Raw genomic sequence first — 72,089 nt, 5'->3', positions numbered from 1 at the left:
TCTAGACCACATGAGTGAAAAAGGGCTTCAGCTACTAGCGAAGAAGCGGCTCCTTCTAGACGTGACAGGCATGCCTCTCAAAACCTATCTTAATTGTTTATCAAGAAAACAGCATAGAGTTTCATTTATTAAATCTGATTCTCATGTTAATAAAGTACATGCATTAGATTTGGTTTATTCTGATGTTTGTGGTCCTATGAAGACAAAACCTTGGGTGGGACATTGTATTTTGTTACTTTTATAGATGATGCATCTAAGAGGGTTTGGGTTTATACTTTGAAATCTAAGGACGAGGTCTTTGGTGTGTTTAAATTGTTTCATGCTATGGTCGAGAGAGAGACAGGTAGATCATTGGAGTGCATCCGCACTGACAATGGTGGTGAATACATTGGTGACTTTCATGAGTATTGTAAGTTTCTGGGTATACAGCATGAACAAACGGTTCCCAAGACCCCCCAGCATAATGGTGTAGCTGAGCGAATGAATTGCACTATTGTTGAGAGAATCAGATGTATATTATTCCATGCAAAGTTGCCCAAGACATTCTGGGGAGAAGCAATGCACATGGCGGTGTATCTGATAAATAGGTCTCCATCAGCCCCGTTGAATGGAGAAGTAGCCGAGAAGGTGTGGACTGGATGGGATCCATAGTACAGTCATCTCAGGGTGTTTGGATGCATGGCATCCGTTCACGTACCAAAGGATGAGAGGTCCAAGCTCGATATGAAAATCAGGCAGTGTGTGTTATTGGGGTACGGTGATGAAAAGTTTGGTTACAAGTTATGGGATCCGACCGAGAAGAAGCTCGTCAGGAGCAAAGATGTGGTATTCTTTGAAGATCAGTGTATAGAAGACATTGGTAAGCCAGAGAAGAACCAGCTTAGTTCAGGTAAGCTAGAGGACATGGATCCGGTTATTCCTCCCGTGGTGCCTGATGACGGGGGAGTACAACAAGGTGCAGAGGACGAGGGAGTTCCTTCAAAAGATGGACCAGGGAAGCAACCCCCACTTGATTCACCTATTGAGCCACAGGTGGGGAGGTCATCTAGGGACAGACAATCCTCCAAGAGGTACCCATCGCATGAGTACATTATGCTGACTAATAGGGGAGAGCTAGAAGATTATTCTGACGCCTTAACCGACAAGCGTAAGGGGGAGTGGTTAAAAGCTATGCAAGAGGAGATGGAATCCTTACATAAGAACGACACCTATGATATGGTGAAATTGCCCAAGGGCAAGAAAGCTTTGAGCAACAAGTGAGTGTTCAGAAAGAAGGTTGAGCAGAAGAATTCACAGACGAGGTTCAAGGCTAGACTTGTGGTGAAAAGGTTTAGTCAAAGGAAAGGCATAGACTTCGAGGAGATATTCTCACCAATGGTGAAGATGACATCCATACGAGTGTTGCTTGGGTTGGCGGCTAGCATGGATCTGGAGATAGAGCAGTTAGATGTTAAAACTGCCTTCCTCTATGGTGACCTGGAAGAAGAGATCTACATACACCAACCAGAGGGGTTCAAAGTCAAGGGCAAAGAGCATATGGTGTGTAAGCTAAGGAAGAGCTTGTATGGGCTGAAACAAGCTCCATGGCAATGGTACAATAAGTTCGACTCGTTCATGTTACAGCATGGGTATGACAGAATGGAGTTGGACCACTGTGTGTTCATGCGCAAGTTCTCATATGGTGATTTCTTAGTTCTGCTGTTATACATTGATGACATGCTCATCATAGGAAAAGACACCAAGAAGATCGACAAGCTGAAATAGGAGTTGGGCAAGTCTTTTGCGATGAAAGATTTCGGCCCGGCTAGACAAATCCTAGGAATGGAGATAACCTGTGACAGAAGCAGCAGGAAGCTTTGGCTATCAGAAGAGCGGTATATTGAGAAAGTCCTAGAGCGGTTCAATATGAATGCAGCAAATCCAGTCAGTACTCCACTAAATGGTCACTTTAGATTGAGCAACAGGCAGCGTCCCAAGACGAAGGCAGTGGTGGAAGAGATGTAGAAGATATCCTACGCGTCAGCAGTAGGAATTTTGATGCATGCTATGGTGTGTACACGCCCAGACATAGCATATGCGGTTGGTGTTGTCAGCCGGTATCTTGTCAATCCTGGCAAAGAACATTGGGCAGCGGTGAAGTGGATACTGCGGTATCTAAGAGGCTCATCTAGGTTGAGCCTATGCTATGGTGACAGAAACCTGTGTTAGAGGGCTACACAGATGCAGATATGGCAGGCGACATAGACTCCAAGAAGTCTACCTCGGTGTTCATGTTCACGTTTGCAGGGGGAGCAGTTTCTTGACAGAGCAAGCTACAGAAGCTCGTAACATTGTCGATGACAAAGGCCGAGTACATTGCAGTCACAGAGGCTTGTAAAGAGATACTTTGGATGAAGAGGTTCTTACAGGAAGTTACCCTGAAGCAGGAGGAGCATGTGGTCTATTGCAATAGTTAGAGTGTTATACACTTGAGCAAGAATCCAAGTCAGCATTCCAAGTCAAAGCACGTAGAGATTCGGTATCACTGGATTAGGGATACTTTGGAACAGAAGGTGTTACAGCTTGAGAAAGTCCACACGGACGATAATGGGTCAGACATGATGACCAAGGCTTTGCTCAAGGACAAGTTTGAGATTTCTAGAAACCTAACTGGCTTAAAGAAAGTGAATCCCTCCTGGGTCAAAAAGGGAGAGATTTGATGGGTTTTTTTTACCCGTGCTTGACCATTCGTGAGCCTCACACGACCGGTCGAGGGCTGGTGCACGACTAGTTGTAGGGTCGAGCCCTGACTCGACTAAAAGTCCAATGACTTTGGGTAATTTTTCTCCGGGGTGCTCGACTGGTCGAAGGTGGTGCTCGACCGGTTGTGGTCTCGTCTCGATCGGTCGTGGTTACGCAAATTCATTCCGTGATTTTGCAGATTGCAGAAATCTGAGTCCTTTCACAACTGGGATGTGGAAAGGAATTTCCTAAAACTATAAATAGGGGTTCTTAGGGTTTTTCTATTGATGAAAAATACAAGAGGGCTATCAAGGGTGTAAGAGAAAGAGAGAAAGAGAGAGAGGAAGCTTGTAGAAGGGAGGTTATGCTCGTGGAGGTTATCTACTGTGTAACTTATATCTCAGCACTTCTACATCCTCGTAATCGATGAGATATCTCCATTTTTCTTTTATTCTCTCATTGTTTATCCACTCCTTCGTGAGTGAAGACAGTTGTAACATTCTACTTCATAGTGGATTGTTGATCTGGAAGAGGTCCCATTGTTTTTACCTCTTTGAGGGTTTTTCACATAAAAATCTCTTGTGTGGTGTGTGATTTATGCTTTGATTTATTTCATTGCTTTATTATCCATAATTCTGGTTTGTTCTAGGAGGCTAGATCCTAAGGTTTTGTGCAAGGCCCCCAAGCAAGCTTCGTTCAGGTCTCTGAAATCAACGCACACTCTAATTTGTCTATTTTTCTTTTTTACTAGGACAATGTTCGATATCCACTTAGGATATTTGACTTCTCTGATGAATCCGATTTTTCTCAGCTTGTTCACTTCTTCTTCTATTAAAGGAACTAGGTCTGGGTGAAATCGCCTTTGCGCTTGCTTAATCGACCTTCTGTCCTTAAATATTTAATCGATGCATTCCCACTAAGGGTTCCAAACCCGGCATTTTTGCATATGTCCAGGCAAAGGCATCTTTATTTTCTTTCAGCAGTTAGACATATTCTTCGGCTTCTTGCTCAAGAAGACTAGTGCTTATGAACGTATTTCTCAGATCTTCTTCTGTGCTCAGATTGACTTCTCGCAAACTATCAATTGTCAATTGCCCCCCGTCTTCCATCTATTTTGGAGATGTCTCAGGATGCTTGACTATTTCAAGATTTGTTTCTGGTAGCTACTCGATTGTGACCATATTTACCGAAGATTCTTCCCCCAATCCTCGTCTCGTATGACTAACTCCGATAGGGACCTGAATTGGTTTTCCATGATTTAAACCAGTCGGTTCTTCATCATCAAAACTCATCCTTTTCATCATTCTTCTGCTTACTTAACTGTATTTCTTGAGATCGTGAGATGTTAGCTTTTCATGATATACATTATTCTCAACTTTTTCTTATATCTTTACTTCCAAAGAGGCGTAAAATTCAATTAGATCCGGATATTTCACACTGGCTTCAACACGAAACTTTTCCGGAACAGCCGGGAATGGCTTGTTTCTTTCAGTATATGGAAATGGTACTGTATAATTTGACTGCAGGATTTTTAACTGTTCAGGCGATAGTAACGTTAATGGCAGCTGTCCTGGTTGTCTCAAATCTTTCGACATAAAATAGAATTTCTTCTTTTCTTCTGAAATTCCAAACGACCCTGCCTTTTCAAATTCCTCTTTTATCACTTTCGCATGAGCATTTTTCAGGGCTTTGTTTCCATCATTCTTTTTCTCTTCTTCTTTGGCAAATCCGTCGTAATAACTGGCATCTGCAAAGAAGGCTTCGGCTTCTGTGTATGGCTTCGCATCAGCCATTACTTTATAGTATATTTCATTCTTACAGGACTTGAAACATTAATGAAGGGTAGAAGGTATAATACTGTACTGATGTATCCATAGTCTTCCCAAGAGAAGATTATATGTCATGATTGCATTAATTACATGACAGACAACATCAGTAGTTAACTCTCTTATTTCCAATGTCATCATAATTTTACCGAGCGTGCGCTGCCCATCTTGATTAAAGCCCTATATCATCATTCCACTAGGGCGCAGATCGGAATGATGGTAGCCTAATTTATTCAACATCATTAGTGGTAATAGGTTCACTGCAGACCCGTTGTCGAGCATAATCCTTTTTACTTCCTTGCCGCGAATGTGGTCTGCTATCATTAGTGGCTTATTCTGCCCCGTATCACAAGATAGATCATCATCAGAGAAGGAAACTACTGGCATGCAGTCCTCTCATTCTTTGCATTCTTCATTTTCCATTTCCACAAGTAACATTTCTCTGACATTGTTGTTGGACAACGCTTGAACTAGACTTTGTCAAAAGTCTTCTGATAACTTTAGTGCGTCATAAACGCTTAACCGAACCGGTATACCTTTCAAGTGACTTACCACATCATAAGTCACCTCTGCCGCCTCATTCTTTTCTTCCTTTTCACCACTATTTTTTTGATCATCGACGATCTCTTTTCTGGTGATTCCAGTTTTCTGCCTTGGGGGACTTGCTATTCTTTTTCCTGATCGTAGTGTAATTATTGCGGCCTTTCCTGTCATCTTATAATTTTCTTTCCCTGTTCTTTCATGAATGCCTTCCCGAACTGTTAGTACATTCACCATCGCCTTTGCGTCTCTTTCTTTCTCTTTTCCAATCACTATTTCATCCCTGTTTATCATTCTTTATATTATACATTTTAATGTATAATAATTTTCTGTCGGGTGCCCCATTAGACAATGATAGCGGCAGAAATCTCTTTCTCTTGTTCTTGCTGCATCTTCAGGGTGTTTGGATGCCAGTAATTCTATCATACCAGCTTTCAACAGTTGGTTCATCATGGGAACAACATCTTCTCTGTCGAACGCAAACTGTTCATGAGAATTAAATGATCTGGGCCTTTTTCCACTGAACCTGTTTCTAGGACGGCTTGATTCTTCCTTCCATTGTCCTTTTTTCTCCTGAATCTCTCGTTTCCTGACTTCTTTTATCATGGTCCACAGTATTTACGATCAACCTACTGGATCCTCTTCTGGTCGTTTCATAGTGAAATGCTGACATTTTTTAGGTTATCAGCTCTAAGGCATAGCCTTTAGTGGCCAGATCACGGAAAGTCTTGATATCGATGCTAGTAAGCCCGAACGCGATTCCTGTTTCCATAGATTTCAAGCACATCTTGACCTACTCTCTCTCTCTACTGGCAATTGCCTGCAAGAAGCTCCCAATGTCTTCCATCTATCTATGAATTTATCCACATGTTCCCCTTCTCTCTGTCATACCAAAGCTAACTCCATAATGCTAACGTCGCGTTCTGACGAGAAGAAATTTGACATGAAAGTGTCCTGCATTTGTTCTCAAGTGCGTATCGATCCTGGAGTCAAACTAGAATACCATCGAAATGCCTTACTTATCAGAGAATACCCGAACAATCGTAGGCAATATTGTGGTATTGTGGAGAAATTTCCCATGCTAGTGATGAAATACATCAAATGTTCCTCTGGCGATCCGTCCCCGTTAAACTTCTAAAAGTTTGGATGCTTGAAGTTAACTGGAAAAGGGATGTCTTCCACTTCCCTTGGATACAGCGATCTATATCTGAAGCGGTCGACATTTTCACACTCCCTTTCTATTTTGACAGCTTCCTCAACAACTTGTTGTACTTCCTCTTGAGTTATGGTTCTCACTGTCGGAGCAGATCCGAGTGATCCTGCCCCAGGTGGCTAAAAGCTTTCAGGTTGATGTTCCTGTCCGTTCATCATGCCCATCATTGGAGGAGCTGCTATCTGGGACACATTGTGTGCGAGAGTTACCAAAGCCTCTCTGAGATTTCTACACTCTTCCATCAGTGTTCTCTGTGCTTGCGCCATTTCATTCGTACGGTCTTCCGTGGTTGGCATAGTTTCCTGATTCGTTTCGGCCATATGTACTATAACTTCCCCACTTCCTGATGAAGTTGTATTCGGAGTAGGATGCGAATATATTGATGTGATGGGACTTACAAAGAGGGGAATCTCGTTCGATTTTTTGTACTTCCGTTGCAACCGATTGATCGAGGTGATACAGAAGTAGGTGATCCTATGAGTAGTGCCTTTCCTTTTTGTTCTTTTGTCCATCGGACTCTTAGAGCAATCAAAGTCGGAAAATCACGACGTGACATTAACTGCGGAGCTGTCTGCCCGGGATATATCACAGGAGGGGCAAGTTCGGGATTCTTTTTAGCAGCGTTCCGTGTTATTGGTCCCCTGACTCTTGGTGAAGGTAGACTTGTTCTAGGGTTTCTTGCATTTCGGGCTCTCATCCTTTGAGATTTCACAATAATCCAATCTTCATCAGCTTCCAGTGCTTGAGGTGAGGCAGATACGACTCTAACCGTTGTTCGAGTTAAGTCATTTTTACTTAAAGGAGACTGAGTTTTGCACCTTGGAAGCTAATCCAGTGTATATTCCACTATGAATCTAGTTGCAGTGAAATAAAAGTTCACCTTTCGGATTGAGTTTGCCATTGATCGCAGTTCACAATTTTATCTTTTTACCTTCAAAATAAAACACGAAATTATAATTATTATTTGAATAGTAATGTAATCTATCTGAGAGATAAAGGGGAGGATGTTCCCACTAAGAGTTGCCATTTTGGCGTCAGAAAGACGCCAAACTACAACGGAAGTCTTGTAACCTTCTCAATGTTAACATTAAATAAGATAGTCCCCAGCAGAGTCACCATTTTGTTTCGAACAAGAAACAAATATATTTGATTTTGGAGATTATCTTATTCAAATATAATATAGAGAATATATTATGAACAATCATTGTATTATTAATATTGAGTTCATTTACATCGTCGGGTATCCCTTGATTCTGAGATAGATTATTTAGAATATAAAAATTGACAAAGTTCAAATGTCGAATCTGAATGTCAAATTCGGCAGCGCTTCGACTCATGATTTGATCATCTCTTTGAGAGGAATATTGTGCAGATTCGATCAACTAATTTCTCTTTCTAAAGCTTGGACAAAAGGAGAATTGGAGCCTGATCATTTCGGCAGCATTTCAGCCCTTATCATTATTGACTGTATAATAGTCTGGTTGCACGGATATTGGTTGCGCGGGTCTGCGCAAACCCTGGGCTTCTCTTCAGTCCTACCTTTAGTCTTCTCTACAGCTCTGCACTTCTTTCAAAATCTCTAATTACCACAAATAAGAGGGGGAGGGGGTATTTATAGACCTTCACACGTGCGAACCCTTGATCTTTGTGCCATGGGACCCACCTGTCATCAATTCTGACTGTTCATGGACAACACATCCTGAAATCAGTTACGCGGACCCGCGTAACTGGTACCACTGTTTGCGCGGACTCAAGCAACCAATATGGTTTTCACGGATCCGCGCAAACCCTTAAAGATACTCTTTTTTTCATCTTTTGTTTTCTTCTCTTCTTTTTTAACATTTATTTTTCCAATCTTCAATCCTTTCTTCTTTTTTTATGCCTCAACAGTGGTGACCCATGTGATTTGGGGCCCACGGGGGAGGTCTCGTGTTCGAGACCCCTTACCAGGGGTGATTAATGCGCATTTCACATGGGGCTCAAGTGGGGTAGCCCGTGGGATGCAGGGACACACTCGCGGTGGGCAGCCCATGTGATTTGGGGCCCACGAGGGGAGTTCGGCAGAGGTCCTAACCTGTGAGATGTGGGGTTTGGGCTATGAGATAAAGGGATTAATTCGCCATACTCTAACAGTTCAAGCTTTTTTTAGTTCGAGCTTTTAGAGCAAGTGGTTAATTATCCTCCATCAAATTGGTATTAGAGCAGAAGGTCTCGTGTTTGAGACTCCTCACTGGGGGTGATTAATGCAGGGGCATTTTCACACCGAGCTCAAGTGGGGTAGCCCATGGGATGCTAGGACACACTCGAGGTGGGTGACCAATGTGATTTGGGGCACACGGGGGAGGTCTCGTGTTCTAGACTCCTCACTGGGGGTGATTAATGCGCGTTTCACACCGGACTCGAGTGAGGTCTCCCGTGGGATGCGGGGACACACTCAGGATGGGCGGTCCATGTGATTTGGGGCCCAAGAGGGGGGTTTGGCCGAGGTCTTAACCCATGAGATATAGGGGCTGGGTTATGAGATAAAGGGATTAATTCGCCATGCTCTAACAGTTCGAGCTTTTTTTAGTTCGAGCTTTTAGAGCAAGTGGTTAATTATTCTGCATCAAATTGGTATCAAAGTGGGAGGTCTCGTGTTCGAGACTCCTCACTGGGGGTAATTAATGCAAGGGCATTTTCACACCGAGCTCGAGTGGGATAGCCCGTGGGATGCGGGGACACACTCGGGGTGGGTGACCCATGTGATTTGGGGCCCATAGGGGAGGTCTCGTGTTCCGAGGGTGATTAATGTGCATTTCACACCGAGCTCGAGTGGGGTAGCCCGTGGGATGAGGGGACACACTCGGAGTGAGCGGCCCATGTGATTTGGGGCCCACAAGCCCACGAGGGGGGTTCGGCCGAAGTCCTAACCCATGAGATGTGGGGCCTAGGCTATGAGATAAAGGGATTAATTCGTCATACTCTAATAGTTCGAGCTTTTTTTAGTTCGAGCTTTTAGAGCAAGTGGTTAATTGTCTGCATCAATGATTCCCTTTGACGAAGGCTCGAAGATGACTTGAAAAAACCTTTTGGTGAGTCGTTCACTAACACAAAAAAAAAGGACGGCGAGCAAATGCAAACTCAAATCCACATCCTCCATTTTTCTCCACATCCAAGCCTTCCCAAAATATAATCTAGGAAATCCTAATCCACATTGTCGTAAGCCTTCTCCACATCCAGTTTACAAATAACTCCCAGATTCTTCTCCATGAACCTAGCATCTATGCATTCGTGGGCTACAAGCACACTGTTGAGGATTTGTCTTCCCTCCACAAATGCTCCTTGGCTTTCCAATACGACTGAACCCAAAACTTCACAAAGCCTCAGAGCGACAATCTTAGCTAGAATCTTGTCCGGGCTTCCAATAAGACTCACCATCTTAAATTGACTTCAAGATTTTGTTAAAACTTCTAAAGATACTATGATTGATCATAGAAATGGGATATTTTTGCAAAATAATCACTAATTGTGAGCTCTCTTGCGACTAATCTCTTAATTAAATTTATAGCTTGAACGAACCACACCCCCATCTTCGGCTCTTGTAACAAAAGGTAGAGTACCCCGACTTTTCTCCCTGAAAAAGTTTAGAAGTGTTCTTATGTGTCTTTTCATATGGCTAGTTCCACACAAACTTATACACTAGAACAATGACATATAGTTTATAACAAGCTTTTTGCGAAGTTAAATCTTGTAAAAAAAAATGTCCATACCAAAGATGTTAACTTTCTTCACTTAGCTCTCAAAGAAGATGAATCGTTATCAACATCCATGGGAATGTCATCGTTCTCATTCTCATTACGATCATTTTCACTCATTTCTAACATGTCTAATTAACCGATTCATGTAATAGATAAGTTTTAGAATAGAATTAAATTAACACTAGGAAAATACATGAAATGTTATTGAAATAAAGAATACAGGCAATGAATCGTATCTACTAATTCTAAAAAGTAAAGTGCACCCAACATGGTTATGAATTGAGATATGATTATGACTTTCACCATGTCTAAGAGTGCATTAGCAATAGGAAATAGGCCAAAGATCTCATCACTAGGATTTTATAGTTTGGAAATTTTTGGATCATGCCCATCCACAAAAGGTTCATCCAATCAATTATACGGATCATACCTAGAATTTGGGCCCCACTCTAATGAATTTCAATAAACTATCAATTTTCTGAAGATCAAGATCACGTTTCATTAATCTAATGGTTCTGATTGTGGGCAATCGTAATCACGATCATAAAAATGGTTATGATTGCGGGCAAGCTTGGTGTATTCTCCATGCAAGAAATTTATGATTCTTTCTTAATGTGAGAGAGGCCCTTGTTCTGTTAATACCATTTTAGTTGGCAAGCATTAAATATACATATACAGGGTTTGTATGTACAAGATTGGGACCTTTCATTATCTAGGCCCTATCGTGGATGGTGTACACCAAAAGTCACATCCAATCAGGTGATCCTAGCCAACCAATTACAGGACCAAAGGGATTTTTGGCACAAGGCCTATCCACGGTAGACTATTATAGATGAACAATGAAGATCGAGTACATGTTTGCAATGTGTGTGGAGATGGAGTCTTAATTTATTTAGATATTATCATTTAAGATCTAATCCTCTTAAATCTTAATATAACATTGCAAGTCTATAAGTTTCTTTTTCTATTTTAGGCCTTGAGTCTCTAAAGCCACCAACCGATATTGACAATGGTGTACTTAAAAAGTTCAAAAAGTGCTCTGAATCAAATCTACGTCAGGAATATAATAAAAACAAAGAGCTCAGCCCATTTTTTATATTTATAGGTATTATTCAATTCTTAATAGGTAAGATGGGTTATATCAAAATGTCGATCTAAAAGTCAAAAAAAATTATGATAATTGAAAGTAAATTATCCATCAATGGTGATGCCTATGGTTTTTTAAGGAGACGGCATACTCGTCTTTCTAACACCTTTTCAATGTAGCCTTATCCTCGAATTACCATTAAGCCACATAGTAGCATGACTGAATTTTATTTTGGGAATGATAATACTAGACTACTCTCACATCAAGATAGATTGAGTTGAACTAATAATGTGAGAATTTTAGTGGCCAAGTGCACCATCTTGATGATCATAGCCGCAACCAAAACTCATAACAATTATCCCAATTACCCTATTGATGACGAGTAAATGGATAAAGGTGAATGCACAATCATTCACATCCAACAATAAAAGATCACCAAGTCCCACAACCACGATTGCTTATTGGCACAGTTCTTGATTTATGGCTGATTCGTAGTCATAATGATCACTTGCCAGTTCACTAAATCGCGCCAATTAAAATACAATGGTGCAATCAAATTAACTTAGTCCAATTTCAAAAACCCTACAACGACCAAATAAGCCATGGAGGCAGTAGATGGCAATTTGCTATTATGGCCCTTCTTATTTCATTTGACCAAACAGCAGGTTCAATCAGGATAATGTTAGATGCATTAAGATCCATGACCAGAGGGTATTGGTTAAGCACAACGAGATCAATGAAAGGTGGAGTAGTTACTTTTATAACCTTTTAAATGACAACCAATCTATAAAGCTTAGCAATAGAAGGAATCATTTACTAAAATAAGGCCAGAGATCCTAGAGACTTTCATAGGACTAGGATATCTGATGTAAAGAACATTTGAGAAAGATAAAGACAAGGAAAGGCCTTAGGAACAAATGGTGCCCCACTAGAGTTACAAAAGTGCGCAGGAGTGCAGGGTATAAATTGGTTCATTTTGGTTAACTTAATAGTTCAACAAGATTGTATGAATAAAAAAAATGTCAGACGAATGGAGAAAAGGTTTGTGGTACTATCTACAGGAATAAATGAATCATATAGAACTACACTAAATATTGGGAGAAAAAATTTATGAGTCATACTATTGAACTTTGGGAGAGAGTGATTGGGCAAAGATAAAGACATGAGACGAATGTGTTGGAAATTAGTTCGTATTTATGCTATGGAGGTCAACCATCGAGGCTGTTTTCTTAACTAGACAATTGATGAGAAGTTCGAGGAAAGCAGAAAGGGTCCCCACATTATATTTATTGACTCAGAGAAAGCATAGGATAGGGTCTCTATAGGGGAAATCTGGTAAATGTTGGGAAATAAAGAAGTCAAGAGGATATATTGACGTGATTAAGGGTATGTATGAGGGAAAGCATGGGATAGGGTCTCTAGATAGATAATCTGGTAGATGTTGGGAAATAAAGGGAGTCCCAACAGGATATATTCAAATGATTAAGGGCATATGCGAGGAAAGCATGGGATGGGATCCTAGAGAGTATAGGGTCTCTAGAGAATAATTTGGATGATATTAGGAATTAAATGAGACTCAATAGGATATGTTAACATGATTAAGGGATACGAGAGAGCAGTAACAAATTTAACCACTAGTTGAGAGACAAGTGAGTTTCCAATTACAGTAGGCCTAGATTAGGGGTTAGTGTTGAGCCTATATTTTTTGTATTGGTTATGGAATAGTTAGCTTGGTATTCACAAGAAGTCTCTTGGTGTATGCTGTTTGCAAATGACATAATTTGATTGACAAGACATGGAAAGGGATAAACATGGCTAGAACTATGGAAGGACATTTTAGAATCTAAATGTTTTACAATTAGAGTATATCAACAATAAGAGTGAAAATGAGGAATTCGTTAAGATTGATGGCCAAGAAGTACCCTAAAAAGACTATTTCCAACATATTGGGTCAATGATTTATGAAAATGGAGAGATTGAGAGGGTTGTTGCTCATACGATAAGAGTTGGTTGAAAGAAGTGGAGATATGCCTCTGGAGTTATGTGTGATCTCCGCATTCCAACCAAATTAAAAGAGATTTTACAGGACAGCTATAAGACCAGCCATGGCTTATGGAACAGATTGGGTATTGGAGCAACAACATTCATAGAATAAGTGTAGCTGAAATGAGATAAATGAGTGGCAAGATGAGGAAGGATAGAATTTGAAAAGAATGCATTTGAGGGAACTTAGGAAGCCCTAATAAGTAATAAGACGACCGAAAGTAGACTTAGATGGTTTGGCTATGTGCATCAAAGACCAAGAACTATATCGTTAGGGGTACATAAGTTGGTTCACGTTAAACACTATAAAGGGAAATGGGAAGGACTAAACGGATGTGGGTGAAGGTAGCAAGAAAAGATTTGGTGGCCTATGGTTTAACTGAGGATATGGTCCTTTGATAGAGTGGAATGGAAAATTAGGACTCGTGCAGCCAACCCCAATTAGCTCAGATAATGGTGGTGGTAGTGGTGGTGGTGATGCCTATGGCTTTCTAAGAACATGAGATACCCTTGTCTTTCCAACACATTTTCAACAGTGTTGCCTGTCTCAAATTACCACCCAGCTGCACATTAGCATGACTCAATTTTATGTTAGGAAAGATAATACTAAGACAAGTCTCAGACCAAGATTGATTGAATTTGAGACTAGTCGGAATAGGAGAATTTTATATTTCAGCAGCCTACTGCAATCTTAACACTTCATTGGGGAGGGCCTGGTGTGGATTAGCCATGAACTAAAATTCACAACATTATTCTAGATCAACCAGTTGATGATGGATGAGTGGATAGAGGTGATTGCATAATACTTAACATCATAGTTTTTACAGAAAAAAAAAAAAAAAAACTTGAAAACTCAACTCAATGTTAAGACTGAAAACTCAACTCAGAATGTTAAGACAAGTCAAATCAAATCAAAAACTCCAAGTTTTTAGTCAACACATCATTTATTACTTAAATTAGAAATACTCATATTAGTGAAAAAAAATATAAAATATTTAAGTTAAACTGATTAAAATTTCCAAAATTAACAACACCACTATGCTTGGATTGCTGCTGGTTAGAGGAGCTTGACCTGTTAGGTAAGGTCGGGAGTTTCAAGTCACCTCATAACCTTTTAAATTTTCAACTGTTCACTGATGAGTTATTCAGCTCAAGTCATTGTCAATTGCAACCAGTCAGATAACTCTTTGAGCTTAATTGAGTCTTGTCGAGTTGAGACTGAGTCAAGATCAGGAGCGAGTTGCATGTTGACTCGGTTCAAAATCTTGTCAGTCAAGTTCATTTGGACTGGACTTGGCCAAGTTTTTTAGTCAAATCACCAAATTGTAAAACAATGCTCACATTCAACAATAAAAAATCATCAAGTCACAGTCATGATCAGATGATTGTTGTATTTCTTGAGCTATGGGTAATTCACAGTCAAGCCTACCCAATGAACAGCCACAATTCCATGGTGACCAGTTTGATGAGTGGACTAGCCTGACTTTTGGCAACAACATCTACATGGTATGATCCACCAAATGGACTGCTTGGATCTCACACATATGCCATGTTGGCACATCGGATGGCATGTAGATTGGTGCTGTTGTAAAGCTATGTAGGCTTTAGCTTAGCAAACCTCCAGAACTGAATACTTACTTCCAAGTACTCTGATATTTTACCACCATTTTAAAATAGTCAAAATGTGGCAACTCATCCTCATAAGCTGTACGCGTGTGACTATCCAAACCATCCAAACTGTGGGGCACATAGTGAATAGTGCAGGCCTCACACTGATCAAGCATTCCCACCATCCAATTGATGGATATCAAATAGATGATTAAAAGTAAAACAGCGACTGGTCCAAAGGAACAGGTTCTAACAAAGAGTGGAGAAATTTGAAAAGGCAAACTAAATAAGCCTTCGCATGTGAACTGAAGAGTTTTGAAGAAGTATTAAACGACGAACTATGAATTCAATTACAACCTACCAATTCTTAACTGTCCATTTGATGGCTAAAAAACCGGATTTTAGGACAAACAATGTTGAAATTTGGGCTACGTTCCATCCACAATGGGAGCTACACATTTCCACAATCTGCATTGTCATGCCTGTACATATGCAATGGATCAAACAATGTAAAATGACTAACAAAATAATCTCAATTCTCTGTACCAATAACAACCCACCAAATTTGAAAATACGGCAGCCAAATTAGCAAACTTTATATATTTCCCAATTTCATGAATGCCCAAAAAATTATCCATGTCCCCATTGTTGCTACGTGGAGGTTAAATGGTCCAGTTGCAGCCACAAATAAATAAATAGATAGATAACAGAAAAGGTGGAACCTCACCAGTTAGTTGCTATACAGAACAAATCTGGCTATATCTTCAAGTCCAGCCTCCTTGTAACATTCTGCAATTTGCTCCACAATCTCATCCCAAGTACCTTCAACCGATGCCAAGTCCAACAAAAATGCAGCTTGGTCCAAGGCCACCTATGCATTTCAAACAGTTGTCACCTCATTCATTTCATTCTATATTCGACTTAGGGAAACCACCATTCAATCTAAAAGGGAAATCAATTATTGGGTACCTGACCAGGCTCCTTCCCTTTCTTTAAATCTTCACGCCTACCCTCTTCTGAGACCTTCTCCTTTATGTACTCGATTTGCTCATCTTCCCACTCTGCAATCTCAGCAGCTTCCTGAAAAAGAGTAGAGAAACAATGTTTCTTGTATATCAATTACACAATACAAAGAAAAATACACTAACATCGCTAATAAGACCTTACCTGGTATCTACAACCCAATGTCCACCATGGTGATTTCAGTGCCGCCCTGGCAGCATCTTTCGATTCTAGCTTACGCCCAACCCTAGAAGGACAGATCCAAAATTCTTTGAGCAAATGATGATAGTGCCCCATTCTTTCAAATAAGTAAAAGTGGAATTATATGATCCTCAGCCTGAGAATGCGTATGTTATTCTAGGGCCACGGGTCTCTACAAGTACAACTAGGACCCATGATTAGGTGATCCAGACCATTGATCTGATGGGAACTGTTGTGGATGGACTGAGCCACAAAACTCTCCCAGATTGGAACATCCTATCAATCCAGTATATGGCATTTTCTTCCCTGAATTTAAAATTTTTTTAGGTCTATTTCCTCTCTATCATCCATTTCCAGGCGACTAATGTGCAAGGTATCAAAAAACGGCTATGGATGGACATGTCTCATGTCCTTATGTGTTATGGCGTCATAACGGCCCATTCCAAAAAATTCAGACCATAATGGTCCCATAACAATCCATTACGACGAGGCCATCACACATGTATAAGTCCCTTTTGGGTTTTTTTTTTTTTTTAAAAAAAATTCCCCATTTCTCCTCCACTTTTTGACATTTTTCTTTCTAGAACTATTTTTAACCCATATTTTAATAGATTTTTGCAATCCTTGAAGATTAAAACACAAGATACAAGTTGTTTTCAAAGGATCAAAGATCCGATGCCTAATTAGGGAAAATTGAAAAAAAAAAAAGTGTAAAAAAATCTTTTTTACTTGCTTCAAATTTATTGATTCAACATTATATTACCAAATAAACCAAATCTTGCTAGATTTGTGTCCGATTTGGTCATATTCATAGTTTTTTTTGTATATTTGCTAGTTTTTATATAATTTCTAGCAATTATATATATATATATATATATAGTTAAATTTTTAGAGTGTAGATTGTTTGAATACATGTATGTAGTTTAAATATACACATGCATGCACTAAATCGGTGTTTTTCGTCTCTTTTTCTATTGTTTCGATATTTTTGTGATTTCAAGTCAAGTGCTTGAGGATATGCATTAGTGGGATGAATCCCACAGAATGCACGAATTTCAGCCCATTTTTGGGGCATTCGAGTGGTCCTAAATCGGCCCGACACTATTCATCAGAATTTAATTTTAATTTTTCATCAAATTTCTTAAGGAAAATGGTATCAAATGATTAGGATATGCATTAATGGAATGAGTTCCATAGATCGCATAACGAGCCTTTTTGGGGGGCATCCAAGTGTACCCAAATCGGCCCAATACTATTCATCAGAGTTTAATTTTTAGTTTTTCCCCAAGTTTATTTTGTATTATTGATGTTAGATATTTAAAATAATAAATATAGGAGTTTTGAAGTTAGTCTAGGCCTCAGGTTACTAATATCATCAAGAAGCCTGAAATAGTATTCTTACCAAAGAATTGCCCATTACACCATCATAAACATGAATAAACTAGAAAAGAATACATATTTGGAATCCACTCATTTTTCTAATATTTGTTCACATTTTTTCTTTAAAAAATTTGACTGTTACTCCAAAGGCTGGCCATATTGAATACTCAACTAGCATGAGTTAGATATTACGAATATCCCATTGGAGAAATTGTGTTGGGGACACAACAAGCCCTAACACAACTTGTTAGGTGTGGAAGCAACCTCAGACGAAATCACACAATACAAGAGGAAAAGAAAATTCAAGCAATCACAGAGAACACACGAATTTTATGTGGGACAATCCGTCCAGGAAAAAACCATGACACCAAGCCACAAGCAATCCACTATGAATAGAAAGTTACAAAAGATGGAACAACTTACAGATGTGAAAACCCTAGCTTTCTCCCTCTCAAAACCCTTGGCTCACAAGCTCTCATGTTTTTCTCTCTCACATTAACCCTAATCACGAATTAACACGGTTTATATAACCCCCATACAGAATAAAAAACAAAACCGCACACTTACGCGGAAATTGTGCAAACTGCCAATTGAACCGTCGATCAAATCGACTCCAATTAATGACTCATTGATCAAATTGACACCCACTGTCAATCAAATCAAAAGTGTCCAAAAGTGTCTAGAGAGTAAACTTGTATTTTTTGGATTTTCTCAATCGAATCGACCAAGCTGTCGATCGAATCGAAAACCCTGTTTCAACACCAAATTGAAGGCACCCTAATCAAAAATCTCCACCGTGGCATCAGTCTTACATCTCCGTTGTTACAAGCTGTTATCACCATCTCTAAACTTCTTCATGGTGGAACCATCATCGTCACTTCTTTTGTACACTCCATCTTCATTCGTCCTTTGCCAAGACCAGAGAAGTCGAGCAAAACCTGAACTTTGCATGAACCACCTTTGTAAGCATGTTCGTCGGATTTTCACTGGTGTGAATCTTATCAAGAGTAACACCGCCTTCCTCAAGCATCTGCCGGATAAAATGATGATGAACATCAATGTGTTTAATCCAGGAATGATACACAGAGTTCTTCGCCAAATTGATCGTGCTTTCACTGTCACAATGCATAGGCACGGCTTCCTACTGAAGCCCCAACTCATTCATCATTCCTTTCAACCAAACAGCTTCCTTGAATGCTTCCGTCACTACCATCTATTTCGCTTCATTTGTGGAAAGTGCAACCGTAGACTGAAACTTCGACATCCAACTGATCACTCCACAAACAAGTAATCAGAAGTCGACCTTCTATTCTGCACATTACCAACATAATCCGAATCCACGGCCTACTAGTCTCTCAAATTTTCTAAATGTCAAGACGTAGTCAATCATACCTCATATGTAACAAAGTAGTCATTTCACTGCCCCCAGTGTTGCTTGCCAAGGCTTGATATGTATCTGCTCACAACACCCACTGCAAGTGAAATATCCGGTCTAGTACATACCGTGGCGTACATAAGACTGTCAACTAAGCTCAAGTAACGCATACGAGATATATACCGCTTTTCTTCATCTGACGAAGAACATTGTTCCGAAGAAAGACGAAAGTGAGCAGCATGGGGTGTGTTAACCGGTTTAGCATGTTCAAGTCCGAACTTGACCAAGACTTTCTCAAGATATTCTTCCTGAAACAACCATAGCTTGCTTCTTTCCCTGTCTCTATGTAAGTCGATGCTGAGAATCCTTTATGCAGCCATCAGATCATTCATCTTAAATGTATTGGATAACTGAGGCTTCAATATGTTGATTTTAGACATGCTATGGCTGGGGATTTTAGACATGTTATGGTCAACGATAAGCAGAATAACGAATTCCCCATTACTCGGTGATCTGAAGTGGACACAATGATCGAACTCACTTTTGATAAATCGTTGGCTCAATAAGAAATAATTAAACTTTTTGTACCACTGCCTAGGCAACTGTTCCAAGTCGTACAACGACCTTTTTAACCTGCAAACCTTATTCTCTGCTTCCTACACCTCGAACCCTTCAGGTTGCTTAATGTAGATATGCTCTTCTAGTTCCTCATGTAGAAAAGAAGTCTTCGCATCCAACTACTTCAATTCCATATTGTATTTGGCAACCAACATCAATACGAATCTAATAGATACTTGCTTAACCACAGGCATGAATATCTCACCGAAGTCGACACCTTCTTTCTGAGCATAGCCCTTCGCAACCAGTCTCGCCTCTTACCTATCCAGTTTCTTGTAGAAAATCCACTTGCACTCGATCGCTTTCCTTCCAACGAGTAGCTCCACCAGCTTCCTTGTTTCGTTCTTGTACAGAGAATCCATCTCATCATGCATCACCGTCATCCACTTCTTAGCATTTGTATCATCTAATGCTTCTCAGAAGGTAGATGAATTCACATCATCCATAATGAAGGCAAACACAATATTTGAATCATTTCTGTATCTCAAAGGTACCCTACGATCTCTTGGTGGATTTCTCCGGACATGTGGTGGCTCCACCTCTTTATGTTCCTCATCCTGCAGCTCGGCTTCTTCAAGTGTTTCAACTTTATATGTTTCAAAGCCAATTGTTGATTTTTCTATTTCCTTGTACTCATCCTTCCGAAACAAGGAACCCTCATCGAACTTGACATCCCTGCTAAATATGATCTTGCGTGAAATCCGGTCATATAGTCTGTATCCTTTCACGCCATCACCATAGCTGACAAAAGTACATTTTTTAGCCATTTGGTTTAGTTTCTCTCTCTCAGCTAACAGTATATGAGACTAAGTATCACAACCAAATATTGCTAGCCCTTAGTAGTCAACTTCCTGACCACTCCGTACTTCCTCTGAGATTTTGCAATCAATCGGCGTAGACAGAAATCAGTTCACTAAATAGCAAGTCGTGTTTACGGCCTCAGCCCATAACTCATTGCCCAACCCAACATTACTTCACATACTTCGGGCTCTTTCTAAAAGAGTTTAATTCATAAATTCAGCCACACCATTCTGCTCTGGTGTATAACTCACTATGTTATGCCTCATGATCCTCTCATTCTTGCAATACTAATTAAATTCCTTAGAAGTAAACTCTCGGTCGTTGTCTGTCCTCGGAATTTTCAACTTTCGCCCTATCTGCTTTTCGACCATTGCCTTCCATGCCTTGAAAGTAACGAAAAATCGGATTTATGTTTCATAAAATAAACCAACACCTTTCTAAAGAAGTTGTCAATGAATATGACAAAACATGACGACCCTCCAAAAACAATGGGCGACGGACCCCACACATCCGACTGCACATAATCAAGTTGTCATTTACTAACATGTTTCCCGTTTTTAAAGTTCAACCTTGATTGTTATCCGTATATGCAAATGCTCATATATATCAAAATCAAAATTTCAAAAACTAAGAATCAAACCACAATTAAGTACCTTCATACCACGCTCGCTCATGTGGCCTAGGCATGCATGCCACACACGTGCAGGTGTAGTTTCCGCTACAGACATTGCAACTCGACCTAATACAATGCTCTTTGATCAACTTGTAAAGGTTTCCACTCTTCAGTGCCTTTATAACGGTGAATGCCCCTTTAGAAACTTTCAGAATACCTTCGTAACCAGTGAATTTGCATCTGAGTGCCTCGAGAGCTCCCAGAGATATCAGATTCTTCTTCAAATCCAGAGCGTGCCCCACATCGGTCAAGGTACGCTCAACCCCATCATACATTCTGATGTGAACCGAACAAATTCCTATCATCTTACAAGCATAGTCGTTTCTCATAAGAACCAAGCCATTAACACACTCGTTGTATGGGTAAACCAACTCCGATGATGACACATGTGGTACGATGCCCCTATATCCAAAATCCACTTAACAAACGTCAAACCACTCATGCCTTCGCTGGATTCTATTGAATTGGCCTCCTTCGGTGAATCATCTGATTTCTCATCCTTCTGGGTTTTGGGATTTGTACAATCCTTCATATGTCTCATCCTGCCATAATTCCAACACTTCAACTTTCCTTTGCTTTTCGACTTGGACCTCGATCACGACTTCCCCTTCTCTCACTCAGACGATCTTCCCCGAGCAACCAATGCACACATAGTTCCCCACCGTTATTCATTCTCAACTACTTCGACTGAAGGGATGAGATAACGGAATCAAGATTCAAGGTATCCCTACCATGGCACAAAGTATCCACTAGATACTCGTAGGAATCCGGAAAAGATGTCAACAAAATTAGAGTTGTCTTCTTCATTGATCTTCACCACCATACTTGTCAGTTTGCAAATCAGTTTGTTGAAGACATTGATGTGCTTAAAGAGATCCAACCCTTCCACCATATTTAGATTGTACAACTCTCTTAAGATATAGACGATTAGAGAGCGACTTCGTCATGTAAATGCTCTCCATCTTCGCCCATAGGCCCGCGATAGTCGTCTCATTGATGACATAATAAAGGACTTCATCAGCCAAGCACAATTGAATTGCGTTAATTGCCCTCTAATCAAGTTCATCCAAATCATCTTCCTTCATCGATTTAGGACGTTTCGCTTTACCAAGGAGTGCTTGTTGCAACCCTTGTTAAATTATGAAGGCTTTCATCTTCAACTTCTATAATTCAAAATTGTTTTTACCAATGAATTTATGTGTCTCAAACTTCACATTCGATCCGCTTAAGGCCATGTCTCAAATTATATCTAAAAACCCAACGTTCGATCTAATACCACTTGTTGGTGATGCAACAAGCCCTAATACGACTTGTCTAGTGCGGAAGCAACCTTAGATGGAATCACACAATGCAATAGGGAAAGAAAATTCAAGCAATCACAGAGAACACATGAATTTTACATGGAAAAACTCTTCCGAGAAAAAACCACGACACCAAGCAACAAACAATCCACTATGAACAAAAAGTTACAAGAGATGGAACAACTTATAGATGTGAAAAACCTAGCTTTCTCCCTCTTGAAACCCTTGGCTCATAAGCTCTCACGTTTTTCGCTATCACATTAACCCTTATCTCGTATTAACACGATTTATATAACCCTTTGTACAGAATTAGAAACAAAACCGCGCACTTAACACGGAAATTGCGCGAACCGTCAATTGAACTATTGATCGAATTCTCTCCAATTGATGACCCATCGATTGAATTGACACCCACTGTCGATCGAATAGAAAGTATCCAGAGAGTAAACTTGTATTTTTCGGATTTTCTCAATCGAATCGATTAAGCTGTCGATCAAATCGAAAACCCTGTTTCAACACCATATTGAAGGCACCCGATCAACAAATTGTTGGGCATAGTCTATAATGAGAATACCTTCTATTATGATAATATGATATAGTTTGTTTGATTTTTATTTTTATTTTTATTTGCTCTGATTATTTTGTGAAAATGAAGAGTGGGACCAAGTTGGCATCCTAGTGTTGTCCATGCAAGCCTCTCCAAGGCTAGTTTCCAAGCATCTGGAATAAAATAGGAATGTTGATATCTGGTGGGCAGCCAATCTTAAATCTTTTTCCATCTAAGAGAAAGCTAAGATGATCATAGGGATGGTGGTGGTGATGATGGTCTATCATGAAAATTCCTATTTTTAATATGATTAGAAAAATAGCATCCATAAAGCAGACCCCAAATCATCTTTCAAAAAAAAACAAAGGTGGTAGGGGTGGTGGTGGTGGTCTATACACCGTGAGGACCACCAAATCAATGGTCCATGGGCCTCATTTGTACGGAGTACGTCTGGGTGCACACTTGATAAATATATCCTCTGGTGAGGACCATATAACTATTTAACCCAAAAGCACCCTTCTTAAGTAGTCAAAAAAGACTACTACGAACTTCAGCAAAACCTCTGCATTAAACACAAAAGGCCGTCCAAATCCTGGAAAGTGCCCCTTCGCATAGAACTCTCCAGTCACCAATGCAGAAACCTTCCACCCAAAAAGGAAATATATTAAACAAGAGTAACCTCAATAAACCTGCATTGCTAGAATACTCATAATAAGCAAATTGTTAAATCTGGTGACAGCCTCACATGGTCTCCTTTCTCCAAATGTTCCACCACTTTACGCTCTAAAACATCCGGAAAAAAACCAACCTGCAAGGAATCAATGAGCTGTAAAAAAATCTAGTAGGATTGTTCTGGGATGCAATTAGAAACCCACAGCTGCTAATTTATTTTATACCTTTTTTGAAAGATAGACATCAAGATTTGCAATCTTAGATTCTGCATAGTCACCCCTTCTGTAAAGTTTCTCACCAGCAATGGACGAAGCATCAAATAGCTTGTCATTACTTTCCTGAGAGTTGTTCGCATCTTCTTCAACCAGGACTCTATGAATGTATTGATCAACCTACAGTATTTAGAGAACCATGAATGTTCAATGCTCATTTGTCCATTTTCTAAGTGACGAAGGGTCAGATGTCTTACATGGAAGTATAGCCGAAATTTCTGAAAGAGAGGAATTATAGGTTCCTCAACCTAAGGATATGCACGATGCATTTTGGGTTTTCAGTCTCTACAAGTGGGGCCCATGGTTCAGTTTGGTCTGTCTGGCTCCACTGTGGATGGACAATGGAACAAAATCCCCTTTCAATTCATGGCCTGCAAATGTACAGCCAAGAAGAGAAATATCACAACGGTCCACATTCAATTGAAAAGGGCCCAAGATTTGTTGTTGAGATTTTTCCACCTTGGATGTGTGTGTGTGTGTGGGGGGGGGGGGAAGGTACGAACTGAATACCCAAGGACATGATGCATATTATCGTGTCATAGATTATATAACTCCCCTCTAAAAGATGATAGACACTTTCGGAATGCAGGTTAGGTGTCCACTTCTGCATATAATCGGAATACCCAAGGACATGATGCATATTATCGTGTTGTAGATTATATAATTCCTCTCTAAAAGATGCTAGACACTTTCGGAATGCAGGTTAGGTGTCCATTTCTACATAACCACAAGCATTTACTTCAGTTGAATGTGCCTTACACTCTTCGCCAAAAGCCAAACACCATACTTCCGAACTTCCACAACTGGCATCTCCATCCTGTGTAGAGCAGCCAACTATGAGAGAATGATGTAAACGAATTTTGATCAAAGATATTGCTTGACTACACATGAAAGGAAATGAAGAGGAGAGGAGGGGGAAAAAAAGACAGTAGCCAAATGTTCGAATATCGTACTTCGGTGGAGATGTTGGCCATCTCAGCAATGCGGTCATAGAACCTGCTACCAAGGAAAGATAAAAGTTCAATAATGAAAAGCAGATCCAACATTGTAAAAACAAAATGTATCAACTTTAAAATAATTAGACTGAGTAACTCATTATCTAAATGGAACATGTTTTTTTCTTAAACCTGACTGGCTTTCTGATAGAGGAATGGTGAGGGGCATCAACCCTTTCCGGGCACCAGGAGAGACAATGGTTTCACCTGTTACAAGCCAAATGATGCATGAGAACTGTGTTAAAATGATAGCACGAAGCTAAAGCTTTTCTTCTGAATACATCTACATCATGACACAAAAGCTGTCTGATATCAGAGATAGATGCAGCCATTATATACGTAAAACAACAACAAATTCACTTGGCATGTATCTGTAAGTCACTAGGCAAATGTCACCTTTTTACAATATCACCCTTTTTTTAGAGAGACGGAAAGATTTATTAACTATTGATGGTTCATATCTATCACATATGCGGTCCCACATGTCATGAGTGGTCCAGTGGGCCACCTTGGTCTCTCATGTGGTTTGCTATGTTTTCCAGGCTTAAATATGTAATGGGTTGAGGTTTAGGCCCATGGTCCGATGTAATGCAATAACTCAGTGTAGAAGGGCAATTTTGCATTTTTGCTTTTAATGAAGAAAGCCCTGATAATAAAAGAACAAGGCGAGGGCGTGAGAGGCTATCACTGTCCACTCTCTTTCTCCACTCTCTCTCATCTTCCTCCTCTCTCTCTCACAATCACATCTTGAACACGGTATCAGGGCACAATTGATCTGGAGCATTGTTTCTTCTTTCCTCTTCCACGTTTCTTCTCTTTCTTCTTCTTTTACTTCTTCAAGGTGGATTTTAAATTGTTTGGGGGCTGATCTACACATTATTTTCATCTTTGTACAACCACCATATAGTGGGATGTGTAATAGTCTCCTGCGAATGTGTATGAGGCCCACTTTCATATACAACCATTGTGACGGGTCACATTGGGCCATCATGCGCCTGTGGTCAGATCTATAGTCATATTTGAAGACTAAGATACATTTGGAAGTTGTTTATGACTAGGATTAAAGATCAAATATACATGTGGAGATTTTGAAGCAAGCAATGCTATCAATCATGCTCGTTGATATACATTGTCTTGGAGTATATGTTGGGTAAGTTAAACGTTCTTCCCTTGTACGTTTGATTTCTCCTTCAACTAGGGATGTCAAGAATGAAACCAAGACTATCTTTTGTCTCCAAGACAATGAATCTTCATATTACATCGACCAAATTTAACGAAGCAAATTACTTACAACGGGCCACATCTGTAGAGGTAATTCTTATGAGTAAAAGAAAATTAAAATATTTTTCCCCCAAAACTGAAGAAAGTTCAACAAAATAAGAAGATTGGGTAACAGAAGATGCTAAGATTAGAGCATTGTTATGAAATAGTACGGAACCTCAGATTAGTGCAAATGTTTTTAAAGACAGCAAAATAAGTGTGGAAAAACTGGAGGGAAATATATTCAGGCAAGAAGAATTTAACTCATATCAATGAGTTACTTCAAAAAATCTTTGCTCTTCAACAAGGAGAAAAGAACATCAGGGAATACTATTCATCATTGAGATGAATGTGGGAAAAATTGAACGCATGCCAACCATTGTCTATCAATCAAATGAGACCATGAGACAACGGAGAGAGGAATTGCGTGTTGTTAAATTGCTCTTTGGTCTTCATCCAAAGTTCAAGCCTATGTGAGCTCAGATTATTGGAGACAATGAGATCACATTCGCTACAGAAGCATTCACTAGTGTTCAACATGTAGTCAATATAAATTAACTGAATTCGTCTTCATTTGATCGCTATTGCATTTGTTTTAAAAGTAAAAATATTTGAGGAGGCCGTGATATAGATATTGGTGGCAGCCAAAATCGCGGTCGTGGTAATCAACAGTGCTCTCATTGTGGTCTTAATAACCATGCTACTGATATGTGTTGGGATCTTATCGGTAAGCTATCTTGGACAAATCAGGTTCGCTCTTTGAATGAGGGTACTGAGGATTATGTCTCCAAGCCTATCTTCGCCATTTCTAAATCCAGTACTGCAAGTGATACAGTTACACTTGTCCAAGGAAGAGTATGCCAAGCTACTAAAAATTTGCTCCACTCGTACTTCATCCTCCACAATTACTCTTATTCAGTGATGTATGATTTGTCTTGCTTCTTCTGAAAATGTCACCTTTATTATTGATTGTGGAGCTTCCGATCATATAACTAGTAAGCACAGTGCGCTGTCTCAGTTAGTCAAGTCTACATCCACCCATGTGACATTGACGACAGTACTTCGATCCATATGTTTGGGTTGGGTACTAACCATCCTGCTCCATCACTACCATTATCGTCAATGCTTTATATTCCTAAATTTCCTTTGAGTTTGCTGAGAGTAATCTAACCAAATCCTTAAATTGTTCTGTAACATTTTACACTTCCTATTATGAATTTCAGGGTCTAAAGACAGAAAGCATGACTGGTGGAAGACATGAAGTGAATGGACTATATTACCTCAACAGTGGAATAACTGGAGTTGCATTGCGAATAGATATCTCTCCTCATCAATGGCATTCCAAGCTTGGTCACCCCTCCTTAAGTAGTTTAAAGAATCTTGTTTCATCATTGTCATATTTGCCTAAGTTAGAGTGTGAGGCTTGTGAGTTAAGCAAGCATCATAAAGTGTCTTTTCTACCTCATGTCGACAAAAGAAGTGATAAATCTTTCTATTTGGTATCATATGATGTTTGGGGTCCAGTTTGTATAACTATTTTATCTGATTTCAAGTATTTCATTTTCTTTTTTTTTTACAACACAGGGTGTCCCCGCCCCCATTTTGACATGAGACTATTCCCTGCAGATGCACGCAATCACCCGCAACCACGTGCATCGAGTAATGCCGAGAGGGGAGTCGAACCCACGCCTGTAGGGAGCAAACCCACGGTGTTGGCCACTCGCCCAAACCCCTTTCTTTGTGGATGATTATTCTCGAATGACATGATTACACTTAATGAAAGATTGTTATTGAAGCATTTTCTTATTTTAAGGAATTTCATATAGAAGTACAAACACAATTCAATACTAAAGTGTGTATTCTTCGTTCAGATAATGCTAGGGAATATGTATTTCACAATTTTTACCCATATTTTTTATCTTATGGCATTATTCACCAAACTTCATGTGCACATACGCCACAACAAAACGGAGTAGCTAAAAGAAAGGATCGAAATTTACTTGAGGTTGCTAGGGCATTGTTATTGAATTCGAAGGTTCCAAAAATATTTTAAAGTAATGCAGTCTTAACTTCATGCAACCTAATAAATCGAATGTCGTCGTCTATCTTAGATGGAAAATACCTTTTCTGTTTTATTTCCTCGTATTTCTGCCCTTTTTGTTCCTCTTAAAGTATTTGGTGGTGTGTGGTTCATACATTAGTTTGATCATCCCGTGACAAGTTTAAATCAAAAGGCATCAAGCATATTTTTTAGGGGTACTCCCGTACTCAACGAGGATACAAATGTTATATTCTTGTCTTCCGCAAACGTTATGTATCTATCAGTTGATCTTACATTTTTTTTCAACATACCCATATTTCTTTAAGGGAGGAAAGCCTTTGCAATTTGAAGGGGGTTCTATTACTCTACTCATTGTTACGGATACAACAACTTTAATGGGGGAGATGCCTACACAATGTGTAGATCTGCCTTTGCAGTTTTACTCCAGACATTCAAAGCATGGAGATGGAGTGCATACAAGCGTGTCTTATATCAATTCTCCTGCTCTATTAGAAGATCATTGTTACTCTGAATCTTCACCCAAACCGTCAAATGAAAGTGATTTGCACATCACTCTATGTAAGAGTATACATTCTTGCACTCAACATCATATTGTGAATTTCATATCTAAAGACAACGATGATTGGTTGAGGGCATGAAGTGAATGGACTCTATTATCTCGATGGTAGAATAACCACAGCGGCATTGCGAACAAACATCTATCCACATCAGTAGCATTCCAGACTTGGTCATCCCTCCTAAAGTAGTTTGAAGAATCTAGTTTCGTCACTGTCACATGTGTCTAAGTTAGAGCGTGAGGCTTGTGAGTTGAGCAAGCACCACAGGATGTCATTCCTTCCACATGCAAACAAGAGAAGTGATAAACCTTTTCTATTTAGTACATTCTAATATTTGGAGTCCAATTCATCTTACTAGTTTATCTACTTTCAAGTATTTTATTATCCTTGTGGATGATTAATCTAGAATGACATGATCATATTTAATGAAAGATCAATCATAAGTGTTTTTTACTTTAAAGAATATCATATGGAAATTCAGACGCCATTCAATTCTAAGGTATGTGTTCCACGTTCTGATAATGCTAGAGAATATACATCACATGGCTTTAACTCATATCTTTCATCTCATGGCATTATTCACCAAATGAAATGAGCTCACACATCATAACAAAATAGGGTAGTTGAACGTAAGAACCGTCACTTACTTGAGATTGCTAGGGCATTGTTATTGAATATAAAGGTTCCTAACATAATTTGGAGTGATTTTTTTTTAGAGATAACAAAGAATTTTATTTTATTAGAAAACCTACCAAAGGCAGGAAAAGAATACAAAGCAATTAGAAAACCACCCAAGATGAGAAGTTAGTCGTGGTTGATTTAACAAAAGGAGCCCATAGCCTAACAAGATCCATGATTGATCTAATCACCCCATACTCTGTTGAGCTCCTATTCCCGAAGCACCGCTCGTTCCTCTCTTTCCAGATTGCCCACAAAGTTGTCATGATAATTAACCTCCAAATGACTTGCTAAATTTGCTTCCTCCTCCATGCCAAGCCCATAGAAGGGCATCGATTGATTCTGGCATAACCCAAGCAATGTGAGATTCGGTGAGGAAGAAGTCCCAAACTTTCCGAGCAAAAGCACAATGAATGAATAAGTGTTCAATTGTTTCCGCATCTTTCATACACATCAAATAAATGTTCGGAAGGATGAGAGATCTCCGTTGAAGATTATTGATTGTTAGAATTCTCTTTCTCCCAACTAGCCAGATGAACGCCGCAACCTATGGAGGAGCCCCATAGTGCCAATGAAGATACGGATACGAGGGGCCTTGGGAGATGGTCGAAGTGGAGAGCAAACCAAAGAAAGAAGCGACGATAAACTTGCTAGAACTGTGAGCTTTCCAACTTAGAGAATCTTCCTCAGGGGTAAGGGCACCACATGCTTAAGGAGATTTAACAACCCTGTAAACTCTATAGTCTTGTCGTCGGATAAGCTTCTATGGCAAGGAGGACACCTCACCATAGAGTCCCCACAATAAGAGTAGCAATCCGATACAAAGGCAAAACGATCCGTAGCTACATTGAATAATTGAGGGAAGAAATCTTGCAGTGGCATGTCGCCACACCACCTATCTACCCAGAAAGGGGTACGATCCCCGTTTCCAATAGCGAAAGAAATTCCTTTTTTCCCAAGGTGCTCTGTAGACGCAATAGCTTTCCAAATGCTAGAGACACGGTAGAGAGATGACCGATTGATGAACCACCCTCCCTCATAGACCCCATATTTCTGACAATGATTTCCTTCCAAAGGCCTCCCGACTCATTGTCAATCTTCCATGTCCATTTCCCAAGGAGCGTCGTGTTCATTGTGCTCAATTCCTTTAACCCTGCACCTCCCTTTGATTTTGGTTTGCATATGTCCTCCCATTTCAGAAGATGAAATTTCCGTTTATCCTGGGATACCTTCCATAAAAAAATCCCTCCTCAACTTTTCAAGCCGCTTGAGCACTGAAGAAAGGCACTTGAAGAGAGACATAGTAAACTGGCATATTAGAAAACATTGATTTAAGGAGAGAGCATTCCTCCCAAAGAAAGATCACGGCATTTCCAACTGGTTCCATTCAATTCTCTCAATAACCCTACCCCAGAGATGAATAACAGGCTTTCTTAGGCACAGAGGGAGGCCAAGGTTCATGGAAGGGAAGGAGCCTGACTTACAACCGAACACTTTTGCAAGCTTATTCAACTCTTCCGTGGACACGGGGATCCCCAACATTTCAGTTTTTACGACATTAACATTGAGCCCGGAGACCGCTTTAAAGCAGACAATGATTTTCCAAAGGTTATCCACCGAGTTAACATCCGCATTGCAGAACAAAATCGTCTCATCTGCATATTGCAAGTGGATGACCAGCGGGCTATCATTAGAAACTTTGAACCCATAAACTATGTCATTCTCCTCCCCTTTGCCAACATTCTGCTAAGGGCCTCACCAATTATCACAAATAAATAAGGAGATAGGTGGTCACCTTGCCTTAACCCCCTAGTTGCCTTGAAGAACCCCTTTGGAGAGCCATTGACCATAATAGAGAAGGAAGCCGACTGCACCCACGAGCTCATCCAATCCCTCCATTTCTGACCACACCCCTCCCCATCCAGCATATAGTCCAAAAACTCCTATTCCACGTGGTCATATGCCTTTCGCCAATCGAGCTTGCACACCAACCCTCTTTTCTTCTCTCTACACCTGAAGTCAATACATTCATGAGCTATAAGAGCCGTGTCCAGGATATGTCTTCCCATAACGAAGGCCCCTTGATTTTCGGCAATAACTTTAGATAGAACACCCCGAAGATGTAAAGCTAGAGTTTTTGCAAGATTCTTGTAAGGCCCCCCTATCAAACTTATAAGACGAAAATCTTTCATTTGCCTTGCACCTAACTTAGGAATGAGGACTAAGAAAGAAGCCCCCAACTCCACAGAGAGCATGCCACACTTGGCGAATTCAACCATAAATTCCATGATGTCCCCATGTAGAATGTGCCAAAAAATTTGAAAGAAAGCAATTGGGAAACCATCGGGCCCTGGAGCTTTGTCACCACATAGCGAGTTAATCACATCCTTCACCTCCAGGACTAAAAATTGGGATTCAAGGGCAGTGGCCTCTCCCTCCGATATCATTTTGAAAGAAAGAAAATCAACAGGTGGCTTGTTCCATTGATTAGACAAAAGAAGATTTTTATAGAAGGACATTGCAGCGTCGCAAATTTTTTCTTTCTTCGACGTTCTTTCACCACCAACAATTAAAGATGTGATGCGGTTGTTTCTAGCTCAAGCACTTGGATTGCTATGAAAGAACTTGGTATTTTTGTCCCCTTCCTTTAGCCTCACCGCTCTCAATCATTGCCTCCACTTCATCTCCTCTTCCTTGGAACGAGCAGCGTACTTGCTAAGTAACAGAGCAGCGTACTTGCTAAGTAACAAAGCCCTCTTTTCTTTATCTCCCTCTGAAAGATCACCAAATTCCTCCTGGATATCCAACTCATTAATTTCGGAAGCCATTTCATCAAATTCAGCCTCACAAGCCCCGGTTACTTCATTTTTCCAGATTTTGATTCTTTCTTTCAGCATTTTTAACTTTCTTTGTAACTAAAACCCAGCATATCCTTCGACAACAAAGGATTTACACCATTCAGCAATGAGATCTTTAAACCCTTCTATCCCCACCCACGCCAGCTCAAATCTGAAAGGTTTTGGACCCCAATTAGCATAATCGTTCGATTATCTGAAATAGTTATTGGCATCCCATGTTGACAAATTATAGGGAATTTCTCGATCCAATCAGGTGACAATAAAAATCTGTCCAATCTTAACATGATGACGTTCTGTTGGCCATTAGACCAGGTGTACTTGGCACCTATTAATGGTAGATCCACCATATTATGTCTTCCCACCCACTCAGAGTATTTCTTCATACTCCTATTGACTCGGCCCCCATTAGATTTCTTGTGCACAAAGCGTGTGACGTTAAAGTCTCCACCAACACACCACAGAGAATTCCATTTCTGTCTAACGCAATCTAACTCCAACCAGAACTAACCCCTCTGGGCACTAGAACGGGGGCCATACATGACAGTAAGAATGCACTGAAACCCAGAAGCAATTTCCTGCGACAAAATAGACAAAGAAAACGACCCCTTCGAGCAATCCATCTTTTTCCAAATATCTTCATTCCATGCAACAAGGACGTCTAAAGCATCCCACCCTTTGTTCTTAATCCCCCATAAGGAATCAACCGTACCTCTATCTATATTTTGCATCTTAGTTTCCTTAAAGGTAACAACCTCTGCCTTGGACTTCTTACACATCTTCTTAACTAGGGCTCTTTTAGTCTTGCAGCCCAGCACCCTGACGTTTGACGATACAATAAACATTGAAATAAAGGTGTGAAAAAGCCAATCGCTTCATAAATCAAAGTGGTTCATGAGGTTCCTAAATGTGTACAAGGAGCATGGCTTTTTAGCAATTTAAATTGAGCATGATCAACAAGACAACATCATTGACCAAAAACCATTTATGATTCTATATATTACCAAAATGTGATAGGCCATGACTTGTAAATAAAAGAAGGCTAATTAGATCATTTCTTTCTTTAGTTTTGTTATTTCTAATTTATCATTTTCTTTTTATCCTATTGTTCAGACAAGTGATTACACATGCAATGACCTTTCAATTTTATATCATACTGTCTATAATATTTTATTTTCTTCCAGTGGGGTGCCAAAAGTTCAAGACACACTTAAAATACTTCTTAGCATTTAGGAAGGACCTTTCTTCGAGGACATGCCCCATTTGAACTTCAAACCAAATGTATAGTCCAAAAACCACAAGATACTTACAAAATATCAAATTATTCTTGATAAAATAAAATAGTTCATTAAATTTTTTTTGCACAAGAGGAAATTAGGTTGCTAGTATATTTAAATAGTAAAATAAAATAAATACTGCAGAAAAATCATACCAAGAAAACATGTTTTTATAGTTATGGGCTAGTTAACATGAGTTTTTATCTCGCTCAAGTTACAATTGCTCTCTCATGCAACACATGTGCAATTTACTAGTTTCCAACAACAAGCAAATGTAAAGCATAGTCAATGTATTTCAGTACTAAAAATTAAAATTTACATTATTGAATGATTTTAGTTTAAGGAATCAACTTGAAAATCAGTTAAAGTGGTCAATTTTTTCAATGTCATTACTGCACATGATATCCCTTCAACAATGTGAATATCACGGAATATATCAGGAAACGCTGCAAATAACACAAAGTTTCAGGATCAGAGGGAAAATTGTGGAACTTTTTAGTGAAGCTTCGGGAGATGTTAAAAGACACATGATAACACTAAACAAAAAAATAATAATAATAATAATAATAATAATCTTTGCATAATAGCATCCTATTGTTTAAGGGACAAAACTATGAGCTATTGGGCATAAATGATGCAATTATATCTAGAATGAGTTCATATCATTGAAATGTTGTACAATACTAACAATAGAAGCTATAAAGAGGCACAATACTTTAAAAATAAAAAAAAATTATAAAAAAAAAAAAATCAGATTTCCCCAATTTCTTCTGTTTTTCACCTTGGAAATCAAAATTTCTTGCATGAAATCCATTTCAATGCACTAAAGTCATGCATAGACATGGATGTCAACTTGTTTTGTTGTTAATCTATTGAAAGAAAAGAATTTAGACAAAATCATATTTTTCTTATATTTAGGGTTGTCCCGAAATCCCTCTCCTATCGCAATTTCTCCACCAAATTCATGTTTGATACGAAAAAATTCAAGTGGAGCTGTTAAAATACTATTACAAACAGAATCGCCAAAAAAATTTGGGCAAATGAATGTCTTTTTTTCTGAATTTTCAGTGAATTACGCAATTTCAGTCGAAACTTGCAAAATATCACAAGTTCAATCAATACAATGTATTTATAGAACTGGAGCTGTGCCGATATATCGTGATAAATTCAACACCGCACTATATTGGCCAATATCAACAATATTATCATTGGTATCTTGTAAAATTTGTATTCCACCCAATTTCATATCGCACACCTAGGAAACCAATATATTGGCTGATATCCTCAATATACTTAGAACACTAAAAGTGGTTGCGGACTGGAGAAGGGAACACGAAGATAATTGATTGGTGCAATTCAAGCTGGTTAAATAAAAAATTTGAAGATGAGGCCTAGGATCCACCAGTTAAAGTGGCCCAACTATTCCAAGCTTTAAGTATTGATAAGAAGGAAGTATATTAGTAAAGATCTCAAAGACACTTGCATGCTACATAACCAGGTTCAATATCTCAAACCCCTGACACATGAACCATCCACTAAAGTTGCAACAGTAAAATTACCAGCCACATGCACGTCTGTCTAGTACTGTCTAACAGCGAAATTCATTCATGTAAGAACCCATGCAAACAATACACATCCAATAACAAGAAAATGTAAAGGCACATTGTCAACATATTTCTATATAGATCATTTATGATTCAACAATCAGAAGCCAAGTTCTAATTCATGAAGATTTTAAACAAGAGCCAGAACAATGATCTGACACATCAGTGCAACAAATTTTATTGATTGACTTGCAATCAGCATGAAAAAAAAAATGTTCAAGCTCTCTGACAAAAACAAATAGACAGTTTCTGAAATTTATGGTGGCCCAATTTATGTCCATTTCCAGATAGTGCTTAAAAACAAAAAACACAGTTAGTTCATGTCATAGAAACAAATGGCAATTTACCAAGATGTAATGACAACTTGAAACATTCAACTAATGAATTAGTGACCACTCTACACTCTCTATAGAGCATTCTGCAGAATCATCAATGTACAATGGATCTGATTGGGAAGTCAAGCAACTTGTACCTCTTGCTCGAAGCACGTTCAATAAATAATGCAGATGTTCAGGAGGTCGAGTTGCAGCTACATCTTTGATGAATGATACGTGGTCTGTGTTTCATGGCATGAAATGTTAGAGTTTGGAGAGCCTCCGCAATCTGACCTCATTCTCAAGTCGATTATATTTAAGAGGGATTTGGTTTCATCATCATTTAACTCCAATAACATGTCCTCATCCCAACTCCCAAGATATACATTATGAGGAGAAAATCAGAACATAGCTTTTGCCAAATATAACCTTGAACAAAGGTGAAACGAGTACAACTTGAGAGAAATAAATAAAAATGATAATGAAGTTCACCTTATAAGATTAGAACAATAATTATTCTGTATAATTAGAAGAAAGAAAGAAAAACAGCTATCAATTTACAACAAAAAAAGGAGGAACAGACAACCAATGAATAAGTAGGAAAATCTAGTTTAATGTAATCTACATATGTTATATACTATTCATAGTGCATGATAATAATCAACCTATGTAATAGACTACTAGAAAGTGCATGTGGGAGTTTTGTTCTCTCATTGCCAGTCCCAAGCCCAGATTAAGGAGTAGGGTTGTGTCAGGTCAGCAGCCAGCATCAAAATTTTGCCATAACTTTCATAGTGAATCTGGATAATATGACATCCTTTAAAAAAAATAATAAATAAAATAAATCCTGACAATATGACATTTCAAGAGAGTGGAATGGTGGAAAAGGATTCATGTAGCGGACCCAATTAGTTGGGACAAGGCTTAGATGAGGAGGAGGAAAATCTAGTCAAAGACAATAGGAAATAACGACAGGCTTATAAGCCCATAAGAAAATAATATCACAGAAGCCACATCATGGAAGATGATATGGGCATCCCCACCAACCAGGATATGCTATGCTCAGAACAAAACGTGGGTTCTAGTCCTTCAACAAACCACCAAATTATTTCTGTGAACATTAACATGTATGATGTCCCATGCAATAAAGCATCCACCCGGTCATATTGAATTATTGAAGGCTTATATCTTAGTGAAGGGCAAACTGAATAACATGTCCAAAAAGGTTCACAAAATAAGAACCATAAACTACTTGAATCCTTGAGCCTACCATACTATCGGCTCACAACATCAAAAATTCAAACATTCATTCTATGAGATGAATCACTTTAACAAGAACAATATGATAATGAAATGACCAAAGCCTCCACCGTTAAGGTTGACAACTGGAGCAAAGATATTCACAAGTAGGCTAATTAACCAACTAGGTCACTACGGATTTAAGGCATTGAGGAATTGAGCCTGGGATGCAATTTGAGGGCAGCCAAGTTATATGCCTAGTTCTATTTTGTACCATATACAAATGAAGTAAAAACACTGCCTGGATGCTACATGCCAACCAGTCCCAAGTGCGGGAAAAGGAGGAGGTTTGTTTAAGGTGGGCAGCCAATCACCAAACGTTTGCTGATCTGGGTCATTCAGGCCCCATCCAGTTGCGCTTCAACCTGATGTGGATGGAGGAAGGATTTGCGCGTGTTAAAGATTGGTGGAATTCGTTCAGCCGGATGAAGGTTTGTGTTGAAGTCCAAGATTCTCAAAGAGATAATCAAAGAGTGGAACAATTTCCATTTTGGAATATTAGATGAGATGATGTCAAGAGCTCATTGTCAGTAGAAGATATGACACGTACAAAACAATTGAAGGAAGAATACAAAGGGAAGGCTAGGAAAAAAAAAAATCTTGTGATGCCAAAGATCGACAGCCCTCTAGTTCAACAAGGAGGGAGACAAAAATACAAAGTTCTTCCACAATGTCCAGCACTAGGAGAGTCAGTCGGATCCAAGACACTGAAGTGGGCAGATTAAAAAACAGAAGAAGGGAAAACATTGTGAGGTAACTGTGGAATTCAACGAGTGTCCAAAACTGGTTGGTGTGGGGGCCACTGCCTCTCTAGCGAGGAAGTCCACATCTCCCCAGCCTCTGCTTCAAGATACCACTCGCATTATTCTATCAGTTGCCCTCTAAACACCACTGACTTTTAACCCTTTAAATCTCTTAATCAGATCCAAATCAGTAGACCCAAACTCAATCCAATTTAATAACTGGTCTCAAATCGAGGATCCAGAATACCAGATCGTGTTAAACTGGACTGGATATTTCAGGTAGCCGCTGATCCGGTTACCCATTGACAGCCATAACAGCCAGAATTGCCTAACTCCTATGAATGGGCATTGATTTACTGAACTCACCTTGCAGACTGTTTCTCATTTCAACCATCTGTTTGATGGCCCCAGATTGGATCCTCAGAGAGTGAACTGCTTAGTGTAACTTTCAGGTTATATCTCATCCACAATGGGGCCCTCAATTTGGACGGTTTGGATCTAGTTGCATGCATATCACTGGTACAATGCCCATTTGCATCAGTATGGCCATCATGCTGAATAACTCATCTCTACTGTAATTCACAGCAAGGGGAATGACAAGGGTGACATGCAATACCACAACTTCAGTGCGGAGGCTTCCCGTGCCACACATATGGCATTTACCTAAAAACCAAACCGCCCAAACAAGGGGGACCCACCGTCGATTGGCCATACCCCCGAAATTGGATTTCAATAGGCAATCCTGACCTCTGATTAATGGACACTGTTGGTAGAATTTGTACATCTAGTACTTTTCGCCATTACCGTCCTTTAGATATCCTCCAGTTAGTGAGTTAGGATCATACTTCTTATGCAAATTTGAATTATAGTCCATCTACAGTGGGTCCTACTCTTTGAGCGGTTTGGATTCGAGCTGCATACCACATGTACAGTAGGAGAAGCAACCATGCGCTAGAGCAGCGATACAATGCCAAGCACCCTATCATTCCCCGTGAAGGAAATGGGAATTCAGCAGAAGCAGAGGAAACCTCATTTTTGGGAAGAAGCGTGGGTTTCAGTGCATTGGGTGGACTGAGTGAGAATCAAAACGCAAAGGGAAAATAAAAATCTGAAGTTGAATGGATAGTTGAGAGATACCAAAAGAAAGAGAGGAAGGAGTGACGGAGAGAGAAAAGCATCTGGGCCGAAGAATAACTTTGGTACGTCGAAGAAGAACAGTGGAGAGTGTGGTGGCGCAGGGGCCTCCATTCAACGATCCCCCTCCCACCCTCATTTCTCAGTTTTTCTTTTTCCTCTTCTCTATCAACGAGGAAGTCCAGTAGCTGTAGTAGTACCTCTGTTTATCTTTTGAGCGATCATGTGGTACTATGACGAACATGGGAATCATTCGACGGGAGCGGATTAGATGTGTTACCCTTACGACGCAGATTTCCTGCGCAAGGATTCTGAGTGGGCCCACTGAGATGTTTATGAGAAATCCAACCCGTCCATCCGAGCTCATTGAGCTCATTTTAGGACATGCAATCAAAAATAAGGTTGATCCAGAACTCAAATGGAGCACACGAGAGGAAACAGTGGGGATTTAGAAACCACCGTTGAAAGTTTTGTATCGGTGTGACGGATTGGCTACTCCACCTGACACCCGCCCCGTGGCTGGTGGTCGGTGCTCTGTGGGCCCCACCATGATGTATTTGTTTCATCCATTTTCACGGATCATTTTAGAGTGGATATTGCGAATGATATGGATCTAAACCTCAGATGGACCACACCAAAAGAAAACAATAATGATTGGATATCCACCATTAAAATCCTCCTTAGGCCCACTGTACTGTTTATTTGACATCCAATCAGTTTATTGGGTCATAAAGACCCAGAAGGGAAAAAATAAATATCAGGTTGATCCAAAGCTTTTATACCCCAAAACGTTTTTAATAGTCACGTTCATTCAACTCTGTTTATTGGGTCATAAAGACCCAGATGAAGGGAAAAAATAAATATCAGCTTGATCCAAAGCTTTTATGACCCCAAAACGTTTTTAATGGTCAGCGTTCATTCAACTCTGTTTCCTGTAATTTTGTCTATTTAGATTTCGATATACCTCATTTTTTCTAGAGAAATTTATGACTGTGCGACCCATTTATGGCCCATTTAGGAGACTAAACCCACCTCATTTTCCCTTGCGAGAATACGCCCCAGCTGTACGGACACCTTTCCAAAAGTCAAAAATGCCCCTCCTTTTTCAATTTTAGTCCACCGTCTCATTTACGCCCAAAAACACATCCGGACTCGTGTCTCTCAACCCTTTCTCTTCTTTTCACGTATTTTCTTCACTAAATCGTCATATAATCTTCATTTTCTTCACTAAATCGCCATATAATTTTCATCATACTATCACATTACATATTCCGTGTTACATTATCCTCGAGCCCAAGCGCATTCTTTTTACGAATGCACGTGAAATCTTGAAGACCTTTCTCCAAAGAACGTGTTTCACATCAACGCACTCTTATTCTTTTTCTCGAACACGAATTTCACTGAGTGTTAGGGAGTGATTGTAGTTCGCGGTCAACTGCCTTGAAGTTTAAATTTTAGGTAAATTCGTAATTGTTTACATAGAAGACCATGGTCAATTTCACGTGGTCAATATCATGCATTGCTGAGTCAATTTTACGTGACTATCCAATTAGATGAAGTATCGTGGTCAATTTCACTCACTTTCCGGTCAATATACTGAATTGATCGGTCAACTTCATACACTACTTGGTGATTTTCACGCAATTTACTGTCAAATTGTAGTGCGTTTCTGTAATACGACGGTGAATCTGTAGTGCATTTAGTGTAATACGTTTGTGAATGTTATATATTGAATACATCCGTTGCTTTCTTTGAGCTGTTTGGTTTTCCATAATCCAGGTAAATTGCCGTAAAAAAGTAATTATTACATTTTTTCACTTGTTTGGAAATGAGTGAGTAATTTCACGTAGAAAACTGGTCCGAAAATGTTGCCTTAAATCCATGGGCCCACCATAATGTATATAATATATCCGTGCCGTCCATCTGTTTATTTAGAATATTTTGAGGCTAGATCCGAAAAAAATCGGAAGATCTAATGTTCAATTGGCCCACATGAAAGGAAACAATGGATTTAATTTGTCCACTGTTGAAAGTTGATTCTTGTATTGGGCCCACATTGAGGTTTATTCACCATCTAACCCGTTCATAGGGTCACATGGACATGGATAAGCGAAAAGTATAAATATAAGCTTGATCTAAAATTTCTAAGGCCCTCAACAAGTTTTTTAATGGTAGGCATTCAATTCTCATGATTTCGTGTGGTGTGGTCCACTTGACGTTTTGATTTGCCTAATTTTTGGGGTCATGCCTTCAATTCATTTGGCATAATGTATGGGCGGTAAATTCCTCGATTTATGAGTCAGCATTAGGAAAGATCTTACCTTGGTAAATAATGATTACTCATTTACAAGATAATTACACTTGAGCCAGAAAACCAAACAAGCCTTGAAATTACGAATTGTTATCACTACGATTCAAATTTCTAATAAGACATTCATTTGACGGTCAATTCCATTCATTTCACGGTCAATCCCCTTCACTCCATGGTCAATTCCATGCATTTGTACGGTTAATTCCATGTATGGTTATTTCCATGCGAATCCCCCTAACCTCACGGTCAATTCATTTCATTTCGCGGTCTATATTGAGAAAGATGTGGTAATTACATAGGTAAATAATTATTACTTGTAATTATATGGTAAATACAAGTGAGCCCAAAAATCAAACAGGACCTTAAGTTCACTTACTTTGCAGTCATTTTCAATCCTTTCAGGACTGAGAATTGAATGATAATTCATCGCGAAAAATGTGAACCTTTCCTGGATGTGAGTAAAATTGACTATGAAGTGAGTAAAAATCATCGCGAACTGAGTGGCATACATCCCTGTAATTTAAAACTTTGTGAATCTGACCGATAAACCTGTCATATTTGAGCTGGTACAATGGTGGATTTCCTACTACTCGATCAAATCCACCATATACATGTGAACACTAAACGAGTTATATTATTATGTTTGTTTTCAGAAAATGGCTTCGGTAATCATCCTATGCTCATATGGTGGGGAGTTAGTTTGTGAAAATGATCGTTATACGTACAAGGGTGGAGAATCGAAAACTACAGCTGTATGTGTTGACATTCCATATGAACAGCTTCTATCGAAAATGTACAAAATTGCGAAGCGTAGACCTGAGGATTACGATATAAGGTTGAGGGTATTGTATCCTTGCACAAACCAATCAGTCCCTCCAGCTGTAATTGAAGACGATGACGATGTGAGAATGTTCTTGACATCACAATTGAGGCACCCGGATCACTACATCCCTTTATTCATCGAGACAATGCAGCACGTTAATGAACCAGTACTCGAAGACCAGGTCGGTTATAGTGGGTTCAAACATGACGCCCCAGTAGTAGGAAGTTTGGGTGAGGAACATATCTTCACTTACAAATATAAGTGTTCACCTTCACAGGTTCCTCTAAGCAGCACTCCGGTACCCGTACCGGTTCATACACCAAACTTGATGACAAGTCAAGGTCATACATCAAACTTCATGACAAGTCCAGTGAGGCTGTCGGCTGACGTGAACCTCAAACTTGAATATATGGTAACACCTTCATTTACGAGAGTAAATTTGCCCTCAACATCCAACATCGGAAATGTGAGTGGAAGCGACATTCCATTGCCTGAGCAGGGTCGATCATTGGACTTCACCACCAGGCTTCCCATCGTGCCTTTCGATGATGCTGGTTTCACCAATGCGGACCTGTCACTATATTCATGTCCTGTTGATGATCCAATTGATATAGCCGTTAACCAAATGTTCGAGGACAAGAGCCGGTGTCAGTATATTTTGAGCCAATTTGCAATCTGCAACAACTTTCAATACAAGGTGTTATATTCCACAAAGAAGAAATTCGTCGTGGCATGTATGGAAAATAAGTGTGAATGGAGGGTGCACGCATCTAGGGTGAACGATGCGGGGATATTCAAGATTAAGACTTACAAGAAAAAACATACTTATGGAATGTCATGGATGAAAAGCGATCATCGACAAGCAAGCAGTAAGCTGGCCAATGAACTGGTTGTCAATCGCATTGAGCAACGCATGAGGTTAAGGCCGAAGGACATAATATTTGCAATGCAAGAGAAGTATAATATTGTTATTAGCTATAATAAGACATGGCACGCTAAAGAGATTGCAATCGATCACGTAATGGGGTCTTATGAAGACTCTTACAAAGAACTCCCGATGTACTTGCATGAGTTGAGGATGGCGAACCCGGGGACTTTGACTTCTCTGCTTGTGAATCAACAGACGATGAGGTTTGAGAGATGTTTTATTGCGCTCGGACAGTGTGTCAGAAGTTTTCAAACATTCTGCGAAGGGTCTTGGCCGTTGATGGGACGCATTTAAAAGGTAAGTATAAGGGTGTTTTGTTTGTTGCTACGGTATTGGATGGTGACAATCACATCTTTCCAATCGCTTTTGGTATCGGAGAATCAGAGAATAGCAACAATTGAAACTGATTCCTTACATACCTCAACGATTCGTTAGGGAATTTACCTGGTCTTGTTATCATATCAGACCGTCATAAAGGTCTGATGAAAGAAGTTCCACAGGTCTTCCAGGTAGCAATCCATGCGTACTGCGCCTACCATATATACCAAAACTTGGTGGATACGTTCAAAGACAAGTCATTGGAAATCTACTACTGGCAGGCTGTAAAGACTTGTAGGAGAGCTGATTTTGATAAATTCATGCATGATATCGAACTTGCCAACCCCCCGGTACATGTATGGCTAAGGGAAATAGGTTATGAAAAGTGGGCATCTTTGCATTTCTCAGGAAAAAGGTTCAATTTGGTGACTACAAATATAGTTGAGTGTGTTAACGCTCTATTCAAAGAAGCACGAGAATATCCAGTGACTATGCTAATAGAGACAGTCAGATTGAAAATTCAAGAAATGTTTTATAAAAGAAGAGAATCAGCCTCATCATTCGTTAGACCGTTGACACCGTGGGCCGAGAAACAAGTAAAAGATCTCAAACCGAAGGCACGAGATATTCGTTGCCACGCAATTTTCCGAGATAAATACTATATTGTGGGAGACTACAATGATACCATCAAACTCAATGAGCTTTCATGTACATATCGCGAGTTTGAAGTAAAGGGTTTGCCTTGTTTTCATGTTCTTTCAGCATGTATAAACTACAATCTTCTTCATTACTCGTATTGCTCCCCCGTTGTACACGGCGAGGAATTATCAGATCACCTATGAAAATTCGGTGTACCCAGTACGGGATAAAAGTCAATGGAAAATTGTAACGCCTTGACATTCGGGGGTCAAGCATAACTCAGCTCCCGAGTTCCAAGACATCACTTATGCAACATATTTAATGATGGATGTATGTTGTCTGTATTAGTGCATAAAACATGGAATAGATTAAGCCAAAGCACAGATATAATTCAGGGATAAGTGAAGAAAACAAGCGGAAGACTTATAGAAATATTTGTGTACAAGTGTAAATCCCTGAAGTACATATACATACCAAGTCGTAATGAAAGTGTTTCTATCAAAATTTCAAGTAATATATTACATCATTTAATTTCCTAAAAGAAATCCCAGCATCCCACCCATCAGAAAGAGGCTCACTAGAACCCGTCTGAAAACTGCAAATAAGAGAAAGCAGCCTCATCATCATCCATCTCCCGCTCTGCCTCAGAGGTCGCCTCAACATCTGCAACATCAGCAGCTAAGACAGAGTCTGGTGGGTGTTTAACACCGCCCCAGAACGTGGGAGTGAGTGATCAACTCAGTGGAACAATAAGGCACAGGTTAACATGTTGTCAGTTCAATCAAGCAGTAATGATAAAGCAGAACAATTAAACAAGTTCTAAGTACTCTTATTAATGCAGGGATGTATGCAGAATGATTGGTGCCCTCACGCGTACACCCTCAGCGTCTTCATCTTACGTTACGCATGACACCACCTCAAAATGCGCCACGTCTACAAAGCACATGCAAATACGGTGCATGAATATGATTACCAAGTTGTTATTAGTCCTTTTCATACAGCAGGATTGGGAAGCTAAGATACCTTCCTCATATCACCATCCAAACAGTGATCCATTCTAGGGTCGTCAGTCCTAGACATCTCATACGATCATATAGTTTGAGGTCGTTGCAAAGGGCTCGTCACCAATCAATGCACGCCTATCATACCTTCGTTACTACACTAAGGCTCGTCACCTCAATGCGGTATCCAGGTATGCTCGAGGTCACTACAAAGGGCTCGTCACCAATCAATGTAGGCCGACAGCACAAATATAGTATCTCATACCACCATAATCGGCTCACGAGTTTAGTTGCTCACTGGTCACTACAGGGAGGCTCGTCACCCCAACGTAGGCCGACAGCTCGACCATGGTGTCTCATACCACCATGTCCGGCTCATGAGTCTTAGCGGATCAAGGTACCATGGTTAATAGGATTTCATCGGTAAGTTTGGTACCCTAGATTCAAACAGTAGCGTCCATACATGGTGAATATACATCGGACAATCGGGTTACTTGACGAACTCGACTAGCACGAGCGCACGTTGGGTTGAACGACATAGAGTGTGCAAACACTCCGCGTGGACAAACCACTGCCGACAACTCTAATACAACTCGGGTTCGTCTAATACATCCTACGTGGCGAAAGCAACCTCAACCACGAACTTCAGGTCGATTACCGATTTTTTGGATTAATGCATAGTCTCACACACATTACACTACAACAGATATTCATATTGAATGTAGAACAGTAAAGGAACAACAACTCCAATCGTGGTACTTAAGCATTTGAAGAATATCAACTTAACATAAATGTAAGCATAAGTAATGCTTGAATTTAAACAACAAGGAATGTAACTTGCAAGAAGGAAATCATACACACTAGTGGGAGAGTTAGGAATCGCTTCTCAACGCCCATACTAGGTTGATACATCACACTTTAGATCATTCAGACATTTCTACAAACACTTAGAATACATGATACAACATACATGACGTATGTTGAAATACAAGCATTTGGACAATTCCTTTTACCAAGGAGTCGTCACACATACATCTAGCATACATACACGACAGAAAATCATGGCAATCACATGTTCATAATTTATACGCATACGGTACTTTATACATACACATAGAATACACAAATCTCAATATAATGCATGCATATCAGGAACACAAAGTAAACATAACATTTGGCATGTGAAATCTCATCCATAACAAGAATAAACCATTAACTGGCATTGAAAGTCTTGAAAACCATAACCTATATACTTACAGTCCACACCTTAAGCTAGAAAAGAACACCAAACTGATTTCAGACGATATGTCTTCGTCAACGGCGACAAGATAACCTAAGACAAGAATAGAAATGAGATACAACAACACCAAGACTATTCTAAGCTCTAACACAGATTAGGGTTAGGTTAACTTACCTAAAGATGAACTCAGAATTGCCGGAATAACAATTCAAAGTGAAGGTTCAAGGATGTAGAAGAACAGGAAAGAATCTAAGATGATTCACCAACTTCTCTCTCACTTTCTCTCTCTTTTCCTTTCTCTTTCTTAGGTAGGGTTAGGAAATTCGTATGGAAAAGAGAGCTAGGGTTTTAAGGACTATAAATAGGCCTATTATTGATGAAAATAACCCCAGGGCCAAGGTATACTTAGGGTATAACCAAAACCGGCCTCTCACGATCCAACGAAGCACTTCTAGTGGGCCTATTACCATGAAAGGTCGGACTTAAGCTCACTGACCATGGATCTAGGTCAAGCTGAGTTTTCGTACCAACTGGATCTTCAGATCAGCCGTGGCGGACCACACTCAATTCAACGGTCACTGGATCTCGATCAGGTCCACAAGCACAAGGACATGCCTGGGCCACCTTCCCTGATCAGAGGGTGAAATTGGATCAGAATCCAATAGTCAAATTGCTTAAAATCGTCGCACAAGCAACACGACTCAGATTTCATAAAATCTTATTAAATTTCTAACTGTTCTCATACTCTTCACTCCGAACTCAATCAAATCGACCCAGAGCATCACATGGACTTGATTTTCGAGGTGATGGTTAAGCCCAACACGGTGACCGCAACAGCCTAAGATCATCGCTATCGGACTTTCAATGCGCGGTCCAGGTCCGATCCAGAACTTCCAAAAATTCCTAAGAACAACTGGATTTAGCGATGAATCCCAGATTTCAGAGTAACATAGCGCTAACTAATCTATAGGTTTTGAGTCATGCAGATACAATTTAAAGTGATTGATGCAGATTTCACAAGCAATTGAGTATAGCGCTAATTACCCCAAAAACAACTACTAAGGAAAGATTAGCACAAAATTTTTCGGGTCATTACAAAAATTTCTCCTGCATTTAAGGAGTATTGTTCGAGAATCCGGCCCCCGCTACAGATGAGGTCAGCTGGAAGACCAAAGAAGGCACGGATCCTTTCCCGTGGAGAGGAACGAACTACAAAAATATGCGGATGTTGTAAACAAACGGGTCATAATCGTCGAAGTTGCAAATTTCCAATACCTTCAAAATAATGTAATTTGAAGTGCATTTTTTATAATACGACTGTAAATGTTGTATATTGAATACATCTATTGCTTTCTTTAAAATTGTTAGAGTATATTGAATTATGCCCATTCACTTCATGTTGTGAGGGCACTTCATGGTCATTTCAATGCATATCACGGTCATTCCTGCCTTTCCGTGTTGATTCACGTTGATTTCGACGCATTTCACGGTCCAATCGCCTCACTTCATGGTCAGTTCCATGCATACCACGGTCATTCCCGCCTATTCCGTGTTGATTCATGGTCATTTCGACGCATTTCACGGTCCAATCGCCTCACTTCATGGTCAGTTCCATGCATACCATGGTCATTCCCGCCTATTCCGTGTTGATTCATGGTCATTTCGACGAATTTCACGGTCATGCCCCTTCACTTCACGGTTATTCCTGCTTATTCCGTGGTTGTTGTATGATCTGAAGAAACAACAAGCATGGTTACTGGTTATCTTATAAACAATTTCGTGTTGATTCACGGTCATTTTCAGGCATTTCAGGGTCACTCCCCTTCACTTCACGGTCATTTGCGTGCATTTCACGGTTCACGGTCATTTCCAGGCATTTCACTGTCACGCCCCTTCACTTCACGGTCATTTGCATGCATTTCACGGTCAATTCGCTTCAATTCATGATCATTTCCATGCATTTCACGGTCATTCCAAACAATTTCGTGTTGATTCACGGTCATTTTCAGGCATTTCACGGTCACACCCCTTCACTTCACGATCATTTGCATTGCATTTCTCCGTCAATTCGCTTCAATTCATGATCATTTCCATGCATTTCATGGTCAATTCGCTTCAATTCATGATCATTCCCATGCATTTCACGGTTATCCCAAATAATTCCGTATTGATTCACGGTCATTTCCAGGCATTTCACGGTCATGGAAGGGTATTGAAGTCCGATGAATTTGAAGGAGCCATTCTGCTTTTAGCAGCTCTCTCTTCATTTGCATGAATATCCACCATCCTTGTGGAATGATGCTTCTACCACATCAAAACTCCTTTTAGATCTAGTTTTGTACCAGGAGGATACTTCCAATACTGACTTCTGCGTATCTACAACATTGCATCTAGTCCCAGTTATTTCAACATCACATGAGCTCAAAGAAGCACTTCTACTTCTTGCAGCTCCAGGTAATGCACCTCTTGAGTTTTCAATGAAATGCCTGAAATAAGATATGGATTTAGTCTCCAAAAAAATCAAGGACAAGAGCTGAGAGGAAAGATAAAATCAAATGAATAAACTTCAAAATCTGTCATTAATTTAGATGTTAATCTAAAGCTATTTGTAGAAACAATCGAGAGATTCGTAGAAACAAAATTGACGTAAAATCCATGCCTACTATAAAAACCAGTCACTGAGAATAAATACTCTTGAGATCGGATCCAGGTTCGAATTCATGCCTTTCAAACTGTAGTTAGAAACAGACAAGCACACACAAAATAGTAAATTTACATTGTACCACTTTTCGTGAAGGGCCGTCCAAAAAAAAAAGATTCATTTACAAACAACCACCTCAATTCTAGCAAAGCTTGTACAGTAGCTATTCCAGATTTGCTTGCAACATTTCTAGCCCCATTGACTATCCTTCCACCATAAACCCCAAACAGTTGTGTGGTTATTGATACAAACATCTTCTTTATACTTGCTCCTTGGAAGAGATCTCTTGCAAATACACTATACTAAATTAGCTCCTCCACGAAAAGAAAAAAAAAGGTTCCTCATAAGAGGTTGACCTATACCATCAATTTGCAAATAATTGAAAGAAATTTTCTTTTTTATGCTGATATTAATTAAAAACTTATAGCACAAAGTGTTTGGGGGGTATAATCTGTCTTAATCGAATGAATGGCCTGTGACAAGGTGGCATGGAGGAACAAGATTCATGTAGTTGACCCCAATTAATATGGTTAAGGCTCAGATGATGATAATGATAACACAAAGTTTGAGAAGTGTCGAAAGAACTTGGGAAGTAAGTGTACTTGTGATTTGGGGTATTTTGCATATGGTTCAATTGTAATAGAGTAACACTTTGATGATTTGGTACAATATGCCCAATTTGTAATCGTATTTGCTTCTTCACCAAATATCAGAAAAGATCTTTTTTATAGTAAACTTATGTTCTAATATTCTAATTAATCAATAGGCAGTTCAATATGGGGTATCGACTCAACCCTCCTCCGTCACTCCAGCGATCTTTAAACTATCTCCCCATTTACAAAGAGTTCAGCTACAGTTCAAAACAAAGTTCAAAAAACACAACATAGGAAATTCCATCAATCTCGGTAGGCCTTGGTTATTAGAAATCTCACAGAAAAAATTGTAGATCTATGATTGAGCCCGTAAATAGTCTCATTTTCAATTCAAATCTGACAATTGGCAAAAGTACCAATGATGCCTACATAAATGAATCCAGGGATTGAAATGGGCCTACTGGATGAGCTAGAGAGATGAGTCATGTGCCTAAATCCACTATTAAAATATATGGGATTGTTTATCACCATAGCCGTACATTTGGCCATTGAGTTACAAATCCACTCATTAGGCAAGTCACCGCATATGAGAACAATAGGCAGTTCAATATTGCCATTGAGTTATGTCCCATTTGCATATATCATCACCAGCATTATATCTTCTGTTGTTGGCAAAAGGATTATTTTACAGCTAAAATGAACTTCATTTTCTATTTTAAAGTAATGAACACAATAAAGAACTTCATTATGTGAAGTGTAGAACGTGAGGGAGAATTTCGATGTGCGTCCATTAACATTCAAAGCAAAACATAGTACAATTGTTAAGAGAACTTTAACTCGAGTTGATTAGCATTCAAAGGAAAATATTGCCTCTAAGGCTATTCCACTTTACCAAGATGGACTGAGACCATTAAAATCATGGCTTACATGACGCATCCATAGAATTGTATGTTCTCTCCATATTGATCTGCAACTCCATTGAGTGCATGAAATGCAGAACTGATAGAGAACAGGCCTGATTTGTTGGCCTGGGCATGTCAACAGTGCGTCCCACTTGTTGAATGACCTGGATCTATAAGGTGTACCACATTAGCACATTTATGATGAATGTCCTCTTCTGTCTATTTTTAGGTCTCTGAATCATATTGATCTCTTACATGAACAGAAGAAACTGCATGAAACTGAAGAAATCACATTGCCAAGATGGGTGTGCACATTTATTCCCAAATAGGAATTAGGAACAGAGAAGAAAGAGAAAATCAAGATTAGAAAACCAGAAATCTCAAGTGTCCAAGATGTCCGACATTTGAGACTGGAAGTTGAAATTCAGACTCCCAAGCCTTGAGGTAGACTCTTATTCTACGATTGATGTCAATAGAAGATAAAATAAATAAATAAGAGGAAAATCTTGGATGGGAAAAAGAAAGACCGTTAGCAAATATTTGAAAGTATCATCTCTGGTTGCCCATTAAGAACTGTAACCCATTAATAGATGGCATATAACCTTGCCAGTCCAACATGATGGGTTCCTTTTTCTGTGTTTGGCAAAAACAAAAAAAAACAAAAAAAAACGAAAACAACAAAAAAAATAAAAACATTAAAAATAAAAAAACAAAACAAAAACCCAGATTAAAATGGAGTGTATATGCAATCCAGGCCATTCAGACAGTTCACTGAGCCTGGATGAAGGGTCGGGCTAAAAATCAGGCTGTTTTGAAACTCGCGAGGGCCCTGGTGCAAATCAAGGGAGGGTGTTCCTACCCATATTCATTCCCCGTGATGTTGCCCCACCAGAGTGTTCAGCTCATGCATTTGGTGCATGGATTAGGATGTCACATCACATAGGCTCCACATTTGCCTGGTACCACCATAAGCTGGAGCACACCTCATAATACAAAGCTAAGGTGATATTGTCCATGGTTACTACTACTTCTTAACCAAATTAAGGTCATTAGGATATTTTTAAAAAAAAAAAAAAAAAAAAACCTCCATATTTTGAGCAGGGGAAAAGATAAGATCAGGAAAAAAAAGGCAATTACTACAATTGATGTTTGCCCATATGAGATTCTCCAAGGGGTTGTCATATGAAGGAAAGCTACACATGAACAGTCAATAGCATGGCATAGGCAGCTCACAAAAACCTTCTGAGTGGCTGAATCCCAAAGCCTTCACTATAATATTGTGTTGCCAATCAAAGCCAACCTACTGTTTGTTAGCCTCTCCCCTTGAAACCAAAGGTGCAGGGATTGAGATTGGCAGGCATATATAAAAACAAAAGGAAAAAGACCCACACAAGCATTAGGATTGAGCTTTACTTAAATATTTATCATAAGTTGCCAACTCACCCATTTCCCTCCCCTACCTGTTATCTACCCAATAAAAATACCTTAATTTGAAGCTGTTTGGCAGAAAGCATATTTCTCCCTTCCACCAAAATCCTTGAATGCATTTTGTACCTCCTAGTAAACAGTAATAATATTGCAATAGTAGACTGTAATACTAGGAAAATATGGCAATAGTTTTGTCGTGTCCATTCAAAGCGACTAGGTTGTATCTTCCGAATGGATTAAATGGCATATAATAGATATGTTTGGGCCTCATGCTCTGCCTAAAATGTTTTAATGGTTGGGCTTTCCCACACTCATGATCTTCAGGTATTTTGTGAAGTTGAACAGGTGCACCTTATGGATGGCTTAGATATGGTCCTACACCACACGGGACCCCACACACCGCATTCTAGAATAATCGTATTATAGAAATGTGTTGGGTGAGATATGTAGATGGGAGAAAAAAGAGGAGCTAAATACGTAGATGAGGGACAAAATCATTTGCAATGCCTGTTTTACACATCTCATAATATACTTAGGCTCTTTAGGCATATGCAATGTTGTCTATTTGAAATCCATTCCCTCCATCAGGTGTACATGAAAAAGATCACCTGGATAGAATAATGTGAATTGTGCCTAGAGCCATTAAGTTTGAGCGTTGTGGCCCCAAGCAGAGGAAAAGCAAGAGGCTGATGCTGGATGATAGTAGACCTATACTACCTGTAACTAGATTGTTTGCATTGAGTGTGTGACAAAAGGATGAATTCATAACTTCTAATTCAAATATAACCTTGCTAATTATGTACCAATGGATCCAAGGCATTGCCCTATTCAATTCTTTAGCATATTCCACCACCACTTGCACGTCATCATGAAAAAATGATTGTCTTACGAGAAGGCACCCACTGCATTGCAGTGATAGATAAACGCAATTCATCTACTAAATGCGTCTACTACTGAGACCCAATCCATTGCTTGGTCCAACCAACATTTTCACTTACTCCCTGTGCGGTGTGGCCGCCTAGCTAGCTAGCTAGCTAGCCATCTCAAAAATCTCAAATAGTTGAAAACCAAAATTATCATCATTCATTCATTGATTCACCATAGTCACAAGCAAAATTACTACCCCAAGTTTGGGTAGTATGATCATCGTCCAAAAAAAGAATAAGAAGCCCTTTACGGGCATACAAAATCCAAAAAAAATTCAATTTACATAATTTTGCAACTACGCATCAGGTTGGGCTGAAGGACCGGCACCATGTGGCACGGTGTCATCTCGTCTGCATGTGATCATCAACATCAGGTCATGCAGCTTCTTCTCCAATCGCTCGACGGCTTCTTTCGTCGCAACTGCGATCTTCTCGATCTGCGACAATCGTTGATCGTGATGGCGAAGTTGTTCATCTTGCTGGCGAAGACGGTATATAATCGATGTTCGACGGTCTCAGTGGCTAGCATGACGACGAGTATGTGAGACTGGTGAAAACGTCGGGTCACTGTGTTGGGGCCTCTCATCTCCAATGTTTGCTGCTTTAGTGTCCATCGCATCAGTCTCAGCTCCTTCAGCTTCAGTTTCGGCCATAGTATCACGTGGAGCGGAAGAGGAAGCTGGTGTGTTAATTCATGGTCTCATTTTTTTTATGTTTGTTTTGTTAAATTTGCGAGGCTATCGGGGACGGTCAGTGGTGGGAAGCAATCTCACATGTCGAGACAATAGACAAATAAGATGAGGGCATGGAATGTACACATCTCTAGTGGATTGGATTGCCACGGCCAGCTAATGCAACATGAAGGTAGGCAGACACAGTTCCACTTTTTAGCTGACGGCATAGAGAATCCCCAACATGAATGGGGTAAGGTCAGACCTATTGGTGCTCCTGGGATAGACGTTTGTGCAAAAAATTACGTGAAGAATGCGGAAATGTGAAGACATGTGGGATGCACGCAGAGAGTTGCCCTCTGTCCAAGGAATGTCTTCGCCATTGCATACATGTTTTGTAATTTTTGAACGTACTTCAAGTAAGTCGAAGTTGTAGTCTGCAAAGCCTTGGGATTTACACAGAATTCCAATTAACTGATCGATAATGGCAGGAGTGATGTGAGTTGTGGTTTGGCCAATGGTGACATCTATTGCCGGGGGGTCAAATATGGGGGAATGACAGTAAGCTAAAAACCTATATATTTGTTCATTCCGTGTCACTCCACCAAAGTCAAGTATACGAGACCAGTCAATGGCCTCAAGCATTGGTACAATCCCATATGGAGCTAGACAAGACCTATCAACTTGCCTTTCATAGTCCATCTTCCTTCCCAAAAACTTTTGATATACATCCTCAGGAGGTGGTGGCACATTAGGGATTAGAAGTTTGGGTGGCGGAATGTTTGTAGGTGGTGGAGAGACAATTTGGGTTGCGGGCTGAGCATTTTTTCTCCTCGCAACTGTTTTAGCACGTTTTGGCCGAGGATTGGATGATTCTCCCTGCTGAACCGATTTACTCCTCTCTTTTCCCATGTAGATGAAAACTTGAAGAGGATATCCTAATAAAAGAAGTGGAAATCAAGGAGATTGAAGAGGTGGAGAGCAAGTAGGGATGAACAATGAACAGGAAAAGAAAAAGGGGCAGAAAATATAGGGTTTTAAAAGATTGACAAATAGAAACGATTTACAAATCTTAAAGTGCTCCACCAAAATGGCTCAAATGACCATGACCGACTTCTTGGAGAGGATCCGTCACAGAGGAAGAACAGAGGAAGATGAAAATGGAAGGAATGAAATGGAACGTTGGCAGCGTATTTTAAATAATCTTACAAATTTGATATATCGAATAACAAACGATATATCGACCGAGTAACCAACGGTTGGGCAAACGGCTGAAGCCTTTTCAAATATTTCTTCAATCGAGAGTACTTCGATATATACTGACAAATTTTTGGTGTTATTCGATATATCGACAGAGTATCGATATTATCGATAATTCGTTTAAGAAGAGCAGTTCATTGCTGGACCATTGAGGTACATTTTCGATATATCGATATGTACTCGATATATAATTACTTCGATATATCGAAATATCGGAGATATAATCGATAATTGCACTAAAAAAGCAGTTCGACGCTTGACATTTTTTGATACTTTCTGATATATCGAACTCTAGTCGATATATCGATACCTCGATATATCAACATATACTCGATTATATTGATAATACAATTTAAAAAGCATTTTGTCGCTGGACAGTGTGTGACCATTTTCGATCAATCGAATAATAGTCGATATATCGGTCGGTTGTAAGGATGACTTACTACTATTATATCGAATAAATATCGATATAATCGACAACTTACTCTACCATTAATCGATTAGGTTTCGATTATATCGAAATCTAGTCGATATATCGTGTTATATTCGATATATCGAAGTGTAATTTTTCCAATTTTGTTTCTAATGTGTTTTATATATATATATATATATATTGTTTTGCTTTTTTAGGTTAGCTTGTTAGTACATGCTCATGTCGGTACACACTCCACGTTATCCAAGTTGTGTTCATAGTGTGCTTCTTCTAGTCTCTTAAGTTGCACGGTCATTTGCATGCATTTCGCGAACAATTCCCTTCAAACCAAGATCATTCCCATGCACTTCACGGTCATCCCAAACAATTCTGTGTTGATTCACGGTCATTTCGAGGCATTTTACGGTCAATTCCTTTCACTTCAGGGTCAGTTGCATGCATTTCGCGGTCAAATCGCTTCAAACCATGATCATTCCCATGCATTTCACAACCATCCCAAACAATTCCGTGTTGATTCACGGTCATTTCGAGGCATTTTGCAGTCAATTCCCTTCACTTCGCGGTCAGTTGCATGCATTTCACGGTCAAATCGCTTCAAACCATGATCATTCCCATGCATTTTGCGGTCATCCCAAACAATTTCGTGTTGATTCACTGTCGTTTCGAGGCATTTCGCGGTCAATTCCCTTCACTTCGTGGTCATTTGCAAGCATTTCACGGTCAAATCGCTTCAAACCATGATCATTCCCATGCATTTCACAGTCATCCCAAACAATTTCGTGTTGATTCACGGTCATTTCGAGGCATTTCGCGGTCAATTCCCTTCACTTCACAGTCGGTTGCATGCATTTCGCGGTCAAATCGCTTCAAACCATGATCATTCCCATGCATTTCATGGTCATCCCAAACAATTCCGTGTTGATTCACGGTCATTTCGAGGCATTTCGCGGTCAATTCCCTTCACTTCATAGTCATTTGGATGCATTTCGCGGTCAAATCGCTTCAAACCATGATCATTCCCATGCATATAGCGGTCATCCCAAACAATTCCGTGTTAATTCATGATCATTTCGAGGCATTTCGAGGTCAATTCCCCTCACTTCATGGTCAGTTGCATGCATTTCGCGGCCAATTCGCTTCAAACCATGATCATTCTCATGCATTTCACGGTCATCCCAAACAATTCCATGTTGATTCACGGTCATTTCAAGGCATTTCGGGGTCAATTCCCTTCACTTCGTGGTCAGTTGCATGCATTTCACGGTCAAATCGCTTCAAACCATGACATTCCCATGCATTTCGCGGTCATCCCAAACAATTCCGCGTTGATTCACAGTCATTTCGAGGCATTTTGCGGTCAATTCCCTTCACTTCGCGGTCATTTGCATGCATTTCGCGGTCAAATCGCTTCAAACCATGATCATTCCCATGCATTTCACAATCATCCCAAATAATTCCGTGTTGATTCACGGTCGTTTCGAGGCATTTCAAGGTCAATTCCCTTCACTTCACGGTCAGTCGCATGCATTTCGCGGTCAAATCACTTCAAACCATGATCATTCCCATGCATTTCACGGTCATCCCAAACAATTCCGTGTTGATTCACGGTCGTTTCGAGGCATTTCGTGGTCAATTCCCTTCACTTCACGGTCATTTGCATGCATTTCGCGGTCAAATCGCTTCAAACCATGATCATTCCCATGCATTTTGCGGTCATCCCAAACAATTTTGTGTTGATTCACGGTCGTTTCGAGGCATTTCACGGTAAATTCCCTTCACTTCGCGGTCATTTGCATGCATTTCGCGGTCAAATCGCTTCAAACCATGATCATTCCCATGCATTTTGCGGTCATCCCAAACAATTCCGTGTTGATTCACGGTCATTTCGAGGCATTTCGCGGTCAATTCCCTTCACTTCGCGGTCATTGGCATGCATTTCGCGGTCAAATCGCTTCAAACCATGATCATTCCCATGCATTTCACAATCATCCCAAACAATTCTGTGTTGATTCACGGTCGTTTCGAGGCATTTCACGGTCAATTCCCTTCACTTCACGGTCAGTTGCGTGCATTTCGCGGTCAATTCGCTTCAAACCATGATCATTCTCATGCATTTCACGGTCATCCCAAACAATTCCGTGTTGATTCACGGTCGTTTCGAGGCATTTCACGGTCAATTCCCTTCACTTCGCGGTCAGTTACATCCATTTCGCGGTTAATTCGCTTCAAACCATGATCATTCTCATACATTTCATGGTCATCCCAAACAATTCTGTGTTGATTCACAGTCATTTCGAGGCATTTCGCGGTCAATTCCCTTCACTTCGCGGTCAGTTGCATGCATTTCGCGGTCAAATCACTTCAAACCATGATCATTCTCATGCATTTCACGGTCATCCCAAAGAATTCCGTTCAAATTAGAAGAGGCTTTGCCATTTTATACATTTTTGTAGTATAAATTAGCACAGAACCCTCTTATATCTTTAGTATTTTGAACTAAATGAAGGGCACAGATAACCTGATCTGTTCTTTATGTATAGATTTGCTTAATTGTGTGAGTGTACAATAAACGTCTCTTCATAAAATACCATTCATGAAAACAACTGACCCTAGATAGCTGGGACAAGACCATGATGATAAAGATCTATACCATCCATCACAAGTCATATTCTACAATTGCAGTCAATTTTATTTTTGGAGGACTGATCACCTGCAACCGAGATACAGTCAATTTTATAGAATAATTGTACAGATATCGATATTGGTTTCAACGGCATCACCCTATCAAACGCTTAGTCTGACCTGAGAGAATATACACTGGGCACTTCTTTTTCAAGTATTTCAATCAATTACTATGGGAATTTGGAACTACAAAAGGAGATTATTTCCATACCTTAGCTTTTGCTTGAATAAAATCGTCCAAATTCAGAGGCCTCAATACTCACAGTGCATTATTTGTACCTCCCTAAACCAAAAAACAATGGCAATTTAGCATATGTGAAAAAGTGAAAGAGAGAGTAACGAGTAATCAGATGAATTGTAAAAATGCACAAGTGGACACATCAATGCCTGTCCACAAAGCCCAATGCCCATGCACTGATCCATACATTTTCAGAAATGAAGTTATTCCTTAAAGCATACATAAATCTGGTTCAACTCTAACTGCATCCAAGGAAATAAACAGACATCAACAACAACCTACAAGTCAAGGAACATAGTCGCTTTTCTTCTTCTAGAAGTTCTTGCACTGGCCTATATGCTGTTGCGATACAAAGGTTCTGCACAAAAAGAAAGTAAGAAATTGAGGAATAGATGGCCAAGAAAGACAACAGGTGTAGGTACTTCACCTTCAAATCACTCCCTGAATATCCTTCAGTTGCATTGGCAAGTTCGTCAAATCAGAATACAAAATCTAGGTTTTCTTGCCAGAAATATTCTTAGAATTTTCATTCGATTCTCAGCATCTGGGAGGTCCACATATATCCTACATACCAAAATTTTAGTCACTAGAAGCAGAAGGAAAAGGAAATGATAGTGAAAAGTAGAAATTCAACTATTTCTGATCAGAAACATCCTGGAATCATGAGACTGAGGGAGTAGGCGTGCTAAGTATACTATTCATAAGTTAATAACTAGCCACAAATTTTTTATTTTATTTTTTTTAAGTAAACAAGAAATGGGAAAGAGTGTATAAAGATGTTATATGGACACTTTAAATTGCTATGATGCCATGTAGCATGGCAGTAAAACCACGAATATGCATGGCATCCTCAGGTTCTAAACTTCTGTGAGTGGGACCCACTGTTCAGTCATCCAGTTCCAGACCATTGATTTGATGGGACCCACAGTGGATGGAATGTTCCCCTAAACTCTCAATCTAAGGACTAGATTACTGGCGAGAAAGTAATTCAGCCATGGTGCACATTCAATGGGAAAAGGCTTATGGTCAGTATCTGAATTTTTGGTGAACAGTCCATCCAATGTGGGTCCCTTAGATCAACACTCTGGATTACCAAACAGTGGGTCTCATATGCCTTTTCTGCAATGCCTTTCGGAAGGTTGTCCGCCGTGAGGACTCTGGATTACCAAACAGTGGGTCTCATATGTGGGTCCCTTGAAAAAACACTACCTAATTGAAGGCACACATTCATGATATTCATATGCCTTTTCTGAAATGTCTGAAAGAGATTGAAAAAACACTACCTAATTGAAGGCACACATTCATGATATTCATATGCCTTTTATGAAGGTTGTCCACCATGATCTTTTTTATACTAACCCTCCAACCAACCAAAAGTAATGACCATAGGCTACGACTAGATAAATTCAGTTGGATCGACACCCAGATGCATAGCTCAAGTGGTAGACTGAGTGAAAGATACCTCGTTTCAACACTTACGTCTTAGTATCGATTCGTTAGAAGAAAAAGATAATAATAATAATTCAGTTGTATTATGAGGCCCTAGGATTCAGTTGTATTGTGATGTAGTCTATTACCAATTATGAAAAAAGGGCTTCAATAGCCTAGTTTTTGGATTGAGGGTTGAATCTCACCTATTTGTGGTCCTGCAGAACCCGAAAGGCGTCCCGGTCACAGCACAAAGTCTTCTCAAGGAAAAGGAAATCAATGTTCCTTGGTTGGATCCTACTTCTCCGAGCTTCCTCTTCTCTTCTCCTTATTTCCCCTTTTCAAATGCCCTAGGAAAAATTAGAAAATTCATGCAAGGTAGATGGGGTTATATATAACTCCAGTTTTGATGTAAATGGCCCTAGTGGCACTTGTACTCCCATACTAACCCTATATGGGTCAATTTTGGTCAGTGAGATTATGAGGGGAGGCTCACAAGGAAATCGGCACTTAGGGTTAAGGATTCTATTAACGGATAAGCCAAGGTACAAAGTGGGCCCTAAAAAAAAGACCGGAAAAAGAAAAAATAAAAAGGAACAAGGTCCTGACCACAGTAGAGTTGAAACTGTGGGGAACTCGTACAAATGATTTCTGTATATTGAGAATTTCATTTCTCTTCTTTATTTTATTAAAATCATTGGTATTCTCTAAAAAATAATTAAATAAATAAAGTAAAAATAAAAAATGATGTGACGTGAAGGGCATGAATCAAGACGGAATAGACGGAATAAGCATGAAATAAGCCGAAAGGACCGTGAATCAAGACGGAATAGGCGGGAATGACCGTGAAATGCGCCGAAATGACCATGAATCAACATGGAATAGGCGGGAAATGACCGTGATATGTGAAGAAATGACCGTGAAGAAAAGATATCATTTACTGCAAAATGTTGTCTTCACCATTCATAATGAAATCAATATTACGAATACATAATTTCCTTCAAATTTATGACAAAATATACAGCACATCATTTACATCCTTTCACCATGAATGTTTTACAGTACATCATTTACAACAGTTTACAACATTTCACAAAATTTTCCGATTCCTCTCAAGGCTAAGACAAATATATCATATTTTGAACTCACTAAGGCAATCATAGCCTATTGACTCCCTAAAGCTAGAAGTGAATGGCTGCAAGTCTCTCCCTGTCAAAATGTGATCGCTGCACAAAATGTCGATATATTTCATGACAAAAATGCCACAGTCATATCCGTTCGTCTGCTTTTGTATAGAGGTATCTTCTCTGACCGTCCAAGCATTTCCTTCCAGCGCAGCCCTATCTCCAGTGGCGTAAAATAATATAGGCAACGCCTCCTTTATCAAATCAATATGTTGCCTGTATCGATTGAGTGCCCTCGAGTATAAACTGTCAAGTATAATGATTTCTCGGTCTCAAGGGTGGATGACCATCAGGTACCAATGACAGTTGGCGTGATTGACTGGTACATATGCCTGTCCATGTTTAACAAGATAAGATATCAATATCCAGAAATTATTGATTTGGGTATACCTAGCATTGATAACTTGTAACGACACCATTACCTCTTCATGTTGCCACATGGCCTTCTGCCCCTCATGCGGCTTGACAATGCTGATCGGAGAGAGTTTTTCTAACCCTTCAAATAATAAACGTGAATCGTCACTGCCAATATCCCAATATATTCGCAATGTCGACATTTGCATGCCGATACATGGCTATTACGAACAACATAGTAAATTAGAACATATATCATATAATGGAATAGCATATTAACCATGATCCAAATCATACAGTTACCAGGAAATATGTGGGATAGAACTTGCAGTCTTTTGTATATAATAGAGGAAATGATCGGTGTCTTCTCTCCAAGAAATCGACGTACTTGTCAATAGCCTAATCAATAAATAAGAAAAATTAATCTATACTCTTTTATATACAAATTCTGAAAAAAATCATGTATGTATGTGTGTGATTTTCTTACCACACTGTCAACCCAAGCATTCTTCTCCCAAATGGTCTTGAACCATCGAAATTCAGGTGATTCTTTGTTTGCGTTAGCCCGGCTTTCCAATTCATGGAGTTTGTCCTGCGATATTACCCTAAGCGGATCGATCATGGCCTGAAGGGGTATCAGAGAAGTCGAAAATTCTCTCCGTTTCTCATCGTTGGCGGCGTTGCTTAGAGTGGTTTGCACGGCAGAGATAGAAATAAATGGAGAACACTTGTAGACAGACGGCTTCAGCACCCTCTTAGGTCTCCTCGTATATACTGGAATGGATTGTAGTGATTTCTCACGTATATCAACGCCCAACGCATATCATCGTCCTCCTTCTCAGACTCTTTCTTCTGATTCTCACAGTCCTCCTTCCAGAACCGAATCTTCTCTATACGAAATGCCTCCATCTGCTTCTTCAACTCCATTTTACCCTCCTCCAACTCTTCCCTCTCCTTCTTCATTTCTTCCTTCTCACTCAGTAGCATTTTCCTCTCCTTCTTCAAAACCTCCCTCTCATTCAACTCCTCCTTCTCTAATTTCAAAGCTTCTTTTAGTTTCAGCATTAGTTTAACCTCATTGAGTACTACTTCTCTCTCCCTCTTAATCGATTCTTCTCTCTTTTAGTATGCGTTCGAGAAGCTTTAACTCTTCCCTCTCTTTCTCCAACTGAAGCCTCTGCGCCTCCAGCTCCTCCCTATCTTCCATCGACTCCCCAGTGAGTTACAACCCTGCTCCCTCTCCCTCTCCATCACCAATACTGTCTTCCTCTCCCCCTTCTTCTCCCTCTCCACCCTCTTCCCCCTCTCCCTGTCCCGATTTCTCCTCCATATCTTCATCATCTTCATCTTTAGTGCTCTACAGAATGAAGTAATGTATGTATCAGTTATATAACATGCCAAATTAAATATAAAATATCAATATAAAGGAAGACGTTTCTGGCATCTTACATCAAATATATCACGGGCCAAACGAACAAACTCCGTCTCCAACTCCTCTGTGGTCGGCTCTAAGTTAACAATGATCTCAGCCTGCAAGAGAATATTTTCAGTTTCATGCTACAGAAACACACACGCAAACACACAGAGATACACACACACACAAATATATATATAGTTAAATGAGTGACCACTTAGTTTCATAGAAATTGAATTACATCTTTACTCTCTATAATTTCATGAATCTTCTTATACCTCGGAAGCTTCCATCCCCGATATTATATGATTCGTGAAAATTGGAAGGGAACGTATGAAATTATACATTGTTGGAGAGCTGGTACTCTCTCAACGGCCCATATCTGTTACAATGAAATAACAAGATGATGTTAAATAAATATAGTTTGCTATAAATTATGAATTAAAATAGACAATGAAAGTATCCTTACCTGTAGGGGAAATATGCAATCGGTGACATTGTAATGAGGCCCTTGGGATGCCATGAAGGCACTCTCGATCTCTTCTATCATCGGTAGGCCAAACTACCCCAGGGGTAGATATTAAAGTCTTCCAATGAGTCGACAAGGTCAATAAACTCTTTACAGCATTTAATTTTCGTGTCGGTACTCCTAACAAACCACTCTACACATAATATTAGGGCTAACTTCACGACATCTTCGTGCTTATTGCTATCAACTATCCTATTGAACAACTCCTGTATATGTTTCTTTAGGATAGGATATTTAGGGAAGTATTTGTCTCTTAATGACTTTTTCGAACGATGGATATTGGGTATATAGAGATCACTAGTCTTCAACCCTGTTATTACGGTGAAGTCCATCTTGGTAAATTTTATATGGTTCCCCTGTATCTTGAATACAAGGTTGCCTATATATCTGTTAATAAGTGCGTGAAAAATGACTCCTATAAATCTAAATGATGGAATGTCTAATAAAAATGAGAATGGGGTCTGCCTAAATATATTTAATCTAGTGTTATTCTTCTCCAACCCCCTCTTCACACTATCAAACCACCATGTCAATGAACATCTGCATGAGATGGTAGGGGCCGACTCACCGAATCCCTTATGCAAGGGTTTGTCATCTGCAATGATGAATTAGAAATTAAATCAATGATAACATTCGGTATTTAACGACACATAATGTAAAAGTTGACTTATTGTGGTGAAAATTCATAAAGTATGGTGTGACTGTGCCGAGTTAGCGGTCAGTTTTTGGCAAATTCCAAATGAAAGTACAAGACTTATTAGTGAATTTTCACAAGTTTTGAGCCTCTTTCACTCATTTGTCAGTGTATTTCATACAGTTCTTGGTGAATTTATATCAAAGTTGGCAGTTAAAAAAATGTCAATATCAAGAAGTCATCGGGCATTTTGAAGAATTCCATGTCAAATGGTCATCTCATAGGTCACATTCAACAACTTCATGGCCAATTTCACTAAGATATGGGTCAATTTTAGAGTTATATGTTACATTTTGGCCATGAACGTCGTGAATTTGACCATGCGCGGATTTGTCTAAGGACTGTAATCGACCGTTAAGTGAAGGGGATTGACCGTGAAATGCATGGAATTGTCCGTGAGGTGAAGGAAATTGTCTATGAAATGGGTGGAATTGAACGTGGCGTAAAGGGTATTGTCCATGAAAAGCATGGAATTGACCATGATGTGAAGGGGAATGACCGGGAATGACTGTGAAATGCATGGGAATGATCATGGTTTGAAGCGAATTGACCGCGAAATGCATGCAACTGACAGTGAAGTGAAGGGAATTGACCGCGAAATGCCTCGAAATGACTGTGAATCAACACGGAATTGTTTGGGATGACCGTGAAATGCATAGGAATGATCATGGTTTAAAGCGAATTGACCGCGAAATGCATGCAAATGACCGTGAAGTGAAGGGAATTGACCGCGAAATGCGTCGAAATGACCATGAATCAACACGGAATTGTTTGGGATGACCATGAAATGCATGGGAATGATCATGGTTTGAAGTGAATTGACCGCGAAATGCATGCAACTGACCGTGAAATGAGGGTAATTGACCACGAAATGCCTCGAAATGACCGTGAATCAACACGGAATTGTTTGGGATGACCATGAAATGCATGGGAATGATCATGGTTTGAAGCAAATTGACCGCGAAATGCATGCGAATGACCGTGAAGTGAGGGAATTGACCGCGAAATGCCTCGAAATGACCGTGAATCAACACAGAATTGTTTGGGATGACCGTGAAATGCATGGGAATGATCATAGTTTGAAGCGAATTGACCACGAAATGCATGCAACTGACCATGAAGTGAGGGGAATTGACCGCGAAATGCCTCGAAATGATCGTGAATCAACACGGAATTGTTTGGGATGACCGTGAAATGCATGAGAATGATCATGGTTTGAAGCGAATTGACCGCGAAATGCATGCAAATGACCGTGAAGTGAAGGGAGTTGACCGCAAAATGCCTCGAAATGACCGTGAATCAACACAGAATTGTTTGGGATGACCGTGAAATGCATGGGAATGATCATGGTTTGAAGCGAATTGACCGCGAAATGCATGCGAATGACCATGAAGTGAGGGGAATTGACCGCGAAATGCCTCGAAATGACCGTGAATCAATACGAAATTGTTTGGGATGACCGTGAAATGCATGAGAATGATCATAGTTTGAAGCGAATTGACCGCGAAATGCATGTAACTGACCGTGAAGTGAGGGGAATTGACCGCGAAATGTCTTGAAATGACCGTAAATCAACACGGAATTGTTTGGGATGGCCGTGAAATGCATGAGAATGATCATGGTTTGAAGCGAATTGATCACAAAATGCATGAAAATGACCATGAAGTGAAGGGAATTGACCACGAAATGCCTCGAAATGACCGTGAATCAACACAGAATTGTTTGGGATGACCATGAAATGCATGAGAATAATCATGGTTTGAAGCGAATTGACCGCGAAATGCATGCGAATGACCATGAAGTGATGAGAATTGACCGCGAAATGCCTCGAAATAACTGTGAATCAACACGGAATTGTTTAGGATGACCGTGAAATGTATGAGAATGATCATGGTTTGAAGCGAATTGAATAACTTAGTGGGTCCTCAGTCTGTTAACTCAGTCGGTGCTCAGTCACTTTCATGCTCTTCAGTTAGTTTCATATCTAATTTTATTCTTTGTTTAAACAACTCTCAATGTGGGCCATTTGAGTCCTGATTTCGCTCATTTATCAAGACATGCCATACCATTAAGCATTTTTAAAAATGAAATTAAATTGGGGACCGTGCGCATATATACTATAATATACAGTGGGGTCCACCTAAACAAAGCTTAATATTTTTAAAAATTGAAAATGGATTGTGGACGGTGCGCATTTATAGTAAAATATACAGTGGGGTCGAAAAAATGAAAGCAGGGATTTCAATATACCTGCCACTCGAGGCTTCTTAGCTGGGGGGACCATATTTTGTCCTATCTTTTGCTCAAAAAAGTCGAAAGGGACGTCTGTGAGGTATGTATTTTCGACCAGATAAAGGGGAAAGAAGGAAGCGGTAAAAGAAGGGTTTTACTGCTTCAGTGGACAATCACAAGGGGGAGAAATGATCAGCAATTGGTAATCTATGGGTAGGATGAACAATCAGAGAGAGAAAAAAGGAAAAAAGGTAAGATTTTTTCGATGGAGACGCAGCTGGCAGCGGTAGTAAAACCCGTCGTTTATACCAGGGGCATTTTTGACCTTTGGAAAGGCGTCCGTACAGCTGGGGCCTATTCTTGCAAGGGAAAATGAGGTGGGCTTAGTCTCCTAAATGGGCCATAAATGGGTCGTACAGTCGTAAATTACCCTTTTTTCTATCATAACCTAAAATGATCTATACAAATGGATAGACAGCATGGATGAAACACATGCATCATGGTGGGGCCCACAGAGCACCGACCATCAGCCATTGGCTGGTGGCAGGGGGAGGAGCCAATCCGTTTCCTATTTTTTGGTGTTTTCACTTCATGTGCGGTTTGGATGATTAACATCAAGAATCTATTAAGGTTTCAACTGTAAGAATTTCTCCACTTGTTCATCTTTTATGGCCCAGTTCATCACTTTTGGTAGCATGTCGTGAAATGAGCTCAAAAACTGAATGGACGGATTGCATTTCTCATGAACATCACGGTGGACTCCACTTTGTATAAGAGCGCACTAACGCCCTGCCAAAGGCTTTAACAAGAAATCCGCGTCCGTTACCCTTACTGTGGGGCCCACCTTATTTATCCACGCCGTCCAAATGTTTTTACAGTCTATTTTAGGATGGGGTCCAAAAAATTAAGTGGAACCAAAATCTCAGCTGGACCATAACTCAGGAAACTGTGGTGAATGAATGCCCACTATTAAAATCCTCCTGGGGACGCGGTGAGAACATCCATCATGTTTATTTTCCATGCAACAGTTGATAAGGGTTAAAAACACCTTAATAGAAAATATGTAGATAAGCTTTATCAAAAATATTGCGGCCTACAAAAAGTTTCTTAGGGTCATTCGCCACTTTTGCCAGTGGTGTGGTCCACCGGATCTACTTAAGTTTGGGGACATTGTGAGGAAAAAAAAATGCCCACGAGGTGGATATACAACACATCGTCAAGGTGGCCCCAACGTAAGGGTAACACCCACTGGACCATGTACTGTATATACATGCCGTCCATCTGTTTTTATAACTCATTTTAAGGCATGGTCCAAAAATAAAGTGGATACAAATCTAAGCCGTTGAACACTCATCATTGAGAACTTGCCAAATACCATGAGCAGTCCAGTAATGTTTATTTGCCATGCAACCCATTGATAAGGTTAAAAAGACATGTATGAAGAAAAAATCGTGTATATATCAGCTGGATCCAAATTTTGGTGGCTTACAAAAAGTTTTTATTGATCATTCATCACTTTTTCCAATGGTGTAATTGACCGGAGAATTGGAATATCATCCTAAAATAATAGGAAAGAAAGTATGGAACGAGGTGGATGTACAGTACATTCAACGACGTGGCTCCACATGGTAAGGATAATACCTTAGTGGGGTTTACCTTACTGTGGGGGCCCACCTTGATGATGTGTGGTATATCCACTGTCCATCTGTTTTTACAGCTGGTCCAAAAAATGAATCATATCCAATTTCAGCTTAACCACACCTCAGAAATACAACGGTGATTAAACAATTAAAAACTTTCTAAGGTTTATAGTAAGCAGATATATAATATTTATTTACCATCTAACCCATTGATGAGGTTAAAAAGATAGGATGAAGAGAAAATACAAAGATAAGTTTGATAATTAAAATAAAAAATAAAAAATTGTTAATGGTCATTCATTACTTTTTCCCGTGGTGTGGTCCACTGGAGATTCAGATGTGTTTAAGTTTTGAAATAGCATACTAAAATGATCCGACGACATGAATATACAACACATTCATCAACGTGGGCTCCACATGGTAAGGATAATACCCACTAAGGTAGTACTCGAGTAACACCTAATCCACTCCTACACGTCCTGGCAACGCCTGGACGGACAGGGTATGTGTGAAGCCTTCCCCATTAAATGGATTTTATCCATGGTGTCCATCCATTTTGCCATATCATTTTAGGTATAAGCTCACAAATAGATAGATCCAAGACTTAATGAACCACGCAGTAACGATTGAACACGCACCACTAAAAACTTGTTGGAAGTGCACACGTTTTGATGAAGCTGACAATTGTGTTTTCCTTTCATCCCATGTCCATGTCACCTTATGAACCGATTACATGACAAATACACATCAGGTGGTCCATGCCATAAAAAACATTATCTAGCCACTGCAAAATACAAGTGTGGTCCACTAAATGAGCAGATGTTGATTTTTTCCATAGAGTGATCTTCTTGATGGGATGGGTATGGTCCGCTAAATGAGTGAAGGTTGTTGATTTTTTCCATAGAGTGATCCTCGTGATGGGACCAACCTACCGGACGAGTTGGATGCTTGTGTTGGATGCTGCGCAAGCATGAGTGGTTGGAAGTTATCCACTGGATAGATTGTAACTTATAGTATAACTAGTTATACTGGACACCACCTCATATTTAACTATAAAATTAGAAGTAACTGGGACCTGTTGACTTGACTGAGTCCATCAAATGGACCATAACCAAAGTCGGCTGGACTTGACCCAGTCCAAAAGGAGAGGCATGAACCTGACCTGATCCTTAACATGTCAACAAAGGGTACTTAGACCCATCTCATGTGTCCACTGAGTACCTTGTGAGCCCATTTGATGACCCTAATCATGCGGCCTGCCTCGTAGGACGTACACGTAAATTAAAACCATCAAAGGAGTGAGTTTTGTTGGAATTTTGAATTTGAAAATTCATAAATTTGAAAATTCAAAACAAAAAATGCCAAAGAATGTATAAATGTAAATTCAAGTAAAGAATGTGAGAACTTAATGGAATTTGAGATGTGACAAACGTTGCTTTACACGAGACGGTGGACCAGCAATCTATATGTGCGGAAGTTTGATGGAACTATAGAATGTTAGCTATATTTTAAATGGGAGTAATTATGATCAAATAAAATTTTAACTAATTAAATTTAATTGTCTACTTTAACTAATATACAATTCAAGCTAAGTAAAGTAATTTAACACCAAGTTTTCAAAGCCAACAGTAGGTCCAATCACATGGGCTACAGTAGATATGCTAATGAAATAACTGATATATAAATAAGATAATGTACATGTGTGTGTAATGTGCTAACTATTGACTTTTAACATTCATTTAATAATGCAAACATATAATTTGCCAATTAATCCTATAAGCATAATAAAACAAGTACTCAAAGACAATCCCAAACACCAATATGTGTAATTGTTCGATTTTCCTACTCCAGTCCTGGTGGATGCACTCAGCTCATGAGTGTATCAGATTTAACTATTATAAAGTTTTAAATCAAGTTTATCTCAAATCTCTAAAATCCCACATAAGGATTGGCCCCCTCAAAAACTTACCTTATTTTCTAGAGGCTCATCGCGAATATCGATCCTACACAAGAACCCACACACACACACACACCACCCATATTGGTGGCCTACATAAGGACTTGATATACGTCATACACATGAACCAAGGCCCTACACAAGAACCCAATCGATGTTGCAATCAAACTCTTGCACTCAATCTACATAGGGAATGAGTGTATATGGATTCTATAAATGATAACCTTACTCATCGGATTGAGCCTCGTTGATGCCTCGTATTGGGTTGCTTGATCGATGTTCTCTTGTGTTTCAATCAGCTCCCATTTTGCTTTCTCGATCATTGATGTTGATGCTTTGTCAAGGCTTCAGTTCCAATATCAAACACCTTGCATATGGTGCTCATTTTAGGTGACCAACGTAATGAGAGGATGGGTAATATCACGCCCCAAACCCAGAAATCGGATTCGCAGGAATCCCGATCACCGAATTCAGTGCCGACAGCCTCCGTAGTACCCCATTCTCAGGTCCTAGCGTCCATACGCCAGATTTCGATCCTGGGTTCCTACAAGGAGAATTTTTTTTTTTTTAATACATTTAACTCATAATAAGCATAACCACAAGATTACCCAATTGACAAAGGCAACATCATCATCACATATCCACTAATATAATCATTTGAGTACAATGCTGAAAGGGAAAATACATATATCGAAATCAAAGCTCCAAAATACAACTGCACGCTCCAAGCTCAACGCTGCTGCAACCTAATAATACCTGCACGCATCTATCGTGCATAAGCTTATAGAAAGCTTAGGGAGTGGTGTAAGTGTGTGCACAAGGTAAGTGCCAAGTATTCAATACAATGTCATTATCATACAAACTGGAAGAACTGGTAATCCATAAATCGTACAATATCGGAATAAACAAAGATACTAGCAAGATCATGAATTATCTGAGTAAGCAGAAATACTGACAAGAGCAGGAATTATCAGAGTAAACAGAAATACTCACAAGATTATAGATCATACGATAACAGAGTAAGCGAAAATACGAGCAAGTCCATGAGCCAATCAATATCAGAATACGCAATATATAACAGCTACGCAAACGAGGAGTCATAAAGAGCCAAACATCAAATGCTGAGAATGCAATGGGGTATATAATTCCTTATGTGTTCACAAATGCGTCAGCCATATCTAGACCATATAAATGCAGAAGCACAGTAACCCAACATGTCGTATCTCACGGATGTAATGCAATATACGGTGCGAATGGAATGACCATGCTGGAGTGTGAAGTCGGGATGGTAGTACGTAGTATCGCAGGCTATGGGGTCCATCACAAGGGACCTCTATCCAAACCAGTCCCATACCTAAATTTGGATAGTCAGACTCAATGTGGTAAACTCCTGATCTCAGGTTAGTCGCACGCCCCAACCGAAATCCTGGCCATTGCGAAGGCACACGTAACAACTAGTTGCATACCACCAACCCGAGTAGATAGTGAATGAATGAATGCATGAATGAGTATGCAACTCCTGCTCACTAAATCCACATATCAGTATGGTTCATCTCTGGGATCATCACCGGGGTTTAGTACACTCCAAATGGCACTGCCGCTCTCCCAGCCGCACAGTCCAAGTGAGCGTAAGAAACCTCACTATCCGCCTGGCCAATAGTCTGTCAATACCTATCCGGCATGTCGATAGCGGACCCATTCACGAGCTGGTCAAACTCAGCCTAGTATTGCCCCTACCCTCGGGCTCGTAGGGCCACACCCCCTCCCAACCGACCACGACACAGTGGGAGACGCGGCCTCCTGGTATTCGGCACTCGGGCACTCATGTATCCACTCGGTCTCGACATTGGGGTGTCTCCTGGCCACGGAGGTTTAGGGATTTTCACCCAGGGACATCTATGGCGCCCGTATGCTAGAACAAAATATTTCCGGTGTCCCATTTGGTCATCCACGATACGCCTGTGGAGGCTACGACCCTGGTGTCGCTAGGGCGTACAGTAATCATAATGCGAGATGCATGAGTCATACAATCCAGTCATGCATCAATCCTGTGCATACTGCGTGCTCAAGTAGATAACCTCCGCCTATCAGGGAGTCTCATAACAACATGCTCAATGACATATGCAATGATTAACCACATCTCATAACAAACATGCAGATGATACGTATGGGCCTGTATCATGATGCTATGTTGTCACATACTCATAATCGGTATCAGCAACCGGCATTGACAATCGACCCCAACAATGTGGACATTTAACCAACATTGCCCCCCAAGGAATGGCCCTCATGGATCCTAACATATAGTGGACCCATAACCTCACACAAGGGCCAAATATAGAACACCATGGGCCTTACTCAAGAGCTTAATACATATCACGATGGGCCTTTCACATGGGCCTAACATACATCACAATGGCTCCATAGCCTAGCCCTCAAACACACCACAATGGGCTTCGTACAATCATAATGGGCCGCGTCACATGGGGCTAATACGCATCACATGGGCTACATATACATCACAATGGGCCACGACGTATGGACCGAGTATATATCACAATGGGATACGACCCATGGGCCTCAGATACACCAAGTGGGTTATATTACATGGGCCTCATATGCAACACGTTGGGCCTCATGGATGGGCTACAAATACATCGAGGTGGGCCCCACGGATGGGCTACAAATATACCAAGGTGGGCCTCGTATACACCAAGTGGGCCGCATCAATGGGCCACACCAGTGGGCCTCACCAAATGGGCCATAAATATATATACCGATGGACCTCGCCAAATGGGACATAAATACGCAATAGGTGGACCCTGCACATGGGCCTTAAATACATTACACGGGCCTCACTAAATGGGCCACATATACATCGTATTGGGCCTCGAATACATCACAATGGACCACAACCCATGGGCTTCAAATACACAATAGGTAGGCCCTACACATGCAGCAAATGGGCCCCACCAGCTGGTCGGTGTGGATATAGAATGCATACATCAGGTGGGTCACACGTCCCACAAACAGTGTGGATCAAACATACATTGAGGCAGGCCCTGTTTGACCTAGAGGTTAGGATATAACACATATCATGGTGGAGTCCTCACCATCACAACCTGATGGACGGTGTAGATTAAATCATACATCAAGGTGGACCACGTG

General features: G+C 39.9%; 1 protein-coding gene and 3 long non-coding RNA genes across 6 annotated transcripts; all 4 read right to left on the bottom strand.

The window, feature by feature from the left end:
* Window positions 1–15,030: 15,030 nt before the first annotated feature.
* LOC131228689 (protein IN CHLOROPLAST ATPASE BIOGENESIS, chloroplastic-like) lies at window positions 15,031–38,646 on the bottom strand. Of its 3 annotated transcripts, XM_058224532.1 has the most exons (12): window positions 38,399–38,645; window positions 35,378–35,461; window positions 24,745–24,819; window positions 24,571–24,613; window positions 24,377–24,434; window positions 23,570–23,737; window positions 23,419–23,481; window positions 23,223–23,314; window positions 15,943–16,024; window positions 15,745–15,855; window positions 15,503–15,646; window positions 15,031–15,257 (listed from the first exon to the last, which is right to left on the bottom strand). In XM_058224532.1, exons 1-11 carry the CDS (start codon window positions 38,532–38,534, stop codon window positions 15,506–15,508), a joined length of 1,053 nt encoding a protein of 350 aa, XP_058080515.1. In that variant the 5' UTR covers window positions 38,535–38,645; the 3' UTR covers window positions 15,031–15,257; window positions 15,503–15,505. The 3 variants fall into 3 exon arrangements, with proteins under 3 accessions (XP_058080515.1, XP_058080514.1, XP_058080516.1); XM_058224531.1 differs by lacking the exon at window positions 15,031–15,257 and having other exon boundaries at window positions 15,348–15,646; XM_058224533.1 differs by lacking the exons at window positions 15,031–15,257; window positions 35,378–35,461 and having other exon boundaries at window positions 15,348–15,646; window positions 38,399–38,646.
* Window positions 38,647–57,335: 18,689 nt separating this feature from the next.
* LOC131229703 (uncharacterized) lies at window positions 57,336–58,053 on the bottom strand. The gene is made up of 3 exons (XR_009163551.1): window positions 57,917–58,053; window positions 57,784–57,847; window positions 57,336–57,530 (listed from the first exon to the last, which is right to left on the bottom strand). It is a non-coding gene; the product is annotated as an uncharacterized LOC131229703 (long non-coding RNA).
* Window positions 58,054–59,931: 1,878 nt separating this feature from the next.
* On the bottom strand, window positions 59,932–60,608 carry LOC131229749 (uncharacterized). The gene is made up of 2 exons (XR_009163570.1): window positions 60,524–60,608; window positions 59,932–60,420 (listed from the first exon to the last, which is right to left on the bottom strand). It is a non-coding gene; the product is annotated as an uncharacterized LOC131229749 (long non-coding RNA).
* A 1,089-nt stretch (window positions 60,609–61,697) lies between these two features.
* On the bottom strand, window positions 61,698–62,281 carry LOC131228529 (uncharacterized). Its single transcript, XR_009162998.1, has 3 exons — window positions 62,111–62,281; window positions 61,905–61,985; window positions 61,698–61,812 (listed from the first exon to the last, which is right to left on the bottom strand). It is a non-coding gene; the product is annotated as an uncharacterized LOC131228529 (long non-coding RNA).
* Between the last annotated feature and the right edge of the window lie 9,808 nt (window positions 62,282–72,089).

Source organism: Magnolia sinica, chromosome 16, assembly GCF_029962835.1.
Source record: "Magnolia sinica isolate HGM2019 chromosome 16, MsV1, whole genome shotgun sequence".
NCBI lineage: Eukaryota > Viridiplantae > Streptophyta > Magnoliopsida > Magnoliales > Magnoliaceae > Magnolia > Magnolia sinica.
Note: the sequence above shows the minus strand (reverse complement) of the source record. Positions and strands in the feature narration are given on the sequence as shown.

Bases quoted from the DNA above. Each gene is read 5' to 3' on its own strand.
- LOC131228689 (XM_058224532.1), bottom strand. From the start codon at position 38,534: ATGAGGGTGGGAGGGGGATCGTTGAATGGAGGCCCCTGCGCCACCACA. The intron at 24,614-24,744 runs GTTTAAGAAAAA...CCTTGGTAGCAG, and splicing joins TCTATCAGAAAGCCAGTCAG to GTTCTATGACCGCATTGCTG. The intron at 23,738-24,376 runs GTAAGGCACATT...TAAATACTGTAG, and splicing joins TTTGGCTTTTGGCGAAGAGT to GTTGATCAATACATTCATAG.